General features: G+C 34.9%; 4 protein-coding genes across 5 annotated transcripts; 1 reads left to right on the top strand and 3 right to left on the bottom strand.

Moving 5' to 3' along the window:
• Nucleotides 1-3,232: 3,232 nt before the first annotated feature.
• Nucleotides 3,233-15,282, bottom strand: LOC125666412 (endoglucanase-like). The gene is made up of 3 exons (XM_056152476.1): nucleotides 15,246-15,282; nucleotides 6,767-7,021; nucleotides 3,233-4,509 (listed from the first exon to the last, which is right to left on the bottom strand). The coding sequence occupies exons 1-3, from the start codon at nucleotides 15,280-15,282 to the stop codon at nucleotides 4,175-4,177; spliced, it is 627 nt and encodes a 208-aa protein (XP_056008451.1). The 3' UTR covers nucleotides 3,233-4,174.
• On the top strand, nucleotides 14,915-21,317 carry LOC130051007 (AP2-associated protein kinase 1-like). 2 transcript variants are annotated; one of them, XM_056152133.1, is made up of 2 exons: nucleotides 14,915-16,280; nucleotides 20,893-21,317. In XM_056152133.1, exons 1-2 carry the CDS (start codon nucleotides 15,998-16,000, stop codon nucleotides 20,907-20,909), a joined length of 300 nt encoding a protein of 99 aa, XP_056008108.1. In that variant the 5' UTR covers nucleotides 14,915-15,997; the 3' UTR covers nucleotides 20,910-21,317. The 2 variants fall into 2 exon arrangements, with proteins under 2 accessions (XP_056008108.1, XP_056008107.1); XM_056152132.1 differs by having other exon boundaries at nucleotides 19,554-21,317.
• Nucleotides 21,318-36,708: 15,391 nt separating this feature from the next.
• Nucleotides 36,709-39,720, bottom strand: LOC130051116 (uncharacterized). Its single transcript, XM_056152475.1, has 3 exons — nucleotides 39,603-39,720; nucleotides 38,239-38,295; nucleotides 36,709-38,121 (listed from the first exon to the last, which is right to left on the bottom strand). The coding sequence occupies exons 1-3, from the start codon at nucleotides 39,718-39,720 to the stop codon at nucleotides 37,895-37,897; spliced, it is 402 nt and encodes a 133-aa protein (XP_056008450.1). The 3' UTR covers nucleotides 36,709-37,894.
• A 3,880-nt stretch (nucleotides 39,721-43,600) lies between these two features.
• Nucleotides 43,601-63,263, bottom strand: LOC130051003 (uncharacterized). The gene is made up of 10 exons (XM_056152100.1): nucleotides 62,228-63,263; nucleotides 61,442-61,571; nucleotides 61,163-61,301; nucleotides 59,953-60,148; nucleotides 57,533-58,703; nucleotides 57,113-57,209; nucleotides 56,717-56,795; nucleotides 55,468-55,600; nucleotides 44,394-46,418; nucleotides 43,601-43,757 (listed from the first exon to the last, which is right to left on the bottom strand). The coding sequence occupies exons 1-10, from the start codon at nucleotides 62,234-62,236 to the stop codon at nucleotides 43,624-43,626; spliced, it is 4,113 nt and encodes a 1,370-aa protein (XP_056008075.1). The 5' UTR covers nucleotides 62,237-63,263; the 3' UTR covers nucleotides 43,601-43,623.
• Between the last annotated feature and the right edge of the window lie 8,826 nt (nucleotides 63,264-72,089).

The raw sequence follows: 72,089 nt of genomic DNA, 5'->3' as shown, positions 1-72,089 counted from the left end.
TGTACGCCAAATTATTGTCATAAATCCCTATTTTCATCAAAGTTGGAATTTTGGCATTGTGTAAATCATGGACTGGCCATTTGGTGCAACTTTGGGAATTATTGTCTAAACTTTTATTATTTGTAAGATTGATGTTTTGTGATTGTATGTTTTTTGCCTCTTATTACCACTTTGTAAGATGACCTTTTACTATTGTAGTCTCTTACCCTTTGAAGTACATCTATGAATGAGGAGGCCAATAAACATCTTTGAAAATCTTTTAAGCTTGTTTGTGCACATATTGTGATGCAATTATATATATATATATATATATATATATATATATATATATATATATATATATATATATCAATGTTTTCTTGTTATCAAGACATGTGCCCGGATGTACTCTCATGTATACAAAAGGCTACATATAGATTTCAATGATATGTTTGAAAAATTAGTAATATATTGTGATGCAATTATATATACATGTATATATATATATATACAAATGTATATATATATATATATGGCCTATCTCAATGTTTTCTTGTTATCAAGACATGCGTCCGAATGTCTTGAATATTGTAAGGGCATTTTGAAATATGAATAAACTATTTTAGAAAAAAAAACAAAAAAAAAAAAACCAAAAACGTTTCTCTTCAGACACGGCCGCTAATCTCCTTTGCCTCATTATTATCATATGGGTTTTCATTTTCAATAATAAAAAAAGAATGAAAATAATTGAATAACAACTTATTGCATCTGTAGCAAAACACTTCAATTTCGATGCGTTTTATTCCGTTCTGCTAAATACTAATATCCACACGGATATTGGTATTTAGCGGAATGAAACGGAACCAGATATAGCTACTTAGTTAAGATGTTTTTAACACAAATAAATCTACAGTTATACCCCCTCGCAACACATTCTATAAAATGGTGTTCAAGTAACTACTTCCGATAACGCAGAAAAAGTTGAATTATTGAATGATTACATGTATCTTCCTTCAGTTTCAAATGTTGATGATAGTCGCAGAAGTCAACCTAAAGTTTTCTCTTTATACAGTGATTTTCCGCAATTATTTATACACATTACAGAAAAAGATATTTTATATAATTTCCTTTTCACCGGTTAACAAACAAAAGGCCCTGACTATCAAAAAATGTTAAAGAGTACTACATACTCAATCAATTGTAAGACTTGTTATCTAATAAATTCTCAGATGCTTGTATTTTTCCAAACTGTTGGAAAATTGATCACTTTTTGTACAAATCAGATGATTCATCAGTTATGTCAGGAGAAAATAATGTGGCCTTAATTTACAAAAAGCCCAGACTTCCCCCCCCCCAAGCCCCCGAAAAAGAAAAGAGGGAATTCGGTGTCTTAAACACTTGAACACGTGTGAAAATGCGTCTTCAAAACCGAAACAAATTGCAATAAAAAATTTCAGGCATGTTCAAAAACACATTCATGTGTGTGAAAGCAGTTATTTCCACCCCCCACCCCCACCCCTAGGAAAAAAGAGATAATTCGGTGTCTTAAGATTCTGTACGATTAAAAAGAATGAGCATAATTGAATAACAAGAGACTAATTGTAGGTGTAGAATAACACTTCCATTTCGATGTTTCGTTCCGTTCCGTTAAGTACTAATATCCACACGGCTATTGGTATTTAGCGGAACGGAACGGAATCCTATATATATCTATATGTATATTGATTTTTGAAATTAACAATTCCTCTGACTTTCAGAGTGATCAAATAATAAACCGATGAAAAAGAAAGCTTCAACAAAAACAGGAGAAAATAACGTGGCATTAATTTACACACCAAAAAACCCCAACCCAACCCCCGTAAAAAAAAACCACAAAAGAAAAAGAAAAGAGAGAATTCGGTGTCTTAAGATTCGATTAAAAAGAATGAGAACAATTGAATAATAACAGATTACTTGCACTTGTAGAATAACACTTGAATTTCGATGTTTCGTTCCGTTCCGTTAAATACTAATATCCACACGGATATTGGTATTTAGCGAAACGGAACGGATTCCTATAATTCTAGCAACTATTTCAACTTGTGTGTATCCTCGAAAATTTTCAGTCCCTTTCTTGTGAGCTTTTCATTTGCCATCATTATTGGAATGCAGAAAATTTTATATAGACCCCGATTATCTATTCATATATTTATCTATATGAAAATTGATTTTTGAAATTAACAATTCCTCTGACTTTCAGAGTGATCAAATAATAAACCGATGAAAAGGAAAGCTTCAACAAAACAGGAGAAAATAACGTGGCATTAATTTACAACAACAACAACAACAACAACAACAACAACAACAACAACAAAAGAAGAAGAAGAAGAAAAAACACCCCCGAAAAAAAAAAAAAAAAAACAGAAAAGAAGAGAGAATTCGGTGTCATAAGATGTGAAAATGCATCTTCAAAACCGAAGCAAATTGGAATAAAAAATTTCAGGCATGTTCAAAAACACATCCATGTGTGTGAAGGCAGTTATTTCGACCCCCACCCCCATAGGAAAAAAGAGATAATTGATTGATTGTTTGATGTTTTCCGCCACACTTAACAATTTTTCAGATATCTAGTGGCGCCCAGTTTTTATTGGTGGAAGAGAGAACCCAGATACAATGTACCTGGGAAGAGATCACCGACCTTCCTAAAGTAAACTGGAAAACTGTCTCACTTACCGGCGCGAAAAATACATAATTCGGTGTTTTAAGATTCTGTACGATTAAAAAGAATGAGCATAATTGAATAGCAAGAGACTAATTGTAGGAGTAGAATAACACTTCCATTTCGATGTTTCGTTCCGTTCCGTTAAGTACTAATATCCACACGGATATTGGTATTTAGAGGAACGGAATCCTATATATATATATATCTATATGTATATTGATTTTTGAAATTGACAATTCCTCTGACTTTCAGAGTGATCAAATAATAAACCGATGAAAAGGAAAGCTTCAACAAAAACAGGAGAAAATAACGTGACATTAATTTACAACAACAACAAAAAAAGAAGAAGAAAAAAAACACCCCCCGAAAAAAAAAAACAGAAAAGAAAAGATAATTCGGTGTCTTTAGATGTGATTGAAGACGTGTAAAAATGGGTCTTCAAAACCGAAACAAATTGCAATAAAAAATTTCAGGCATGTTCAAAAACACATCCATGTGTGTAAAAGCAGTTATTTCCACCCCCACCCCCATAGGAAAAAAGAGATGATTCGGTGTCTTAAGATTCGGAACGGAACCAGCGCAGAAAATATCCATTTTATATCAGTAATAAATGCAAATCGAAAATTAAACATAGTTTATACATTAACTACAGATATCGACGTAGAAGTAGAGTTCAGATGATTGAACACAATTGTATATTTAAAAAAAATAAAACTTTAAATCCCGGTATTCTCTTTTACGACTCTCTACTTTTCATAGGCCAGCATCAGTGGACACAGTTATGTATATTACTAGAAGTTTAAAGTCCAGTATTTTATTTACAACCAACTTCTTTTTACAGTGGATTCCCCTTAGGGTACCCCACAATCGGTTCCGTTCCGTTTCGTTCCGTTCCGCAAAGTACCAATAGCCATGAAAACTTGCCTGTGGCTACTGCTTTTATACCCCCTTTTATAAAGGAAGGGACATTGTTTCATACCAAGATCTTGGTCCCGTTTGTAGACCAAGTGATGTCTGCTTAATATTTGACAAAATAACATAATGCTTGATAGCTAGCAGATATCTAGCATTGGTACAGTGTTTGTCCCTATAAAGAAGAATTTTTTGACCATTTTGATTATTGTGTCAAAGGTCAAGGCCAAACTAGTACAATATCGTTTAATATTGTCAACTAAATAATTATGTCTTGAGAATATTTGACAATAAGTTAACTAGGGACAGTGGTTGCTCTGAAAGAATGTGTGATCCTTATTGATGTTCAAAGGTTCAAAGGTCAAGTTCAGATACTTTTGTACTAACAAACATGCTTCCGCCTATCAGTACTATGATTTTTTACTATGTCGCAACATTTTACTGTGTCGGAGTCGCGCAACAGAAAGGCTGATGGAGAACCCTGGTTTACTGAATTTTTTCCCCACAACAACGATCCGACACCCTCAGCAACATCAGGTTTCTTTTGATTTTATTAAGTAATGTCATTTAACATAATGATTTTTAGAACCGTTCAGTTTTGTTCAGAGCTCGCTTTCCATGATGAAAACATTCGCATTGTTGATACATTCCCCTAGTAGGTGTCTTGTATCCGTCACAAGAAACTATCTCCCACGTCACTTCCGGGTTGTTCCAGCCTATATTTTGAATTTGATTGCCGCCGTTTTCCAATTCAAAGTGAGCTACATATCCATAATCGTTGTGGCCGTTGCCATAGGGACCGGTCCCCTGGTTACACCAGTTCTGGTTGGGGTAAGCGTTGGGACACACGTTGGTTACCATGAAAATTCGGGACTGTCCCTGAAGGCTTGGTCCCCCGTGTTCTGGAACCCAACCACCTGTATCATAGAATCAATCTCATAGCTAACGTTTAATACTGAAAACTTTCAATAATTGAAAGCAATAATCTTGACCTTTAACTGAGTTGAATAAAATTGATACATGTATCAATAGTCTTATAATTTCCTTTTGGATGGGTGCTTAACGAAAACCCTGACTTTTTCACTTGTATGGAGACGTCTACATTACCGGTGAAGGGCTGTGAAATCTAGGCCTATGCTCCCCGCTTACGGTCTTCGGACATACACCTGCTGTGACACAGGACCTCGGGTTTTAACGATCTCATCTGAAGGACCGCCCCAATTAGTCCCTTTGTACGACAAGCAAGGGACACTGACCTATTCTAAACCGGATTCGATGGGGTGTGTGTGTAAAGAAGATCTATTCTAACCCGGGTCCGGGGGTGGGGGTGGGGGTGGATGGGTACTGAAGACCTATTCTAACCCGGATCCCCACGGGTCTATAATCTGCTTGAGGAAATATAGAAACTATAGATTAATCATATACAGGTTTGAAATATGGATCAAAACCGAGTGAAGAACTGATCACAATCCGTATTCGAATAAAATATAGAACTATATGGACAGTAGTTATAGAAAAGGACAGCTCGGTGGTTAGAACACCTGATCAGTAATGCAGGAGTCCTGGGTTCGATTCCCGGTCCAGCCATTAAATTTTTTTTACTTTCGTATATTAAATTCGGTGCTGTCAATCACCCCATGACCTGATGTGAAAGTCCTGTCGGGGACAAAAGAATCTGAGTTATGCGTCTTCGAGAGCGAGGGTGATTTAAAGGGAAAGGCAACCCCAAAAGATTTACATGATAAATGATAGGATCAATTATATGATAAAGATTTGTCATACTATTCTTTTGATACACGGCCTAGATAAGTTTCAGTACTAATTCTAAAACATTAAAAATTGAAATTCCCGACATCTATAGAGGCTGCCATGATGCGGAACTCTTTTGTATTCAAGACCACAAAAATCAATAATTTTGACGTCACACCGTCTATTCCGGTTTTGATGAGATCAAAGATGTGCATGTGGTAGATATTACGAATACATTGTAAATAGGTGGATGCCTTCCTGTCAAGCAGTTAATTACACTAATGCGAAGAGGAGATGTGAAAAAAGCCCCCCCCCCCCGAAATTCTTGACCCAACAAAGTTATTTGAAAAGAGAAATTTAATACAATGTAAACTGTGGATTCTTCATCATTTGCATAATGACAAGTTGAGGTTTGAGGCATTTACATGTATGAAGAAACGAGTACCATCTGCCTGGTCTGCGACTCGACTGAACGTCTTGTTTTCTTAAATTCTTCTTGCGAAATAACGGGTTCAAATCTATACGGCTCCAAACTTAACTGTTCGTGACTTGTCATGTTTACAGTGCTGCTGATGAAATAAACTGGAACCGACGGTGTGACGTAATAAATTAAACTTCAATGCCCGCTCTCTTGGCGGCTGGTAATTTGAAATATATGATAGATTAATATTGATTTGATTGTTAAGCAAGGATTTTTGTTGTTAAAGACTGTCATTTACGATATCAGTAAGTAATACTTTATTCATCAAGGCAACAATGTGGTTAGGGTTGCCTTTCCCTTTAAGATGGGAGGAATGTAGAAGATCCATACCGCTAGGGCTGTATAGATCGTGTATATCGTCCAGGAAACATCGGTGGTTAGAGAACCTGACCAGTAATACAGGGTCCCGGGTTCGATATGTAAGTATTGAGAAGATTATAACACTGTTGTGGTCATTTTGTTATATGAATTATATACCTGTTTTGGTCAGTTTGTTATGATAATTATATACCTGTTGTGGTCAGTTTGTTGTTATAAGTATATACCTGTTGTGGTCAAAGTGTTATGGTAATTATATGCCTGTTGTTGTCAGTTTGTTTTGATAATTATATACCTGTTGTGGTCAGTTTGTTGTTATAATTATATGCCTGTTGTCAGTTTGTTATGATAATTATATACCTGTTGTGGTCAGTTTGTTTTGATAATTATATACCTGTTGTGGTCAGTTTGTTTTGATAATTATATACCTGTTGTGGTCAGTTTGTTGTTATAATTATATGCCTGTTTTGGTCAGTTTGTTGTGATAATTATATGCCTGTTGTCAGTTTGTTTTGATAATTATATACCTGTTGTGGTCAGTTTGTTTTGATAATTATATACCTGTTGTGGTCAGTTTGTTTTGATAATTATATACCTGTTGTGGTCAGTTTGTTGTGATTACATACCTGTTGTGGTCAGTTTGACACATTTTCCGCATCTCTCTCCACACCGGCTTTTATTACCCTCGTCAAAGAAGTTCTGATTGACTGCCATCACAAAATGGTCGTGGTTCCATCCATATTGGCTGTCTCCCGAGGCAGTGTCACACCCACACCCCCCGTTTTGGTAGCTAGCATAGCGAGTTGTGGAGGCACATCGCTTACCTCTAAACACCCTGGGTGACCCTGTATATTTCTGCTTACAATTCGCATATCCCACAGCTACAAATTAAAGAACTACTTTTTTAAAAGGTATCAAATTCAAATCCTGAACATTAGTTATACATGTGCTTTGGTTTGTTGTTTGTCGTACGTCCCGTCGACAGGTCGCGATAGCTCAGTGGTAGAGCGTTCGCTTCATAACTGAGAGGCTCTGAGTTCGAGTCCAGCTCGTGTCATGGCTGCGTCAAACATCAGACCTTTTAAGGTAGTACTCTACATCGTCATAATGGCTGACTTCCTTTAAAAACATGGATGCCAAAATCGATATCAGCAATATTTGACTTTTCCTTTTCCATTTAAATACATAGCCGAGTAGCTCAGTAGGTTAGAATACCGACTGCTGAACTGTAGGTCGCAGGTTCGAGTCCAGCAGGGGTTTTAAATTTTTTTTCAGATTACCTTCTACTAAAACTGTATTTTTTGACAAAATAAAGTAAATTTGAAAATTTTCAAATTCAAAATATTTTTGTACATATCCTACACTTTTCATCTACATCAAATTTCTCTGGTGTAGCATACCTCCTTAAAAATAGGTAGTGATTTTTCCTTCGCGAATCGCTCGGCATTTAGAAGTGAGAATATTATGCTGTAAAAAGTATTTCATAATATGATAGATGTCGGTATATATGAATACGATAATGTAGAATGTATGTCCATGCCATAGACACATAACTCATTTGTGGGTACTATACGTGAATTTTGTGTTGAATCTACATTTGTGTGTGATCTATTGTATATTATTTAACGTCCCTCTCGAAAGTATTTCACTCATAATATGGAGACGTCACCATTGCCAGTGAAGGGCTGCAAATTTTAGGTCTATGCTCGTCGCTTACGGCCTTTGAGTAGGGAGGGATATTTTTAGTGTCACATCTGCTTTGACACGGGTCCTCCGATTTTGCGGTCTCATCCAAAGGACCGCCTAATTTAGTAGCCTCTTCCGACAAACAAGGGGTACTGAGGACCTATTCTAACCCGGATCCCCACGAGAACATTTGTGTTTGAGATTCATCTTCAATGTAATGGAGAATAATTATATCAATTATATCATTATTAACAAATTTGAACTTTATGATAAGCACATTTTAAAACATATATCATTTATTTTCATTATCATGTGTGATGCATTATTATTTTGCCTTTTAAAGGGACATGGACACAATTTGAGCTGGGAAGTTCCAAAATTTATTTTTTCCATTTTGGATGTTTAGAATTCTTAAAGAAGATAATTATGTTTAATGGTCAGCAAAAATTTGAATGTCAGCTGTCGAGGTATATGGGAGATACAGAGCTCACAATTCTTTATTATATAAACAAAGGCTCGTGGCATGTTTTTGTTTACATAGGGTAAATATATTAGTGAAAGTTCGTTTAAAGTAGATTTTTCAATTTACAGGTTAATTCTGAACACAATCAAATAGTTTCCAATGTTTAGCACATCTCATTTTGTTTTAAACATGCTATTTTCTATTAAGTAATCTATATGTAAACAAAAACATTCCATAAGCCTTGTTTACATAACAAAAAATTGTGAGTGCTGTATCTCACTTGTAACTCAAATCAAAGTACTTAAAGTACTCGTGGGAGTTGAACATTGTGGAAATTCAGTTAGAAAAGATAGTAATGGAAGGGTAGGGGGATAAATGACTGAATATTATCATGATTTTAGATACAAATCAACTGTTGTTGTTTTTCAAAGCGTTACAACAGCAAACATGGATAATGGAAGGCCCATGAGCCACAACGCTCCTCGAGTAACTGAAGTTGTGTTGTTGTTTTCTAGAATTTCACCCCTTTATATTCTCATGAAAAATGTGACCACATATTATGGCCCAAACATTCAAATCAATATGGTTATCAATGCCTTGCAGTTATGAAGAGTTGTTCCCCTGGATATATACATTCAAGTTTAATCCTAGTTATAGCTAATTCTAAGGATTCATTACTTGAAAAGGTAGTCCAATATGCTAAACTGTCACCTGAGTATACTACAGTCCTGTAGAGGATCAATGGAATGGTAAATAATTGTATAATAACTCAAAATAAATTAAATGGGCATAGAGGGAACCGGCAGAAAAGTTTTCAAGAATTATCAAGCAGGGAGCAAAATTTTGCGTACATAAATTTCAGCCGACTTAAATCCTTTGTGACCTTGACCTTTAACCCTTGACCAAAATCAATAGCCTTCTTTGTCTCATCAAGGGCGATAATCCATCTAAGTTTAATTGAGATCCTATAATTTGTTAAAAAATTATAGTGCAGAAAACAAAATTTTCTCCAAATTTCAGTCTATTTATAGCCACTGTGACTTTGACCTTGTCACCCCAGAATCGATAGGCTTCTTGTCTTACTTAATCGATCTAAGTTTGATTGAGATCCTATAATTCGTTCAAGAGCTATGGTGCGGAAAACAAAATTTTCTCCAAATTTCAGTCTATTTATAGCCAGTGACCTTGACCTTTGACCTAGTGACCCCAGAATCGATAGGCTTCCTCATCTTACTGAGGGTGACAATCCATCTAAGTTTGAATGAGATCCTATAATTTGCTCAAGAGCTATGGTGCGGAAATGAAATGTTGATGCGTGCCCGCCTGCCCGCCCAAAGGCACTTTATCAGATCATAAGCCGAGTTCGACTTCATCGCAACTCCTCTAAAAATGAAACACTAGTCAAATAATGTTATTTATTGCCAAGGTATTTGGGATATTATACTGTGGCTCAAACAGGGGGTGAATGAACCTGACAGTATGGAAAGCACATAGTGGAATCAGACTTGTGATGCTGGAAATCTATAGTGATTAATAAACTATACATGTACAAGATCCATAATTTTTCTTTTCAGTTTGTGAGGGAGAATCCTCATGTCTCTTTCATCTGTAGACAAATAAACAATGTGTTTTGACCAGAGCAATTTTCAATCCTTTTTGCAGCATAAATTCAACATTGTGGCAACTGGGTTAAACTTTGATAGTAAAGTAATACATGGCAGCACCTTATCCCATGCTCTTAAAATTTCTGTTTGACACACACTCATGACATCCACTCAAACATTACAGAGTGCAGCAAAATCCCATTGTAATAGGGGATTCAAAATGGATAACTGGTACAAAATATGGTACATACTATTCAAAAAGGATAATGAATTTGACATATTGATGTCTTGGAAAAGGAAATTCTGACATCGGGGCTCTAAGCGTTTTCAAACATTGTCATTTGATAAAAGTGTTCTACATTTTTAAAAATAGAGATTAATATGTCTTTACATACATAGGTGAGAAAGTTTCCATTATTCCTAGCCGAGACATACCATGTATGCGCAAAAAAATCATAAACAAATATCACACTACTCACGTAGAAAATGTGGACCTTACCGTCATCAAGCGCAGCGAAACACGCCATTTCGATATTATAGTCGACGAAAGCTCGGTAACAGTAATGAATAAGGTACACTCATTTTGCATCTATTTTGTGGCTTTCTTTATTAAAAGGAACAGTTCTCTAATGTGTAACGTGCAATTACTACGTAATTCAATAACTTGAAGCATGAAGCAGTTTCACTTTGCCACCGGATATAAGAAATTTTATTTCGTATTCCGATCCCAATCGACAGCTGTTGACTGGGAATGACGTGTTTTAATTCAATCTACATGTAACATCAAGCATTTTTTTTATATCACATTAAAAAAACCCAAATATATACACATACACAATGTTGTAGAGTTATTTCTTGTAAATTTTCTGAGGTTTCGCACCATATTCGATATTTCGCGCCACGGTGTCAATAGGGCTTGTGTGCAGTTGTCGTTCGTTTCCTTATCAATGTTTATAGGTGACGCTGCGCTACAAACGAAAATTTTCAACCTTATCTTTTATTTTTCTATGTATATCAGTATCAATTTGATCGAAATCTTGTATTCAAATTGATTTGAATACAATATCATTGCATTTATTTACATGTCAATTATCAAAATTAGATTAATTCAGTAAAGTTACATGGATTATTTAATGGCGGATGTTTATAAAAGTTTATGTTGATTTACCTAGGAGTAAATCAGCTGACACAGAACCCCCGCTGACGACCACTATACAAATCAATACAAATTACTGCGCAGAAAAGTGCGTGATGACCAAGGGAGATTGAACATAGTTCAACTCCCAAAAATGATATGCAAATTTTAGTTGACCATTTGAAACGCTTTAGTTAAGCATTGTAAACAATGAAAATGGAAAAATTAAATTTTCAGCTCAACAGTGTCCATGTCCTTCGTGCATTAACAATTAAAATGTTCTTCTTGATAATTCCAATTCTTTTCAAATTTGGTATTAAACATCATTGGGACAAGGGGGACAGCAATTGTAAATTTCAGGACTCCTGCACCCCTGGGGCCATAGGGGCGGGACAAAAACTGCCCAAAATTGATCAACTTTTAAAAAGTCGTTTTCTCTAGAACCGCACATGTTTAAGAAAAACATATTGAATATCTATGTAGAGCAGGGAGGCTTCTACCAAAATTGTAATTTTCGTGATCCCCGGGGAAGAGGTTCTGACCCCAGGGCGGGGCTAAACTTAGTATATAGTGTTTATATGTAAAACACTTGGACAACTTCTTCTTTAGTGCTATTGATACTAAATTGAAACTAAATACATATGTAGAAAGAGCAGGTACACTTTTACCAAAATTGTAAATTTGACGATCCCAGGGGTAGGGGTTCTGATCCCAGGGCTGGGCCTAACGTAGTATATAATGTTTATGTGTAAAACATTTAATTAGGAGTAGATAGTCATTTACCAAAATTGTAAATTGCATGATCCTAGGGGTAAGAGTTTGGTTTCAGGGTGGTGTCAAAATTATAATAACGATTTGAAGGACTTATTCAAGTTCGCTGATATTGCATAAAATCTAAATGAATAATTAGAAATAGCAGAAAGGGATGTACAACAATTGGTGATTTTCACATTCCAGGGATTTAACTATAGGATGGGTTTAGATTAGCATATTATATTATGTAAAGCCTTTCATCAGTGTATGCTTTTCTGAGGGTATTGAAGTTTTAAGAACACATCTTGTCTTAAACTGTTGCTTAACATTACAACTTAACATAGATATTCAGAAAAGGAACGTTTTCTAGATTCCATAGCCTTTGGGAGTAGTGATACTTTTCACTAGTACGCGGGTGAAATAAGGTCTGTGGACTGTGGACCCCTTGTATTTTTTTAATTTTTTTTTTTACATCGTCGTAACCTGCTGTCGATCGAGGTCGTGTGGTCATACTTTTGAACGTCAAAATCAATAAATTTTGAATGAATTTCTAAAGTGTTCCCCCAATATTTACTTTTCTTGTCGAAGTTTAAATATGATATATAATAATACATTTTCCCATTGAGAAAAATTTTCCCAGAATTTTTCTATTTCTACTGGAATAAATGTTCGAGAATGACTTACCGATTATAAGAAAAAAAGCACCTGCCTCATGTCTGAAAAGTATTCACCAATTACAGACGCGTACAATAAATATTCAAACTAATAAGAATTAGATCTTCTCTAACCGTTACACCGGAGAAGGATCTGACAGCATTGCGTTCGATGTCATGTTATAAAGCCCAGTCTCATGAATAATTCAATAAACATTCGACCAATAAAAATAGATTGACAACGAATCAAGGACCAATCAGGAATCGTTTTACTGAAGTGTATTCAGACTGCAAGTTCACAAAAAATGGCGTCGGTTCATGAAAAGTCTAAACGAATTCCAAATATCAAAGTAGCAGGAAGAGCAAAGGATGATCTAATACATCATTCATCCAATAGTGTTGACACCAAGCTTTTGTTTGATGAACCAATTGAATTTTCGCTTTTTTCATTTGATAATAAGTTTTGTTTAAAACTCCCCAAATCATTATCTTCCCACCATTTCATTTCACAATCACATTGTTTTGGAAGTTTTCTCTCTAAATTTGTCTACATATTTCTATAATTTTGGAAAAATAATTATATTTTCATCCCGACCCGATGATGGTACAAACTTTCTACACCATCGTCTGTAGACGCGCTCACAAAGAAACCATTTTTCTCAATTCAGTACATCAGCATCATTCTTGATAAAGACCCAGGTTGCGTCGAAAATTTGAGGCATTGGTTGTACACGTATTTGCTTACACCCTGTGCACATTGTTTATATAGATAATCGCATGACAGTTCCAACATAGAATCTATATACGCCGGAGAAGAATTCTATTTCGATATTACATGTCATTAATTTCCGTGAATGGGTATAAATGATAGCACAGTCTCATAAATTTGTATAAGTTTTCAAATGAAAATGTTATTCACCACTCAAATTTGTTTATATATTGAGTCATTCCTTTATATTTTAGAATTATCTTAGTGCATATTGTTTCTAGTATTGATGCATTTTTAATTAAATTTAGGTTAAATATACATTTATACCCAAAGTATTTGATTATTATATATAGATACACGAAGACATTTAGTAAGGCTTAGTAACGTCTTCGTCTATCTTTTTTATTTTTTACCTATATATATATATATATATATATATATATATATATATATACTGTCATGTATACTTTTGAACAGCGTACATATAAGTAAGAGCTAATGTAGAGAATTGATTTATTATCCAAACATATTGATGCGGTACATGTATATGGAACAGCAAATCTCTTTCAAGGGATGACATTTCCGTCCATCCGTCTGTCTGTCACAAAATCTTGTGAACACTTCTCGTATATGGCTTATCTGAGAGATTTGAAACTTTTTACAATGCTTCATTGTCATTTGTAGATGTGCATATTTTCGGGACAGGAGGATCAGGGATAGACATTAACTTTTCATCCCACTTGCCCTTCGGGCAAGTTTTACTTGTCCGAATGACAAACTTAGTTGTCCGAAATATTTTAGACTCTAATAAACCTGTCAACCAGTAATTTTAATTATCTTAATTATCTCTTCCTGTCAATTAGTAATACAGTACGATCTACTAGAATGGACCTTCGCTATAATCTGACGATTCGGTAAAGAAAGCAACACTATATTTAGTTGGCTTTACTTTCTAATATTTGATATTCATCAAGCTTAACACAATTATTATAGTAATCCCATTTTCTGCCAAAAATACCACTTGCCCCATCGGGCAAGTGTGTATTGAGTTTCACTTGTCCGAACTGGGTTCTCACTTGCCTCGGGCAATCGGACAACTGTTAATGTCGATCCCTGAGGATCCAATTATTTTCGTAAAAGTTACAGTGGATCTAATTAAGAGGGGTGAGGATGTAAAATAGCTTGTGAACACTTCTCTTATATGGCTTATCAGATAGATTTGAAAATTTGTACAATGCTTCATTGCCATTTGTAGATGTGCATATTTGTGGGACGGGAGGATCCAATTATTTTCGTAAAAGTTACAGTGGATCTAATTAAGAGGGGTGAGGATGTAAAATAGCTTGTGAACACTTCTCCTATATGGCTTATCAGATATATTTGAAAATTTGTACAAAGCTTCATTGCCATTTGTAGATGTGCATATTTGTGGGACGGGAGGATCCAATTATTTTCCTAAAAGTTGTAGTGGAACTAAGATAGATGTTGGATAATAAAATAGCTTGTGAACGCTTCTCCTCCCATATGGCTTAACCGATAAACTTTAAATTTTGTACGATACTTCAATGCCATTTGCAGATGTGCATATTGTAGGGACAGGAGGATCCAATTGGATCTGAGGGGTGGAGGGTTTAAAATAGTTTGTGAACACTTCTCCTATGTGGTTATGGGACTTCATAATGTCTATGTTCCTGTACATTAAGGAAAGGAGGTTTTATTTGGAGCACTTCCAATTTGGGGAGTGAGGAGACATTAGTTTTTCATAAAAACAATTTGGCATCTATGTGTTACGCATGTTCACATAAGATGCTGTTATCGAAGGCTGCAAACCATTTGAGTTGTCTTTCATTGCTCTACAATTACTTCCCTTGGGCATATATAAATTAAGTGCCCCGGATTAAATCAACCTTTTCCATTTATAACTGCTACACACAGGTTGGCGTTCCCCTATTTCATAAGAATTTGTATTTAATATCTGAATTTTCAAATACACTAAACCTCAAATTTGGTTTAGCACAATTGTTTATTGCGTTTAATTGATATATTTGTCATTTTTAGTACATAAGATGTAACGATGGCATAGGATTGTTTGTCTAATTTACTTGTGTCTCTGATCACCGGCCATGCTGGTTTCCTCATTACATTTTTTAATTTTTTTTTTAATTGATCAAACATTGATTGTTAAATTTTCTAGACATTTTGATACAGTGAAAAGTACGTACAATGGAAAACGATTCGAATTAATTATTTTTATGATTCATTACCAATTTTAATGGGGGGGGGGGGGGGGGGATTATCGTACAAATCAAAAGGAATTTATTAATTCCTTTTGTTCGCATGCAAACTATTACAGATATATTAATTATAAAATTATCCCTACAAGAAGCGAATTAGTAGCGACTGGCGTTAGTCAGACTGAAATTTCTGTACAATGTAATGGTTATATATCGTGGTCATTATATATTTACGCGCGAGCTACACTCGCAGGACTTGGCGACTGACGTCATAAATTCAAATCGGGATCGAGATGCGAAATTTTTAGCTACTGGGGTTTTCATGGATAACACGTTGAGTATTTTTTACCTTTGCATGCCTAGTCAATACCCTGGTGCAGTTACCTGGACTAGAAATTATCTTATATCTGTTAAGTTGATTTACAAAATAATACATAGCCTCTAGCAGTTACGGGATTTCGGTCAATTCTTTCCTATAAGCAATATGCATTACCCCGGACCGAAAAGCTAGAGATCTGTATTATTCGATCTTCATTTACCGATATATGTAGGTACATGTATATGATTTAAATGAGTTGAATTTTCATTGAGGGAATCATTGCACAAGGCGGTCAACTGTCATGCCACGCAAACGACAGACATCCGACCAACCACCCAAAAGGGCCAAAAGGGGGAGACGGCAAGACGGCCAAGCTATGCCACCGCCTGATCCACAACCTGACAAGGATAAAAGTCGTCAATCGATGGAGACCCCACAGTACCCTTCTCATTCCCAGTTAAGTTTACCGGCCCCGCTGCAGGGTACAGAGGACCAACACAATCTGCAGATTCCACAGCAGCATATACAGACAATCTCACTTCCCCCACAGCAGAGCCCACCAGGGGTACAGCAGCCAGCAGAAGGTAATGATGTTGTACCTATGCAATCAGTGCATAATTTAGGCATGCATGTTAGCGAGTCAGTTAGGCACAATATAGTGCAAGGGAAATTTATTGAACTTCAATCCCTCATCCCATCTGCTGGGGGTCATGGGGCTAATACAAGTCAAAGAAACTTGGTACTCACTAGTGCAGGGGAGATAATCACCAAAGAGGCGACAAAAAAGATTGACTCCATTGATAAATGGACCGATGCAATGCTAATATTTGCATCAATATATCTGGCCTCACACCCTGCTAAATCATCTGAGTTACTAAAGTACATCCATACAGTAAGGCTAGGGGCAGCAAGAGGGGCAGTAAGTTGGTTTGATTATGACACCCAATACCGACTTCGCAAGGCTATCAATCCAGTCAGCTCCTGGGGGGAAGTTGATACAGAATTATGGCTACTTTATATGTCACCTAAGCCCTACATTCCATCACAAACAACACAAAAGTGCTTCGACTACAACTTTAAGGGCATTTGCACAAAAATGCAATGCCATTATTCTCATTCGTGCACTCGTAGTGGCCTGCACCCGCAAGTTAATTGCAATCCAAATAAGCCCCAGTTCTACACACCTTATGGACAAAAATCGGGTCAATCATCTTTTCATCGCCCAAGCCCCTCGTACACCTCGTCCAATCACCATGCAGGGTTTCAAAACCAACATCAATATTGGAGACAACAGTCACCACAACCACACAAATTCAGTAATGCTGGCAACCAAAAACATATGGGAACTAGGAAAAACCCCAATCAATAAATCGGTGCTAAAAAAGTACCTGGTAAACTATCCCAATAGATCTGTAGCAAACAAATTATTGTCAGGATTTTCTTTTGGATTCCATTTACATTATTCAGGCCCAAGAACCCATTTAGAAAATAGTAATTTAGTTTCAGCATGTCAACATCCCCACGAAATTATGGAAAAAATAAACAATGAGGTTAAATTAGGAAGGATTGGAGGACCATTTAAGAAACTGCCTATATCTAATCTGCGCATATCTCCTATTGGAATTGTTCCGAAAGGTGATAATTCAGGGTGGCGCCTTATTACTCATTTGTCATTTCCTCCAGATAATAGCGTGAACCTGTATATTGACCCTTTAGAATCCACAGTGCATTATGCATCTTTTGATGCTGTTGTCCAAATGTTAGCTAAAGTAGGTAGGGGGGCTTATATTGGGAAGATGGATATTAAATCAGCATTTAGACTGCTACCTATTAATCCAGGTGACTTTGACCTACTGGGAATCAAGGTAGATGGAAATTATTACATAGACAAGTGCCTTCCAATGGGTTGTTCTTTATCATGCAAAGTTTTCGAGGAGTTTGCTACTTTTTTACAATGGGTTGTGGAACAAAAGAGTGGCTTGACTACCATTGATCATTACCTAGATGATTTTATTTTCGCTGGCAAGGATTTTTTAAATTGTTCAAAGTTAATGGTTACATTTAAACAAACAAGTCAGGAATTAGGGGTTCCATTGGCAGAGGACAAATCTTTAGGTCCCACACATAGTCTAGTGTTTTTAGGGCTAGAAATTGATACCGTTGACATGATGGTACGGGTTCCAACTGCAAAGTGCATAGAACTTAATCTATTGCTAAAGCAACTTGTAGGCAGAAAGCGGGTAACACTACGTCAATTACAGTCAATGTTAGGGAAGCTCAATTTCTTTACTAAAGCTATTGCACCAGGCAGGGCTTTTGTTAGGCGAATGCATGATGCAACCATTGGTGTGCGGCAGCCACACCACTCAGTGAAATTGAATCAAGAAATGAAGGAAGATATGCACTTATGGTTAACATTTTTACAAGACTTTAATGGGAAAGTGTACTTTTGTGAGTCGGAGTGGTCTTCCAACTTAGTGCTAGATTTGTTTACAGACAGCTCAGGTGCTAAGGATCTGGGCTGTGGGGCATACTTTCAAGGGGAATGGTGCTACTTTCCTTGGCCTTCGGGTTGGGATAGAACAGACATCCTTTCAGACATGACAACACTTGAGTTGATCCCAGTGGTATTAGCCATAAGTCTATGGGGGAGAAATCTTGAAAATAGGAAGGTACTGTTTCACATTGATAACCAGGCACTGGTCACTATCCTCAACAAGCAAACATCCAAATCAAAAAGAGTGATGAGTTTGCTCCGTCCTTTCATAATAAAATGTATGTTGAACAACTTGTTGTTCAGGGCAGTATACATAAATACAAAATGTAATGAAATTGCTGATTCAATATCTCGTAAACAGTGGCAACGCTTCCACCAGGTCGCACCTCATGCACAGACCTCACCGCTGAGCGTTCCAGCCAGCTTCCAGTCTCTCATCTCCAAGCTGAAGTAAACAAACTTCTTCATGCAGCCCTCTCTGAAAATACGCACAAGGCATACCAAACTGGTCTCCAGGCTTATAATAGTTTTTGTAGTGAACAGGGTCATAATTCCCCATGGCCACCCTCTCTCGATTCAGTAGTTCAGTTTGTAGCATACTTGTCACTCAAGGGTCTTACCTATGCAACAGTGCGTTCCTACCTAGCAGGTTTATCCCACTTTGTAAAATTGCAAGGCTACCAAGATCCGACCAACCAATTCTTGGTAACTAAGTTATTGCAAGGTCTGAAACGTATTGCCCATACGCAGGATTGCAGATTGCCAATTACAAAGCAACTTTTGCAAGATATAATAGCAATACTGCCCAGTGTATGCACAAACAACTATGAAACACTATTGTTTTCTGCTGCCTTCACTACTGCCTTTCATGGGTTCTTGAGAGTTAGTGAAGTAGTGGTATCACACAAAAACAATCAAAGGGTCTTACTGAGGGAAAATCTACATATTGATCACATCAATTCATGCCTGCAGCTGGAAATAAAATTTTCCAAAACTGACCAAGCTGGCAGGGGAACAACTTTACAAATCCAAAGCACGGGTGATATTGCTTGCCCTTACAAAATACTCACAAAGTTCTTGATGATGAGGCCAAAGCATAAAGGTCCACTTTTTTGTCATTTTTGTGGTTCCCCTGTTACTAGGTATCAATTTACATCCGTCTTGGAAAAGGCAATATCAGCTCTCAAATTGGATACAAAAGCCTATAAATCTCATTCCTTTAGAATAGGGGCCAGCACGGAATTGGCAGTAAGAGGGTTTCCACCCAGTGTTATACAATCCTCAGGAAGATGGGCATCAAATTGTTATAAAACTTATATACGCATACCAAAATTTTAAAATCAGTATCGTGTAATTTCAGATGAACAGTTCATTTGGATGTTTGGGTCATCTATCATAAAACGTGCACATGTAGAGTCATTATATAGGCCTGGTGGGACCAATCTCAATTTAGAAAGGATAAAAGTTTCATTGTGGTGGCAGGGTTATGGAGGACTCGAATTGATCAAAGCCATTAACAAGATAAAGACCCTACGGCAAGTAGGCCCTTCCCCTACCGCCTTGTTAATCCACTGTGGCGGTAACGACTTGGGTAAAACTTCTGTGAGAAAAATAAGATTGGCAATAAATCAATTGGTTCATTATTTAAGACAAGAATTTTGTAGTGCACACATCATATGGTCTCTTATTTTGCCCAGAATTGCCTGGCGATACACACAAAACACAAAAGCTATGGAGAAAGCTAGAAAACGAATTAATTCCTTTATTCAGAGTAGAGTGTGCGAGGTTGGGGGTTCCATCATTCACTACCCTGACATATCCGACCATCCTCAATTTTTTCAATCCGATGGGGTACATTTATCACAATTGGGCAATCAAATATTCTTGAATACCTTGCAAGGCGGGCTGGAATCTATCATGAAATTCAAGGCCCAAGTTTACCCTCCACTATAAGTTTTCCCACACGTAACCTGACAGGGCACGGCTGCCGCTCTTACCCCCACCCAATCGGTGGCGGAGACCCAACTGAAAGGGCTTTGATGCAAAGCTCTTGCAGTTGAGTCTTTTGGCCCAACGAGCGGCTTATTATGGACATGTGAAATATATGACATTTGATTTGAAAATTCGGCCTTGATTTCTGCTCCTCCCAGGCTTAAGGCCATGTTTGTTTGATGTGTTTGAATCTCGACCTTGACCTTTGCATCTCCCAGGGTCAAGGTCATCCCTAATTGATGTTGACATTGATATGATGCTTTTGAGGCTTGCCATTTGTGTGAGGCAGCCCACAATTTGAACTTGATTTGTTTGCTTTTGATACTTTAATCAGCCGTGCCCTTTATCGCCAAATAAAATTATAAACACGTATTGCTTGTGTCTGTTTGCACTTTCTGAGATAATTTGGCATCTATGTGTTACGCATGTTCACATAAGATGCTGTTATCGAAGGCTGCAAACCATTTGAGTTGTCTTTCATTGCTCTACAATTACTTCCCTTGGGCATATATAAATTAAGTGCCCCGGATTAAATCAACCTTTTCCATTTATAACTGCTACACACAGGTTGGCGTTCCCCTATTTCATAAGAATTTGTATTTAATATCTGAATTTTCAAAACCCAAACCCACCCACCCGGAACTGTTTTGTGTCTTTGCTTTTTCTTCTGAAACCAGGATACTGCTTGTGCTTGCTTTATCTTTCAGGTTACACTCCCAAATAAATGTCTGTGCGGCTGATACAGAAACAATGACTTTGGTGTGACTTGTGAGCTCATTGCCCAACGAGCGGCTTATTATGGACATGTGAAATATGACATTTGATTTGAAAATTCGGCCTTGATTTCTGCTCCTCCCAGGCTTAAGGCCATGTTTGTTTGATGTGTTTGAATCTCGACCTTGACCTTTGCATATCCCAGGGTCAAGGTCATATGTTGAATTTGTTTTTGAATTTGACCTTGACCTCTGCATCTCCCAGGGTCAAGGTCATCCCTAATTGATGTTGACATTGATATGATGCTTTTGAGGCTTGCCATTTGTGTGAGGCAGCCCACAATTTGAACTTGATTTGTTTGCTTTTGATACTTTAATCAGCCGTGCCCTTTATCGCCAAATAAAATTATAAACACGTATTGCTTGTGTCTGTTTGCACTTTCTGAGATAATCTCTAGTTAAATTTCTAATAATTCACCATTTCAATTTACTTTGAGACAAACATTTGAGGTTAGATGATGATAATACAGTTACTAATTATTTTGTGGAAGTTTTACGTCTGGGACTTAAAGGGTGTAATATTGTATGTACTTTACTTGATTAAACACAAATTAATATCAACATTTAAATTGATTGATTGTGTATTGCTTAACGTCCCTCTCGAGAACATTTCACTTATAATATGGAGACGTCACCATTTCTGGTGAAGTGCTACAAAATTTAGGCCTATGCTCAGCGCTTACCGCCTTTGCGCAGGAGGGATTTTATCGTGCCACACCAGCTGTGACACGGGGCCTTGGTTTTTTCACCCGGTCTCATCCAAAGGACCACCCCATTCAGTCGCCTCTTGCGATAAGCCTGAGGAGCTACTCTAACCTGGATCCTCATGGTTTGGCCATTTAATGCAATCAAATATAGCTATATTATATATCGCTATAACAAATGTCAAATAATTTGATTTCAAATTATAAAAAGAAAAAAATCATAAACTTACTTTTAGAATGTTTATGATGTACATAAAGGCATGTAGCATCGTTTTTCAAGGGGGTGGGAGTGTCTTATATTGTCGACAAGCCAAAATAAAAACCTCTATCAGATGCTGTTCGAACGTCAAAATAAGAGAGAAATTTGGGGTCACTAAATATATCTTGATTCATGTAAAAGTAAGTTAATTCGCATGTAAAAAAAAAAAAAAAAAAAGTTACTTTACATGTAAAACAAAAATCGATTCAAGAACAGAAATATCCAGGTTGCTTTAAAATATGTTATCTATCATAGAGACAGCACAGTACAAAACATACTGTAAAAATGACATAATATACATGTATTACAATTGATGTGGAATTTTTTTAAAAGGTCACATGTTTATCTTCAATGTCTTTTAAACATCTATAATGTACAAGGTCTGGAGAATGTTAAGTAAAAGCTGTGAGAGAAGTTGGTTACAAAAAGTAGGTACATATACATTCCTTAGAAAATGTTCAGCTACATGCATCATGTACATCTAAATTTTTCAAAGAATGTCTGATCACTTCCAATAAGAAACATGGACATCTTCAATGCTTCCATAACAATTGTACAAGGTCTGAAGGATGTCAAATAAATGCTGTAAGAGGAGTTGATTACAAAAATACATGTAAATTTTTCGAAAAATTGCTGACCACTTTCAAAAAGGCACATGGACATATTTACTATATCCATAACAACTGTACAAAGTTTGATGAACACCAAGTTAGAGGTGTAAGAGGAGTTGATTACACAAAATAGGTACCGTGTATTCAAGAAATTCTTAAAAATGACTGAGTTCAAATACGTGTAATTTCAAAAAATGTCTGATCACTTTCAAAATGACACATGCACATCTTCAATATATCCACAACAAACGTACACAGTTTGAGAAATGTAAAGCTAGAGGTGTGAGAGGAGTTAATTACACAAAATATTCAAGACATGCTTAAAAATGGCGAAGTTCAACTACATGTAATTCTTTTCCAAAAATGTCTGATCACTTTCAAAAAGATGCAGGCACATCTTCAATATATCCATAACAAATGTACAAAGTTTGAGGAACGTAAAGTTAGAGGTGTAAGCGGAGTTGATTACACAAAATGATTACAGGAACGCCCAACCGCTATTCACCATTCTGTAAGCCGTTTGCACGTTGTGCAACCCGGCCAATAACGTAAAATGAATATTCTCAATAAGGACCGTCGGGGATCTTACTTGTAGGAGCAGTAGGTAAAGATTTTCTCGTTGTGTATAATGTCGGTTTAAAGCATGTGAAGAATTCGGTAAAACATGAAACGTAACGACCCAGTTTTCAGGTCACATGGCAACAAGGGTTGAAAACCGAAACACATTTTTTCATTTCTGCACGTCATTTTCCGATACCATGAAGGATACAGATTGTTACTACCTGCAGTACCCTGTGTCAAGTATACAGCCCAAACCCCAGTTCATTCACCAGCATCCTTGAAAAAGATATGATTTTTCCCAAGATACAATGTCCGTGAGGGGTATATCTGTCATAAATCATGTTTTCTTAAACTTATTATATTGGTAATGTTCTACAAATTTTAAAAAGTAATTATTTAAACAAAAGTTGTATACATGTATATGTAAGCTTATCATTTAACTCACAAGATGAATAAAAACGTGAAGCGTGAACAGCATATAATCATACACAACCGCTACATGCATTTCGATTTAATACTGCATGACTGGTGGTTGCGCCGTTTTATTGTAAAACAGAGCTAAATATGATAGAAATGTGGGGCTGTCAACAACCTATGTCTTCCTTGCATCAAAATCTCCTTTCTCAGATATGATGTTTATCTTTTAAAAATGTGAATCTATTTTTGTCGCGTAGTGGCCGCTGTCTCAGACGAGGAAAACGGACTATTAACATCTAATGTAAATTTCTGAAGGTATAATCATAAAACAAAGTAAAACATTCAAATTACTACACCATATGTGACTTTGTTGTATTTCAGTTTGACTGTTTTTCTTCACATAATCCGTTCAATGCTACGTGACTGTAATCGTCTACTGGAAATCTTTGAAGGTACTATCACATACCAAACGCTTCAAAAGACACTCAAATTACCACACCGCATGTGACTTTGCTGCAGTTCAGTCTGATTTTTGTTTATTAGCATGGCTTTTTCTTAACTTGAAAAACGGTTTCCAAGTATCACACACGATATATTACAAAAACCATATTGCATGATAACGGAATGTTTTTGTTAAATTTAAAATACAAACTTCTGGATATGAAGTTCTATATATAAATGCGTCTGAACACACGGCTTACCGTGGATGTGTAGAGAACAGCACGCGTATAGGAGCGCCGTCCGAGGGTCTGTCACTCGTCTCAGGTTCATTACATCTTATTGTTTTTAATTATCTTTTATTAAAATGCTCATTTTATAATGCATGCATACATTATAAAAATCACAATGCATATCATACATCCGAAAATTCAGAAAAATTCATTTCATAATGTATACATAAATCGCAATAATCGCAATTCATTTCATACATCAGAAAAATCAAAAAATTTCATTTCATAATGCATTTCGAAAATTTATTTCATGATGGATATAAAAAATTTGTTTCCATATATCATGTTGATTATACATATCAATATCATATCTATACATATATCATATAACAAGGGACCAAAATTTACATACACGTATATATTACAAAGAGTCTTCTATCATAATAAATGTCATTTTTGGGAGTTGAACTATGTTCAATCTCCCTGGGTCATCACGCACTTTTCTGCGCAGTAATTTGTATTGATTTGTATAGTGGTCGTCAGCGGGGGTTCTGTGTCAGCTGATTTACTCCTAGGTAAATCAACATAAACGTTTATAAACATCCGCCATTAAGCAATCCATGTAACTTTTCTGAATTAATCTAATTTTGATAATTGACATGTAAATAAATGCAATGATATTGTATTCAAATCAATTTGAATACAAGATTTCGATCAAATTGATACTGATAGACATAGAAAAATAAAAGATAAGGTTGAAAATTGTCGTTTGTAGCACAGCGTCACCTATAAACATTGATAGGGAAACGAACGACAACTGCATACAAGCCCTATTGACACCGTGGCGCGAAATATCGAATATGGTGCGAAACCTCAGAAAATTTACAAGAAATAACTCTACAACATTGTGTATGTGTATATATTTGGGTTTTTTTTTAATGTGATATAAAAAATGCTTGATGTTACATGTAGATTGAATTAAAACACGTCATTCCCAGTCAACAACTTTCGATTGGGATCGGAATACGAAATACAATTTCTTATATCCGGTTGCAAAGTGAAACTGCTTCATGCTTCAAGTTATTGAATTACATAGTAATTGCACGTTACACATTAGAGAACTGTTCCTTTTAATAAAGAAAGTCACAAAATAGATACAAAATGAGTGTACCTTATTCATTACTGTTACCGAGCTTTCGTTGACTATAATCTCGAAATGGCGTGTTTCGCTGCGCTTGATGATCTGACGGTAAGGTCCACATTTTCTACGTGAGTAGTGTGATATTTGTTTATGAATTTTTTGCGCATACATGGTATGTCTCGGCTAGGAATAATGGACACTTTCTCACCTATGTATGTAAAGACATATTAATCTCTATTTTTAAAAATGTAGAACACTTTTATCAAATGACAATGTTTGAAAACGCTTAGAGCCCCGATGTCAGAATTTCCTTTTCCAAGACATCAATATGTCAAATTCATTATCCTTTTTGAATAGTATGTACCATATTTTGTACCAGTTATCCATTTTGAATCCCCTATTACAATGGGATTTTGCTGCACTCTGTAATGTTTGAGTGGATGTCATGAGTGTGTGTCAAACAGAAATTTTAAGAGCATGGGATAAGGTGCTGCCATGTATTACTTCACTATCAAAGTTTAACCCAGTTGCCACAATGTTGAATTTATGCTGCAAAAAGGATTGGAAATTGCTCTGGTCAAAACACATTGTTTATTTGTCTACAGATGAAAGAGACATGAGGATTCTCCCTCACAAACTGAAAAAAAAAAAGTTATGGATCTTGTACATGTATAGTTTATTAATCACTATAGATTTCCAGCATCACAAGTCTGATTCCACTATATGCTTTCCATACTGTCAGGTTCATTCACCCCCTGTTTGAGCCACAGTATAATATCCCAAATACCTTGGCAATAAATAACATTATTTGACTAGTGTTTCATTTTTAGCGGAGTTGCGATGAAATCGAACTCGGCTTATGATCTGATGAAGTGCCTTTGGGCGGGCAGGCGGACAAGCATCAACATTTCATTTCCGCACCATAGCTCTTGAGCAAATTATAGGATCTCATTAAAACTTAGATGGATTGTCACCCTCAGTAAGATGAGGAAGCCTATCGATTCTGGGGTCACTAGGTCAAAGGTCAAGGTCACTGGCTATAAATAGACTGAAATTTGGAGAAAATTTTGTTTTCCGCACCATAGCTCTTGAACGAATTATAGGATCTCAATCAAACTTAAATCGATTAAGTAAGACAAGAAGCCTATCGATTCCGGGGTCACAAGGTCAAAGTCACAGTGGCTATAAATAGACTGAAATTTGGAGAAAATTTTGTTTTCTGCACTATAATTTTTTAACAAATTATAGGATCTCAATTAAACTTAGATGGATTATCGCCCTTGATGAGACAAAGAAGCCTATTGATTTTGGTCAAGGGTTAAAGGTCAAGGTCACAAAGGATTTAAGTCGGCTGAAATTTATGTACGCAAAATTTTGGTCCTTGCTTGATAATTCTTGAAAACTTTTCTGCCGGTTCCCTCTATGCCCATTCCTTGCGCAACTCGGCTTGTGCATTTCCGATGCCCGACAATTTTTAATTTTTTTGCATTTCATTTATTTTGAGTTATTATGCAATTATTTACCATTCCATTGATCCTCTACAGGACTGTAGTATACTCAGGTGACAGTTTAGCATATTGGACTACCTTTTCAAGTAATGAATCCTTAGAATTAGCTATAACTAGGATTAAACTTGAATGTATATATACAGGGGAAAAACTTCTTCATAACTGCAAGGCATTGATAACCATATTGATTTGAATGTTTAGGCCATAATATGTGGTCACATTTTTCATGAGAATATAAAGGGGTGAAATTCTAGAAAACAACAACACAACTTCAGTTACTCGAGGAGCGTTGTGGCCCATGGGCCTTCCATTATCCATGTTTGCTGTTGTAACGCTTTGAAACAACAACAGTTGATTTGTATCTAAAATCATGATAATATTCAGTCATTTATCCCCCTACCCTTCCAGTACTATCTTTTCTAACTGAATTTCCACAATGTTCAACTCCCACGAGTACTTTAAGTACTTTGATTAATTTGACCAATGTTTTTAAGGACAGCATTTTGTGTAAAAAGCTCACATTTTCACTTTTGTCGGAGATTTCTCTCTGATATTGATTCAGTTTTCATCCTGCATTTCATCTTATATTTGCACATAATAAACGTAATAAAGGCTATTAGATTATTAAAAAACAAGATTTTCTCATTGGTTTCATGATAGAATCCAAGTACAATGATTTTCCAAGGAATATCAAAATTAAGAAAAGAGCTGACTTTATGCCAAATAGGTTTGATAATATTACAATCATACAAAAGATGTTTTGTGTCTTCTTCAGTTTTACAAACTTCACACAAAGGTGATACATCTTTGTTCCACTTGCTCACAAAAGCATTGTTATTCAAAATACCATGTGATAATTTATAGTTGAATTCAGATATTCTTTTTTCAGTCATTCTAGTTATTTTATTTGTATATATGTATTTCCAAATACAGTCTTCTGTAACATTGAAGTCTCTTTTCCATCTATTTTAATTCAAAGGCTTTTGAAATTTTATATCAAGAAGCATTGAGTAATAAAAATTGCTTTTTACATCATTTATAGATTTTACAACATTGATTTTGAATGGAAAATTTACATCTTGTTTTAATGTCACATAATTTGCATAGGAACAATCATTTTTTTTTGGTATGCCTTAACAGCCTTTTAAAGCATATACTATTTACATAAGAGATTGTTATTTTTTAAAATCCTGTTTGAAAAATACAAAATGTCGTACATATCTCCCGACTCATCAAAAATATCTTTGACGTATAAGATACCGCTCTGTATCCAGTTTTTAAAGCACAAAAGGTTTGAATTATATTGAAAAAGTGCATTGCTCCTTAAAAAGTCTCTAAGAAATTCATCTCTCTTTAAACTATCAATGGTTTTTTTTTTTTTTTTTTTTTTTTTTACATCTATTGAACGCGGAAAGGACATTTCCGTCAAACTGAGGAAGATCTAACATTTCATAAAATTTGATTGATTAAATTTATACTCATTAGTCTTAATTATATCAAATGCAGAAATATTGTGTTGTTGTAAAATATCACTTAGTGTTCTATAATTCCAATAACCCTATATTCAACCTTACCAATCAAAGTATTTCTCTTAATCCTATCCTTTTTTTCCAAATAAAGTTATATACAAGTTTTGAAACATTTTTGAAAAAAGTCATCATCTGGGTTTTGTAAGATGGAAGCATTATACAGTGTATAGTATTTTAGAGATAGCTAAAGTATTTACTATTGTGCTTTTCCCGAACATTGTCAGATTTCGTCTTTTCTACACACAAAGTATTTTTTTCCAGTTTTTTAAAGTTTGCTTATCCAGATTTTTTCGTAACATTCAATTTTATCGTGCCCTATGTAGATACCAAGACATTTTATAAAGGTTGTCGTGATTTTGACGCCGTTTATGTATTGTTCATTGGCATACGTATTTACAAATGAACCCGTTAATAAACATTCAGTTTTTTCTAAATTAAGTTTAGGTCCGACAACTTTCGAAAATGCTGAAATTGTTTTCAATATTTTTGACAAAGAGTTTATATCTTGTAACAAATTCGTGTAGTCGTCTGCGTGTTGAACAATTTTTATGCTATCATTGTTATTCTTATTTTTCTGAAATGAAAGCCCTTTGATATCATTGTCGTTTCTTATCTGAATAGCTAAATTTTCTAATAAAACATGAATAAATAATGCAGATACAGGACATCCTTGGCGAATTCCTCTTTGCATTGCACATGGTTTTGATATCCACCCATTATTTTTCATTTTAAACATAGGTTTATTGTAAAGTGTTTATATCATTCCTACGGATTTTGGTCCAAAGTTAAATTTTTCTAAAGTTTAAAACATAAAATTATATTCAACTGAATCGAAAGTTTTTTCAAAATCAAGGAAGAGTAATATTCCATCTAGATGTTTTTGTGAATAGTACTCGAAGATATCCAGAATCAATCGAGCGTTTTCGCCTATATATCGACCTTCAATGTATGCACTTTATTCGCATGCGATAATTTTACCTGCAATCTATTGTAAGCAACTGGCCAAACATGTGCAAATATTTTATAATCCACATTGGTTAGACTTAAAGGCCTGTAGTTCTTTTTTAAATTGTCCTTTTCTCCTTTTTTATGAATGAAAGAGATTAATGCATTTCGTTGTGAAAATGGTAGTATTCGAATTTGAATGCTTTTAAGAAGAGATGCATAATATAAGTCTCTTAAATCGAGCCAGAACACTTTATATAATCCAGCCGTTAACCCATCTTGTCCAGGAGATTTATTATTTTTCATATGTTCAACAGCCATTTGACATTCTTGCATTGTAGGTATTTCTTCACATTCTTTCTTTTCAATTTCAGTGATTTTCTTACATTTAATATTACTAAGGTATGACTGAATATCTTGTTCAGACTTAGCTTTGCTTGAATAGAGTGTTTTGTAGAAGTTTATGAGACAATCCCTGATTTCGTTATTATCTGTATATTCCAACTGATTTTCATCTTTTACTTTATTTATTGTATTGTTAGATTGTTGCTTTCTTTCAAGGTTTAAAAAATATGATGAACTTTTTTCTCCTTTTTCTATCCATATCGATCTTGATCGTATGTATAAGCTCCACTGCATTTCTCGGCATACTAATCGTCAATTTCTTTCTCTAGCAATCGTTTATAATTCATATTTATCTCAGAAAAGTTTATTGATTCTAATTGTTTTATTTATAATTCAATGAAATTTATTCGATTTTTCTCGTGTTTAGATATCTGTTTTGAGTAATTTACACAGAATCTTTTAATACTAATTTTTGCGTGCTCCCATTTACGTGTCGGGTCTTCTATTTCAAGTGTATGTATTTCTTCATGTATATACATTTTTAGTTTCGTACAGAATGTGTTTTCTTGTAAAAGCGATGTATTTAGCTTCCAGTAACCAGCACCTCTTGAGTTTTCACTTGTACGGAGTTCAAAAAATGTACCTAAATAATCTGAAAATCTCGCACTGTCAATCTTTGGTGCTTTCCTTAAACATATCATCAAGGAGAAAATCTAGTTTCGAAGCAAATACGTATACATAATCTATTCTGCTTTGGGGAATATTATTTCCGTTACACCATGTTAAACCTTGTTTGTAGGTTTCTCCAATATATATCCAACAGTCTTTCAAATCTACAATTTTCAATTTTTTTTAAGTCCCTGCATTTTTTTTCTCTGTTATTATCATCTAACTGACAGTTAAAATCCCCACATCAAATTATATTATTTAAATTCATAGCATTTTGACTTACTCAAGTATTCACTCTCTTGAAAAAAATCAATTCTGTTTCTTTCGTTATTTGGTGCATTCCCTAAAGTCAAAATCTTATCATCGTATCTAATATTGATCAACAGTCTTCGACCATCAAGAGATTTACGCTGATTTAATATTTCTATTTTACTAATTTTTCTGAACAAAATTGATACACGTCTGCCATATACTGAATCTGAAAAGCAGTGTATCACTTTTCCAAACCATCTTGAATTATAGACAGGTTCGTGATCCTTAATAAAATAAGTTTCTTGTAAGAATATCACATCATATTTAACATCTCTCAACCAATCAAATAACACTGTTATCTTTTTATAAGTATCTAAGTCTCTTACATTTATAAAGTAAAGTTTTAAAGTAATAACAGTATTGTGAATGTAATATTGAGTTTGAGAGGGCGTTTACTTACTTATCCACATCACTTTTGCTATTCTTCTTGCCAGCCTTTTTCAAGTCCTTAAGAAATACTTCAATGTTTGCTTGATTTTCACTCCCCGTCCCTTTCCGTGTAAGAAATGCGTTTCTGGCTTTTCTGGCGAATTTGGACGCTAATTTTTGTAGATGTTTCCAAGTTTGTTTTCTCCGGGCCATTTCTAGTTGTTGGTATGGAGAATAGCCTTACTATCCAATCCTGTGCCCCACTGCATGTCACAAGTTCCCTCGGCAAATATGGTTCTGCCGCTGGAGTTCTCAAGCTTGATCTTAGCTGTAGAACTTAGCTGCAAAACTGTAGCTCTCTGAAAAAATATTTTGTTATGTCAAAATATTTTTTCAGAGAGCTACAGTTCTGCAGCTAGCTTGATCTTAGCTTCGGGAATCTGTTCCGCTTCGGTGGACACAATATCCTCCATTACTAGTTCCTTCTCTTTGCTCCATCCTTGTGGATCTGGATTTGTATTGCCAATCCGTTTGGCTTCCAAAGATGTGTCAGCCTATCTCACCTTTTTGGCCGCATCCAGATCGCCAGCACGAATTGCTTTGATCAACTGGTACGCGTGCTCCTCAGGTTTATGTTTTTCACCAAATACGTTAAGATCACAGGGATAAAAGATGGAAAGTTGATTAGATTTTCCCTGAAAGACCACAATTTCGCTGGATTCTGACGCATCTACATAGTGTTTACATTCTGTGGATTCAGGAGCGTGTCCGGGTTCTTTGCACACTCTACACACTTTTTCATTCTTACACTGCTGTTTCCGATGACCAGATTCCCAGCAATTGTAGCACTGTAGTTTGGAATCAGATTGAAATTGGTTCTGGTGGTATAGTCTGCATTTTAATTTCGCACAAACTGCGTTTCTCGGGAGAGATTTTGTTTGGGGAAGCGGGTCAATATAGAGAAATATATTGCCGTTAAGAACATTAGTCAAAAGGAGTGTGACAGGGTGTCTAATGCTCTCGTATTTTGTGTCACTTCTAATGTTTACATCAAAGTTGCGAAGCATTTCAGAAACTGCGCTGTCGTCTACCGATAGAGGTAGCCCACATATTGCTATCTTAAGCACTTTGTCATTAGGACCAGTGGCTCCAGTTGAATATGGGTTTGAGTCGTATACTTGGACAGATATGTTTCTGACCTCAAATCCTTCGACTGCCAGTATTGGTCTGCTTTCCTTGGTTTTAAGGCAAACTCTCAATAGGTCTCGCTCTAATTGAATACAGTGTATGCCATTTTCAACCTTCTGATATAGGGCTTCATATATTTCAAAGTCACTAATCTTGTTGACTTTGCCAAACTGTATTTCTGAGTTTTTAATATATACAGGTTTAATCGTTGCAAATATTTCAGGCTGTTTCCCAGTTTTCTCAGGATTCAGCGTCAGTATTATTATTGGCGATATGGTGCAAAAATTAACAGTCAAGTGAATTCTTTGAGTGCACACAGATCACCGATAGTTGAGTACCTGGGTTTTAAGTCCACAGTAAACAAACCAAACAATAGAATTAACGAACATGTATCAAATATTTTCACACACACACACACACACACACACACACACACACACACACACACACACACACACACACACATACTTGTGTATATCACAAAGAGAGGTATAGATTTCTAGACAGACATACCGAGTTCCACAGTTTTGACTAATATTTACTGAAAGTAAAATAGCACTTCATGTTCACCTTGAACCCCACTGTGCATCAAACATTCGTTTTCAACAGATATACTTATACTTGTCTTCAAATACATATGCATATTTCAAATACTGTCCGAGGTATTCCTTATATGGTCATGCCCAAATATGGAAAATACCTCAGTTTGTATGCAATAATTTAAACGAAGGATACAGCTATTTCAATGCCTCGTTCACACGAATGCGCATTAAATTAATTCAAATTAAATAGCATTCACACGGCGGTAATATTTATTGCGAAGTAAACTAATGCGCATTAAATTCGATTGCATCTCTACATCAAAGGGTGCGCACAATAAATAAAAGAATATATACTATGTTATTAAAAATTATTTTATAGATATTTTAATCAATATTGTGTAGATACAGAATTCATTGTTCAAAACACTTTATATCTTTTAACAATGTACATGTAACTGATCTAAAAAAAGGAGTTTGTGTTTGTGTTTCGTTTTTATAGGTTCCCAAGAAATCACTTGTTATTTCTTCTGACGACCAGCATTCACTTTAGACAATATATTTCTTCTTCATAAGCCCAGTTAAAACATCGGAACGTTTCTTTCCCCATTCCGCTGACTACTGTTGTGACGTAATTTTTAATTACTAATTTAAAATACGTATTATACACTGTAAGTCTACTATGACGTCATTTGATATAAAGAAATTCAACAATGATCAAGCGGCATATTTGTTAAAATGTAAAAGAGAAAATCATATCACTATTTCGAAACATTTTTGTCGTATTTAAAAGCAATTTTTTCCACATTGTATTACTCAGTATGCCTATGCAGAGCACATATTTACGTCTGACATTATCTAATGACATGCTGTTTTTACATGTTTTTTAGTGATTACTATCATTTTGATTAGTTTTTCGCACAAAACTAACATTGATATATATAACTGACCACGGGTATGATGCATGTGACCCAAATTTGCCATTACGCATGCGTCTACATTTAATTCGAATTAGCTTCGCTTAGCGTTCACACGGAGCTAAAGCGAAGTAAATTTAATTCGCATTAAATCGCGAAGTCAATTTTAAATCGAAGTGAACTAATGCGCATTAAAATCTCCGTGTGAACGCTGTTCAGATTTAATTCGCATTAACTTACGTTTAATGCGAATTAAATTCTTCGTGTGAACGAGGCATAAGTTAACATTAACATGAAGATACAGCTATTTGAATATATATATATATATATATACATTGTATATATATATAAAGCACAAACAAACAATTATAACACCCAATCTTACGTTTACCCCTAGGATCTAAACGATACATATGATAATCAATTAATAAATATATAAAGCACTAAATAATCACAACTAGGTACTGAAAATTTTCGCCCCAGCCCGGGGTCGAACCAGCGACGTACGGCACCCACCGCCTAGCAAGATTGTCAAACCAGTGCGCAAGTCGTTGTGGCCGAGTGGACTTACGCAATGGTTTGACAATCTTGCTAGGCGGTGGGTGCCGTACGTCGCTGGTTCGACCCCGGGCTGGGGCGAAAATTTTCAGTACCTAGTTGTGATTATTTAGTGCTTTATATATATGTGTATATATATATATATCACTGATTGGCAAGCCAAAAAAAAAAACCCACCAAAAAACATGTTAATGCGCATATATATATATATATATATATATATATATATATATATATATATTGTAAATAAAGAATTCGGTATTTGATACAGTAAATACATCCAATAATAAAAGTCAAGAAACACAAAACTCGAATAACATATCACTGTTAGCTCTTTCGGCTTTAATGCTTTAATTTTTATAACTGTCTGAAGAGGCATTGAAGCCGAAAGCGCTAACAGTGAAATGTTATTCGAGTTTTGTGTTTCTTGACTTTTATTATTGGATATATATATATATATATATATATATATATATATATATATATATATACAAAGCACTAAAATGACCAACGACACGAACAACCAGACTGATTGTCAAATTTTCGGGACGAACCGTCCCTTCTTCAGGACAAACGAAAAGAATTACATAATGTGACCAATATCAACAGAGAATAATAATACAAACTACATATAAATACATCTAGCACTACAACTACACTAATCTACCAACGTATTTACAAAGCAGAGTACATGTTTTTTGTTTTTGTTTTGGCTTGCCAATCAGTGATAAAAGCGGAGCGAATTAGGACATGTCCTGTTCGTCCGAGCTGATCCGGGGTTAGGGTTAGGGATCAGCTCTTCGAGTTTTAGGCGCACCAAATGTGAAATTATCATTGATTGTTCAAATGCCTTTTCTGTTGTTATACCAGATTCTTGGGAAACAGGAAACCGAAATATCATACTATATTTTACTTTGATTTGCTAAACATTAATGCAATGAATTATGCCTGGGTATGTGTAAGATAAAATTCGTTCTATGAACATAATGGGTATCTACACAACTTTTGTAATATGCATGGGCTTCTGATGTTTCTTCATTTAAAAAAAAATCGTATGCACAAGAAAGTGATACAGGTAGAAGGATGGACATAACGAATTTTGAATACCCTCAAAACTTTGTTTTCGGGGATTATAACTACTAGCATTTTTCTTCCATCTCTTTTTAAAACCTAAAATGCATTATAAATCTGTGCTTTCTCTCAACTGATACCTTAATATCTACTAATATTTTTTGTTTAACTAGATGAATCCCATTATGCACTAAAAGTTCTTACCCATGTATATACATGAAACTCACTATGCACTACAAGAGTTTACCCTGTGTATACACATGAACCTCACAATGCACTACAAGATTTTACCCTGTGTATACCCAAGAACCTCACAATGTACTGAGTGTCTCCCGTGTATACACATGAACCTCACAATGCACTACGAGTGTCTCCCCTGTGTATACACATGAACCTCACAATGTACTACGAGTGTCTCCCCTGTATATACACAATAACCTCACAATGCACTACAAGATTTTACCGTGTATACCCAAGAACCTCACAATGTACTATGAGTGCCTCCCCTGTGTATACACATGAACCTCACAATGCACTATGAGTGTCTCCCCTGTGTATATATATGAACCTCACTATGCACTAGGAGTGTCTCCCCTGTGTATACACATGAACCTCACTATGCACTAGGAGTGTCTCCCCTGTGTATACACATGAACCTCACTATGCACTAGGAGTGTCTCCCCTGTGTATACACATGAACCTCACTATGTACTACGAGTGTCTCCCCTGTGTATATATATGAACCTCACTATGCACTAGGAGTGTCTCCCCTGTGTATATATATGAACCTCACTATGCACTAGGAGTGTCTCCCCTGTGTATACACATGAACCTCACTATGCACTATGAGTGTCTCCCCTGTGTATATATATGAACCTCACTATGCACTAGGAGTGTCTCCCCTGTGTATACACATGAACCTCACTATGCACTAGGAGTGTCTCCCCTGCGTATATACATGAACCTCACAATGCACTGTAAGTGTTTACTCTGTGTATACAAAAATCTCAATATGCATATTCAATGTTTCTAAATGTCCCTTCATTATGCAAGCATTACAACACACTTTCATTGTATGCTTCACGTATTAGACATTTCTCCATTTCCTATGTGTACCAATATAAACTTATGGAAAATTAATGCTTTCTTTTTTATTATTCATTCGCAGTGTAATAGTTTAGCATCGTTTCTTTTACCATAGCTTGTAGATGTATTTAAGTGACAATATCTGCTACTCTGACTAGTATGTACTATCAAATTAACTCATTTCTCAAATGTTATATATGTATACTTTCTATGCATATAAATGTACACATAGGACGCATTGTCTACAGCGCTACAGCATACATCAAAAGGACCCAGTGTTCAAAGATTCAATTCATTTTTACATTCCATGTAACATAACCTTCTTAAAAAATATGCATTAAAACAACTGATATAAGAATAAACTTTATTTTATTGTTTCTCAGTCCATGGCTATTTCAAAGTATTTTATCAGAGGTAAGCCGAAAAGCTTCACATTTCTAAAACATCAATGAACTAGAAACATGTCTATAGGACATGAATGTCCCACCCAATGTACATTTGTATTGTAAAATGAACAAAAAAATAATATCCTGCTTCTTTGGTCTGAGCTTATAGTAATATATGATGAAAGAAGGAATAACTTAATTGTTTAAAGTTCATCCTTTAAGTAAATGCAAAATGACGAATTGCAAGGTTAAGGTCAGACTTATATTAAATTGAATAATTCTCATGAGTATGTACCAGTGTATTAGTTTTAATAGAAATATCCGGAATACTTTTTTTGAAAATGAGCTAATTACAAATTAAGGAATAGTGAGGTAAAGGTCATATGGAAGGTCAAGGTAAAGAAAATTTTGATGCAGTTGGATAGCTCTTACTAATATATAATTTGAAGAAAAAAATCTTGATAACTAAGTTAAACACAAAATGAGTAAAGTGAACTCAAGACCAACAATTTTTGACACAGTTGAATAGCTCTTACCAATATGTATTAGTGTATGAGTTTTCCTAGAAATATCTTAAAGTTTCTTTGATACTGAACTAAATGTAAATTCAAGAAAAGTAAGGTTAAGACCAAAGGAAAGTTAACATGCAATTGAATAACACTAACCAATATCTATCAGCATATGGAATTCAATAAAAGTATATTCTACAATTTCTTTGAAACTTAACTAAAGATAAAGTGTGACAAATGGACAGATGGATAAAAGATGGACAAACACATATTCATGGCAGATCTCTTCCAAGAGACCAGCTTGCAAGAAAGTTTTTCACGGGTTGCATCAAGTTGGCATTACCAATTAGTTCCGCGGGAATGAATATAATGAAGTTACAAAGGAAGTTTCCCCAATTTTGATCAAACTTGTACCAAAACACAATAGGCAAAATTTAAAAAATCAGTTTAAAAAACATTACAGAATAAGGACAGGAAGGGGGAAAATAGTTATGGTACAAGTGAAATGAAAATAAAGTAATATATCCAAGTTACATCATCTCTCTAAGTTACATCTTTTAAATCATCTGAGTTACATCTCTTGCATCACCTATCCAGTTACATCTCTTTGAAAATATTTTTTGCATTCTTTGCAAAGAAATCTACACCTGTTTTGTCATTTTCTTCACTTGTCTTCTTTCAGATGTAATGATATTTTTTACAGCAAACTTTATTTGTTTCCAAGTGAACTTGGCTAAACATGTCTCTTGCCTAATAGCATTTAAGCAATCCAATTGGCCAGGTGTTTTTCCTAAAGAAATAGGCTTCTTAAACTTTCTCAATAGGGCAGCTTTCTCATCTTGTGTCCACTGATGCCGTGTATTTGGCACTGTACAAAAGAAAGAAATACTCTGTTACAATTGACTAATATTGAAAATATTTGCACACATTAAGGTAAGCTTTTACTCTCTGTGCATGTGATAATTGTTTAAAAATATTTACAAACCTCTTTTAGGTTTCCCTTTCATGTATTGGTCATCACTTCCTGGTTTCTTTGAGGAGCCTTAAAAAAAGAGCAAAAGTTTGTTTCATCTTTTCGTCAATAAATATATGTACACGTGTTTGCTCCTCCACCCTAGCTTTCTTGAGCAGAGGGTCAGTTAAGTTCATTTCTCAACAGGGATCAAAATTAACTGGGTTCACTACCAGCACATTTTAGTTAGTGGATTATTTTCCAAGTAGAAAAATTAAGATTTTACTATCATTTTTCAATTGATTGCTGTTTTACAGGAATTGAAGAAAACAAGCATGCCTCTATATCAAAATATATGAAAATAAAGTGCAATAATAATAAAAGGAAAGCCCTGGGTGATATGTTGCCCAATGCCATAGGCAGAGGGCGACATAACATTCAAGGGATTTCCAGTCATCAAGGGGTATGATATATAACATTTTTAAAGAACAAAACCAAAGAGGTTAATTCATTAAGACACTTATCATACATTATTTGACACACGAATGTAATGCAAAATTTGACCAAAGTGGAAAAGTTAGTTTTACAAATCATGACAATAATGATAATGTATGTTAACGCGGCTGTTGTTGATATTCAGAATTCAAACCGGCCGAAACTTTTATGGAAATTTTTGTACACACGGCCAGAAATACGTATTTTGCTTCTTTAAAATCTAAATCATTTATACATCAACTTCTCTCCGTTTAAAGAAATGTTTCTGAAGATCATACCTTATGGAAATAATGCTTCTTTTTGCATAGATTTCCTCATCTGAATTATGCTATCCTCAATAAAATAGCTTGAGAATATCTTGCAGTTTTTCCCTTTGAGTATAAACGTAGAGTTTCTTCACAGAATGTTTTGTAAAATGGCCAAACTTGAGTTAATTAATTCCATAGTGTTTGCTAAAAACTTTCTCCTTTGTTAGATTATCCAAATCCTCTGAATAAAAATGCACAAATCGAAGAGTTTGAATTTAGCCGTTTACATTCATGTAGCAACCACAGTTTTGAATTTCAGAATTCATGCACATGAGGGATGATATGGTTGTTTTGGAGGGCATTATAACTGTTTCCCGAGTGATATAACTGTTTCATAGAGTCATTATAATCGTTTCCAGTGTGAAAAGGCAGTTTTCTGGGTATATGGTGAAAAATATCAAATTTGTGACATATCGCGAAAACTAATACAAAAATGTTATTTATTGTTACTGCTAGACCTATCATTTTGTCTGTGAATTTTCCCTCAGATGGCTTCGACAATCTTAATGAAACTTCACAGAAATAAAAAACACCAATCTGCTTTGATTGTTAAGAAAATGAAATGTGGTTCATAAAAATCTTCTGTTTTCATACCTGTTTTTGTATTTTTCCCATGTTCCCTTTCTTTCTTAGCCATGCCATGTGCATTCTCATTGTCCTCTTCACTCTCAGATTCACTCTCTGCAGCTTCTAAAAATATAAATAAGCCCATGGATTTTAATGTAAAAACATAAAAAATTCCAGTCTAAACTTCAAAGATACAGATAATGCTTGAAAATGGTCTCTAAAAGCAGATTCAACAAAATACTACCAATAAATAAACCTACACAATTTCACTGCAGTGTATAGTGAAGTGACTTTTTGCATGCTTTCCAGAAGTAAAGATGTTTGGGGTATTTTTTCCCCTTCAAGTTAAAGTCATGTATGCAGAAATACAAGATTTATAAAGAGTGCATCATTTTTTGCCCCAACCAAAGGCCCAGAAAGAGGGAAAATGGCATGAAATGAACCATTTTGCTACCTGTTTCCTATCGATTCTGGTCCAGTACTATCAGATGATAATTATGTTCATACAAAATGTCAGACAGAAAAGGATTCCAAGAGATCAATGTAGTGACTCAAGTGACCTTAATGTTAGCAAGAGGCCATTGGACTTTAACTGTCACCCAACTTTGCTTGGAACTCTAGGCTCTGGATTCATGTCACCAAAACTAGTTTGCTGAGGACCTTATGGTCATTATAATATTCATGCAGCTCATTCATACAAAAGTTCACGGGTAAAGAACTTAAGAGTACACAGTGTAATAAACTTTAAATAGGTCCATGGGCCACATCGCTCACCTTAGTCACCTTGGCCCATATCTGAAGACTTTCCATATATATTTGCATGTAAAACCTTAGTCCCTATTGTAGCCCCAACCTACCCCTGGAGGCCATGAATTCTACAAACTTGAATCTGCACTATGTCAGAAAGCTTTCATGTAAACGTCAACTTCTTTTGGCCCAATGGTTCTTGAGAAGAAGATTTTTAAAGATTTTCCCTATATATTTGCATGCAAAACTTTCATCCCCTATTGTAACCCCAACCTACCCCTGTGAGCCATACTTTGAACAAACTTGAATCTGCACTATGTCAGGAAGTTTTCATGTAAATCTCAACTCTTCTAGTTCATTGGTTCTTGAGAAGAATATTTTTAAAGATTTTCCCTATATTTGTATGTAAAACTTTGATCCCACCTTGTGGTCCCATCCTACCCCCGGGGACCATGATTTGAACAAACTTGAATCTGCACTATGTCAGAAACCTTTCATGTAAATATCAGCTTTTCTGGCTCAGTGGTTCTTTAGAAGGGGATTTTTAAAGGTTTTCCCTATATATTTGTATGCAAAACTTTGATTTCCCCTTGTGGCCCCATCCTACCCCCGGGAGGCCATGATTTTAACAAATTTGAATGTACACTATGTCAGAAAGCTTTCATGTAAATCTCGGCTTTTCTGGCTCAGTGGTTCTTGAGAAGAAGATTCTTAAAGATTTTTCCTATATATTTCTATGTAAAACTTTGATCCTTTATTGTGGCCCCATCCAACTCCCAGGGGCATGATTTTAACAAACTTGAATCTGCACTATGTCAGGATACTTTCATGTAAATTTCAGTTTTTCTGGCCCATTGGTTCTTGAGAAGATTTTTAAATGACCCACCCTATTTTTGCGATTATCTCCCCGTTGAAAGGGACATGGCCCTTCATTTGAAGAAACTTGAAAGCCCTTCACCCAAGGATGCTTTTGGCCAAGTTCGGTTGAAATTGGCCCAGTGGTTCTGGAGAAGAAGTCGGAAATGTAAAAAGTTTACAGACAGACGACGGACAACAGGCGATCAGAAAAGCTCACTTGAGTTTTCAGCTCAGGTGAGTTAAAACAATGACCAATTCAGTCCAACACAGGGCCTGAATACAAGAGGACAAACTCAAACAAACTTGAATCTACACTATGCTGGGATGCTTTCTTTAAAGTTTCATGTTTTTGGTCCAGTGGTTCTTTAGAAGATTTTTTGAAGATGCCACCAAATTTTCACGAATTCTTACATGTAATTATTTTCCAATAAAATTAAAGAAATTTGAATCCCTTTTGCCCCATGTGTGAAGTTTGATTGAAATGGCTCTGACAGTGGTTCTGGAGAAAATGCAATTTTGAAAAATTTACGACAATAACAGACAAATCAGCTCACTTGAACCTTTGGCTCATGCTGAAAAACATCTTCATAATACATGCACTGTACTTTAAAAGGAGGCCATATATATCATCTGTGCGTTACTTTCCAAATTTGAAAAACTGCTTGCATAAAATGCATACTACAGTGTGCGACATCCATACCTGTGACAGAACTGTCATGCCACAACTGGAGATTTGAAAATTTTCAGCTGGAGTTTTGGTCTGATAACTGGAGATTTTTTATCGACATTTTTTTTACCGTTTTTGTGTGTTCATTGGGTAATGAAATCATGCTACTAGTAGTTTGTTTTTTTGTGTTACAAGTGTCTGAGTTCATAATCATCAGATCCTTTTTGTGTTGAGAACATTGATAAATCCTTTTTTGTGTTAAGAACATTGATAATTCTTAAGTCAATACCTTAAAAACCACAATTAAATGAAAAAAACTTGTTATATTTATTACAGAGATAACAAGTTATAACAATTATCACACTAAAATATTTGTATAATCAATACATTACCAATGGCTACGAAGTCTTCCAGAATGCTTAATTCAGAATTACAAGCAAAGTAGAATAAGATGAACTGATTTATAATAAAAACAGGAGGGTTGTTCTGAATGAACAAGTGAAACACAGGGGAAATTTTGCTATTCTATACCTAGTTTGAATTAAAAGGGTAATATGAAACTAGAAAACTGGAATGAAATTTAGTTAGCGTGCCAAACAATAACAAATGTTCACTTTCGGTAAGCGCAACACACTTGTGGTAAACCAGATGGAATGATTTTATAAAACAAGTTGCAAAGTAACAACAGAAAATGCAAGTCAGCTGATCGAAAATTCAAAGTATAAATATTTGAAAAGTTTGGTACCAATGGCGTCGATTCGAATACTATCGCGTGGACATGTATTTCTCCATTTTGAATCTCGTCTACCCTAGTTCACGTCGTTCTGAGATGTTACATAAAATCCGTAAAAGCATGTAAATCTTATTTTCTTAATCATATATAATCACTCCACGATTAACGCCATGTTTTTTGTTGTGGTTCAAACGCTATGTTTGTAAATTTGCTAAATAACGACGCTGAATATGACGTCACAATGTACTGTTTACATCGATTGCGTTATATTTCCCGCGTTCAATATATAGGCGGATCAAATGTCCAAAATTAGGATGCTTTGATACAGCTCTGTCCTAGTGCTAACTTTGGGTTATTTTTGTCCTGTTTTGGATATAGGTACTAATGCCAAAACTTTTTTGCTTCGCCCTCAAACACGGTCACGCCGTAAAACATATTAAACTTTAATGAATATTCCGGGATAAAAAAAAAATTGAAAAAGAATGGACGGGTAAATATACCGTCAATATACCTGTATCTCAAATGCTGAGGTGAAATAAACAACAAATACTTATGAAATAAATGGAATTAAACACGAAATTGTGAGGTTTGTTTTGACCGGAAACACTTTCAGTTACACAAATATCGCGAAGCTCGAGCTCGATCGGAAATACGTAATTCAAAAGACGACTTTCGATTGTCTCGGGGTTTTTCCTTATCAATATCGAAAAATAGCGCTCAGAAAATTTTTGTTGTTGAAAATTTGAAATGACGGAAGATTTTACATTTTAACGGAAGGAACGGAAGGGGGGCTCAAATTCGGGAGATTTTGTCTTCCGACGGAAGAATCACAGGTCTGGACATCACAAATGTCCTGTTCTGAACACAGTACACTGTGTAAAGTAGTCATTTTCCCCCTTCATATTTGACACTTTTATTTGGTCAATTATGAAATTTTTTGAAGACAGAATATGTGTGTATAGCAGTTCTTTTTCATTACAATATATTTTTGGCTGAAAGCCAAAGTTTACAAATGGTTTTAAAGTACTGCATGTAACTTTTGTTTAATTTTTCTTCTTTTTTTCACCTTTTGGAGGATTCAGCTTCCTCGTTTTTCCTCTGTGACAATTGTCTTCATCACTTTCCTCTCCACTACTGCTCATATCCTCTTCACCTTCTTCATTGCCAAGTTTAATGTCTTCAATAAAAAAAAATGATATGAAAATAATTGACAATGAAGATTACCATGGATCAAGAGATGTATACAGAATAATCCCCACCTCAGGCAGAGTTATTTATAATATAAATCAAGACCTGTCACATTGTTTAAACTACATCTATATATATAACTATGCACTCAGTGTGTCTCCTACAGTCTTGATAACAAAGATTTTAAAGATAGCATACTCTTCAACTATGCATATATTACACCTTATCATAAGGAATTTCACATTTATGTTGAGGCACACTTGCTTGTTGTAAATATGCACTTTGTGTCAAATAGTGAAGACGATTTTGAAATAAGAAATTTTGTCTCTGCAACCCACAAGTTCCTCAGGAGAGGGCTTCAAAAGCAGCAGTTCAGCCCTCTACCCATATGAGGTTTAAATCATTTTTGATTGAAAATGACCTGTTAGTTTCATGGAAGAGGTTGAAAATTCACAACTGGGTAATCTTAAAACTTCCAAATATATGACTATATAACTTTTCATATTTTGATGTGACCAATATTGACCACAATGGTCTATAATTTGAAAACCTAGCTCTGACATTATCAATTAGGCCTATATACACAAATAATTAAAGCAATTTTGTTTTAGAATAACAAAAATACCTTCACAGGCAATTTGGTCCAAAGATTTTCCACTGTATTTTGAAATTTCTCCGTTGTCAAAAGCAGTCAGAATTGTTCCCATTCTTGCAATCTGTAATGTATCGCTTGGGAGCCTGTAAAATGATGTGTGCACCCTAATGTCATGTCCAAGGAAACCTGCCATGATTTCAATGTCACTTTTCTCTAAATTTAAAATTTGTGATACTGTAGCAACGTGTTTCCTCAGCTTTGTACTAGTCAAATTCCGAGTGTTTTTAACCCCACTTTCTTCAGCAAACTTTCGAAGACAATCTGAGCTTCGGATTGGGTTAAGGGAACTGAAGCCTGACCTGGCAAAGACATAAGGATTGCTTTTACTTACTCCAGCCTGTTCCCTGGTTTCATTTAGCAAAACTATGCTCCTCTCTAGTGCTGGTGTTATTAAGATTGGGACCATACGTCCTCTTTTTCCACGAATTTCAACTCTTGAAAAGGTTTTACAGAGGATTCTTTCAAGTGGTTTTAAGGAATCTTCAATTTCTTTTAGTGAGTCACTCTTTGACCTTTTTTCACAGAAAGACGCAAGTGTCATTCTCTCTGACTCTCCACCTCTGCGTCTGTTAAACATCACAAGTCTGGCCAATGTCACTTGATTCAGCTCATCCCATACAGATTTCTTCACTGATTTTTGTAGCTGAATAACAAGCTCTTCAGTTTTTTCCTTCAGAAGAGTTTGCATTTTTTGGATGTCTTCTGCGAGAGGTAACCCATGACCTTTGTTCAATTTGTTTGATGCCAACGTCTGAAATGCACTGCTTGAGACTGAATCAGTCCATTCGTTTTCACACAGAGTGAAAAATCCCTCTGCGTCTTTGGTTGAATCTCCATTTCCTTGAATCAGGGCTAAGGAATTTTTGATTTTTGCACATTTTTTAAGAGAATGTCCCAACTTCAGTGCTAAGGATGGATTATTGTATGAATTTGAGTTTTCTTGAAAGCCACATAATGTTTTTGTACATTTTACCACAGCAGGGTACTTCTTTGGATGGATTGCATCATCTAGAGAATTAATATCTTTGTCAGTTTCTCTAAGTAAAATCAGTAATCTTCCAAGTTCTCTCATCTTTTGACTTACATATGTATAGAGGTGAGTCAAGTGTCCATGTTTCTGATAAAGTTTTTCCCCAACTCTCACAATAATAGGATCATTCCTGGCTGCTATACTAATTTCATCAGCAGACATTCGGCTTAATACCTTTTCTCTTAGGCCTTCGCTAACATCTGTGCTAGTTGGAAGAAGCAGCATGGATTGTGATGATACTTTTCTGTATTTTTCTTTTCTTTCAGGAGCAAACGGACAATTTTTGGTGTGTCGCCATAAAGAAGATTTAAGGAAAAATCCCAAACAATATTGACAAGGCAGAAATTGGTCTGCAGAAGTTTCATTCCAATTTCTAGTAAAAGTTACTAAAGTTCCATGGCGTGTTCTTAACACTTCATAATTGTGTTGAAAATCACCACTGTTTCTCAGCTTCATTAGGGCAAGTTTTCTATTGGTGGACTTTAAAGGATGAGATTTGATATGTTGCACATCTGTTTCATTTGAATGTACTCCCAAATAATGTTTAGTTATATTGGTGAATCCTTTTTCGCAGTACACACAATAGTGTACCTTGTCCCAAACACGAATCCCATCCTGATTCCCAGATTGCTGAACTTCCACATCTTTAACGGTACTTGAAATGATGTCATTCTTGAATACAAAATCTGTAGCTCTTTGCTTTTGGTGCTTTGATGCTGAATTTAAAGCCATAAGCTCTGATGTTGAACTAACTGTTTCCTCCTGGTCCAAAAATTGGAGTGGTCCTTGATAAGGAATAACATCCGAACCTGAATCTGAAACAAGTTCAACTTCTTCCTCAATTATTTCATCACAACTGTCTTCTGAAGTCACATTGTCTGCATCCTCTGACATTTCATAGTCTGGGTCAAAAGGATCAGAATGTTCAGACGAGTCCTCAAAAAGATCCGAGTGACTATTGCAACCTAAATAAACCATAAAATGGATTTAAAATAATGTTTCAAATTTAGCAAGAAATATCTCTGAAATTTATATGACTTCATTTTTCAACTGTTCCTCTATACTCTCTGTATTTCTTTTGCAAGTTCAATAACAATGTTGAAGAGATCATTTGAATTATTAAGTCAAAATATTATTACAATGAAAGTGTATTTGAACATGTTGCATACAAAAAACATTTAATTCCTCGGGTATTTATAGCTCACTATGCACTATAAGTGTTTACCATACATGTGTTAACTTTAAATAGTTCACTATGCAACATCTGTATTTATACATGTGTTAACATTAAATACCTCACTATGCAACATTAGTGTTTACCATACATGTGTTAACATTAAATACCTCACTATGCAACATCTGTGTTTACCATACATGTGTTAACATTAAATACCTCACTATGCAACATCTGTGTTTACCATACATGTGTTAACATTAAATACCTCACTATGCAACATCTGTGTTTACCATACATGTGTTAACATTAAATACCTCACTATGCAACATTCGCATTTAATGCATACATCATACCTCACCATGCAACATCCATGTTTACCATGTGTAAATAACTCTATTACTATTTATCATGTGTTAATACAGAAGTATGTGTCCCTCAACATGCACTTTTAGTATTTACTATATAATGCATTCCAGAATAAAAAAGGAAATTCCAGGAGTACTTTTTCTGGGTTTTAGAGCAAATCTGTCATAGGGTAAACGAATTAAGATAGAGGAATGTTCTCCTATCTCAAATGTTGATGTAGTAACATTACTCTATCCTCTGTGGATCTTATTGCTCAAAATCTCTGATAGAGGAATGTTCTCCTATCTCCAATGATGATGTAGTAACATTACTCTATCTTCAATGATCCCATGATAGAGGAATATTCTCCTATCTCCAATGCTGATGGAGTAACATTACTCTATCTTCTATGGATCTTGTTGCTCAAAATCTCTGATAGAGGAATATTCTCCTATCTCCAATGATGATGTAGTAACATTACTCTATCTTCTGTGGAACCTATGATAGAGGAATGTTCTCCTATCTCAATGCTGATGTAGTAACATTACTCTATCCTCTGTGGATCTTATTGCTCAAAATCTCTGATAGAGGAATGTTCTCCTATCTCCAATGATGATGTAGTAACATTACTCTATCTTCAATGATCTTGTTGCTCAAAATCTCTGATAGAGGAATATTCTCCTATCGCAAATGCTGATGGAGTAACATTACTCTATCTTCTATGGATCTTATTGCTCAAAATCTCTGATAGAGGAATATTCTCCTATCTCCAATGATGGTGTAATAACATTACTCTATCCTCTGTGGATCTTATTGCTCAAAATATCTGATAGAGGAATGTTATCCTATCTCCAATGATGATGTAGTAACATTACTCTATCTTCTGTGGAACCTATGATAGAGGAATGTTCTCCTATCTCAATGCTGATGTAGTAACATTACTCTATCCTCTGTGGATCTTATTGCTCAAAATCTCTGATAGAGGAATGTTCTCCTATCTCCAATGATGATGTAGTAACATTACTCTATCTTCAATGATCTTATTGCTCAAAATCTCTGATAGAGGAATATTCTCCTATCGCAAATGCTGATGGAGTAACATTACTCTATCTTCTATGAATCGTATTGCTCAAAATCTCTGATAGAGGAGTATTCTCCTATCTCCAATGATGATGTAGTAACATTACTCTATTTTCAATGATCTTATTGCTCAAAATCTCTGATAGAGGAATATTCTCCAAACGCAAATGCTGACGGAGTAACATTATTCTATCTTCTATGGATCTTATTGCTCAAAATCTCTGATAGAGGAATATTCTCCTATCTCCAATGATGATGTAGTAACATTACTCTATCCTCTGTGGATCTTATTGCTCAAAATCTCTGATAGAGGAATATGAGATTTTTATGATTTTTAGGTCACCTGAATCATTCAGGTGACCTATTGCTATCTGTTTTTGTCCGTCGTCGTGCGTTAACATTTGAACATTTTCAGCTTCTTCTCTGAAACCCCTGAACCAATTTCAACCAATTTTGGCATATAGCATATGTGGGTGGAGGGGAACAAAATTTGTGAAATTTGTGGTCCCTGCCCCCCTGGGGCCTGAGGGGTGGGGCAAAAACCATCAAAATGAGTGTAATTTTAAAAAATCTTCTTCTTTACTCCTGGACATCAAGAAGCCAAACTGTGGGCATAATTATAATGAGCGTTGAGCCCTCTACCAAAATTGTGAAATTCATGGCCCCTGGGCAGGGGTTCTAGTGTTAGGGTGGGGCTCTATTGGTCATACAGTGAAAATGTAGAAATTCTTTGAAAATCTTCTTCTCTGTCTCTGGGTATTAAGTAGACAAAATAATAGCATGGTAATGATGAGCAAGGATGTCTCTTTAAAAATTGTAAAATTCATGGCCCCTGGATCAGGGGTTCTGGTGTGTTAGGGTGGGGCTCTATTGGTCATATAGTGAAAATGTAGAAATTCTTTGAAAATCTTCTTCTCTGTCTTTGGGTATTAAGTAGACAAACTAATAGCATGGTAATGATGAGCAAGGATGCCTCTTTAAAAATTGTGAAATTCATGGCCCCTGGATCAGGGGTTCTGGTGCTAGGGTGGGGCTCTATAAGTCATATAGTGAAAATGCATTATTTCTTTGAAAATCTTCTTCTCTGTCCTTGGGTATTAAGTAGACAAACCAATAGCATGGTTATGATGAGCAAGGATGCCTCTTTCAAAATTGTGAAATTCAAGGCCCCTGGGTCAGGGGTTCTGGTATTAGGGTGGGGCCCTATTGATCATATAGTGAAAATGCATTTTATTTCTTTGACAATCTTCTCCTCTGCTGCTGGGTATTAAGTAGACAAACTAATAGTATGATAATGATGATCAAGGATGCTTCTTTCAAAACTGAAATTTATGGCCCCTGGGTCAGGGGTTCTGGTGCAAAGGCGGGGCTGATTGATTATATAGTGAAAATGCAATATTTCTTTGAAAATCTTCTGTTTTTGTCCGTCGTCGTGCGTTAACATTTGAACATTTTCAGCTTCTTCTCTGAAACCCCTGAACCAATTTCAACCAATTTTGGCATACAGCATCTGTGGGTGGAGGGGAACAACAATTGTGAAAATCGTGGTCCCTGCCCCCCTGGGGCCTGAGTGGTGGGACAAAAACCATCAAAATGAGTGTAATTTTAAAAAATCTTCTAAAATGACACATGTACTTCATGACCACATAGCTATTCAATGTTTCTTCCATCCAAAAGTAAAATTCTTATATTTAAACACAAACCTAATTCAAACATTGGAAAGTTGTTACATGATACTCAGGTGACCTATAAGGCCCCTAGGCCTCTTGTTGTGGAAACAACATCATAATACCAGGTGAATGTGACATCATTGATACAAGACTTCCCAGATATATGCCTCTATTAAGAACAACTAAATGGCCAAGAGTAACAATAGAGTAATGTCAAGTTTATTGACTGAATTTTAAAGATATGTAAATTTGGGGCCGATCTGCACCCTTAGAGCCCCTAGCTCAAGCACCGTCCTTAGATGTGTAAAGTGTTTTAGTTATATCTATTGTATATTTCATCGTGCTAATTTATAGATTTTGTTTGCCCAACTATCTATTTTGTATTTCTTGTAGGAGTTATGAGATTGATCACTGTTCGTTATGTTCACCTTACATTTGTAACACTGTGTTAAATGTGTGCAGTGCAACATTTTGAAGTGTGACAGTAGTAGTTCATCTGATATAATGTAATGCTGTAATGATTATGGGTATATATACATATTGTTTAAGAGTGTACATTCCTCTCCCGGGGCCCTTAATCACACACACTTAAAGGCCGGCAATTGGATATAAAAGCAGCCAATCGGTGAAAATGGTGGAATATATGAATTTTCTGGTCACATTCAGATTGCAGCACTTATTTTGCAAAAATAAAGATTAAGCTGTTGTACTTAAATTTTAAAATGGGTATGTTTGTTCCCCTCATAACTGTGCATATATTGGCCATATCTATTTTAGATATAAATTCTCATGAAGTTTTAATTTTGGCCTAAAAAATCTGAAGCAGGGCTAAATTTGTACTTCAAACTTTGTGGGTGTGATTATCTTTTGTTATTGTTTACACCGGATGTTGACTCACATATTGCATGAGCATGCTTGTCTAGTTCTAGATAAGGGGGATTGCACCAAAGGAAACATGTAATCAAATCACCGTATAACTTGGAAAAAAAGTACTTACTCATATATCATTGGTAAATCCAGATTTTATTTTTTAATTAAATATAATCACATTCCTTTAAAAAATTTGTTAACTTTATAAAAATAACTCATTAGGACTGTTCAGTCTGATCGCTGTTTCAGAGTTTTGCAGGATAGCTGGTACCTTTTCTAGAATAATGTCAAGCATGATGTTTTTCTGATCAAGCAACGATATCCTAGGCCAGTGTAAATCCCATTGTCTCTCACTAATGATGACAAATGTCCAATTGATCAACCATCACTTTAAAATTACTCTCAATCTGGACTCTTACGTGTGAACATTACAACGTCAAAAGAGACAATCACAGACAGTAGGTCTCCAAATATCATAATGGACAAAGTGTTTCTTAATAATCCTTCAATGCACATGTCCTCCATTGCACAGCTACAATTTCCCTCCAAATTCTTCTCATAATTGAAAGGTACCAAGAGGAAAATCATAAGTATTAGTATATCATATATACCAATATTTGTGTATATTATCAAAAAACTATATGTTTTAAAAGACATGGATAAAACAATGATGAATTCATTTTGTAGTTCGTAGGGTGAAGTTTTGTTAAAGTAAAAACATATCCTTTCAGTGCCTCACAGATTGAGCAAAGTGGTAGAAAAATACAGGAAAACTTTAGTTTATTTTGATAAATCATGCAAGTTCCCTGTTCAAAATATCGTCTGCTACAGAGCACGTGTAGAGTCAAGCATCAGACTGTTGCTTATTCTGATAACACTGCTAAGCCCTGTCCTCTTGCCATATATATTGCTGTAGGGGTGTAAATTTTTCTAGGTTACTCCCGGCCTTTAAGATGGCCTTATCTCCCCCTCTATCCAAGCTAGACTTCAGAGTTAGAGTAAGTAATCATTTTCTCAGACATTCAATCACATCATTTTTACATATACAATTGTACCCTTGGGAACTCAAAATCTAATAATATGCTAGTGAAGATTAGAATGATCAAGCCACCTTTGTGAATCTATAAATATAGCATCATCCTGCAGTTGTTGTGCCTATCAGCTCTACACAAATTGATAACATAAATTAATCACAGTGGGCTAGCTGGTGGCTGTGTCAATGTGCCTGAGATTTCAGGTCAAATGTTGAAATCTGAACATCTTAGCTGTTGCTGTGTAAACAGGCTAATAATATGTGATTTCTGTTTTCCTAAAAAGTTGTAACTATGTAAGTACATGCATGTATCATGATTGATTTGTACTGTAATCACAGATCATTCATATTAATTGTAAAAATACATAATTATATTAAATCTTTATTTGATTAAAAAAAAAGCATCAGATATACAAATGTAGTAAAAACACATTGACAAAAGTAATAGTTCTTGTTTTGATCTATTAGAATTAAACCAGTGTCGGAATCTGTAAAAGCTGTACATAACTGTGTCACACCTACAATATGTATGTGTGTGGAATGATCAGTTCTGAGGTATATGCACGTAATGACCTCTATATGTTGTAAGATTCTTCAAGATGGATACGTACATACATGTATATATACATGTATATATAATATGCAACCTATAAGAATATTCATGATGGATTTGATACATTGATGTGCATTCAATTATCAGCCTGTTGTCAAACTGATAACTTTGATAATGTGATTCTTCTCTCTCTCTCTCTCTCTCTCTCTCTCTCTCTCTCTCTCTCTCTCCACCATTGATAAAAAGTAAAATTCTTGAGGGGACAGAAGATATCACGTTCCTTTATAACTTATAAACACATCACATTTATATTATTGTAATTTTCCTGTCATATTTGAAAATCTTAAATAAATTGGTAATGTAAATTGTAACTATATTTTCATGAAATCCGAATTGGATGATGCATGTGACAAAATTATTAGTCTAAGGAATTGAAATTATATTATGAAAGAAATCCAGAGCATTCATCCACATGCAGGCACCTGAAGCATGGATACTACTTACATCCTCCCCCACTTTATAAATAATTTTTTGTGGCGATAATTTCTCTGAAATGTGTGGATTCCCTGTCTACCTCATCCTTCTTTCAATATTCTATGTAATTAATTGTTTCATACTTTTGTAAGCTTTAGAGATTGGCCTTCTACCATTATGTATTTTATTATACATATATCCTGTTCATTGAATTGACAGAACGTTTATGTTAGCAGTATTGCTAAATTGGTTCTTTTACAGCAAGAAGGCATTGTCTTATCACTTAATTTTAGATCCCATTTTCATCAGCTAGTGTAAACAATGGCTTTCGCATTTTGCCGCTCTATTGACCACAGATCGCGTTATACTCACCGCTCCAATTAGCAGATATCGCCTCTCCAAATTTTGCATTTTTGTTTTCAATTTTGTTTTCAAAATTATCGGGACGGCGATTGCCGCCCCTTTACCAATGCCCTAATGCATGTGTGTGTGTGTGTGTGTGTTCATAGAAATTCTTTATATCATGATCATTGAGAGAAGATACAGTTCCCTTATCAAATTGATTTTCTTACCAAACAGTTATGAATACAATAGTGTTTAGGATGCCCCTTAACAAGCAACTGTTAAGACAGTGCAGTACATACACAGATAGCATGTGCTTTACAAAGACAATATTAGAGTTTCTAATTATTAAGACTTTTCTGTACAACAAGATCCATAGAAGATAGAGTAATGTTACTTCATCAACATTGGAATTAGGAGAATATTCCTCTATCAGAGATTTGAGCAATGAGATCCATAGAAGATAGAGTAATGTTACTACATCAGCATTTGAGATAGGAGAATATTCCTCAATCATAGGATCCACAGAAGATAGAGTAATGTTACTACATCAACATTTGAGATAGAAGAACATTCCTCTATATGTTACTACATCAACATTTGAGATGGGAGAACATTCCGGTTCTTTAGCGTGCCACACCTACTGTGACACGGGATATCCGTTTTTAAGGTAATCTCCGAGGAACCGTGACATTCACAGCTGATGCCGAGCGTTTGGCGATGGAACTGTCACTACCTATTTTAACGACTTAAGGCTGTGGTCTGCCGTAGCCTGGATTCAAACCCCAGCCTTCCGTATGCAGGGTGAACGCTCTAACCTCTCGGCCACCGCGGTGAGATTTTGAACAATAAGATCCATAGAAGATAGAGTAATGTTACTCCATCAGCATTTGAAATAGGAGAACATTCCTCTATCATAGGTTCCACAGAAGATAGAGTAATGTTACTACATCATCATTGAAGATAGGAGAATATTCCTCTATCAGAGATTTTGAGCAATAAAATCCATAGAAGATAGAGTAATGTTACTACATCAGCATTGGAGATAGGAGAACATTCCTCTATCAGAGATTTTGAGCAATAAGATCATTGAAGATAGAGTAATGTTACTACATCATCATTGGAGATAGGAGAACATTCCTCTATCAGAGATTTTGAGCAATAAGATCCACAGAGGATAGAGTAATGTTACTACATCAGCATTGAGATAGAACATTCCTCTATCATAGGTTCCACAGAAGATAGAGTAATGTTACTACATCATCATTGGAGATAGAACATTCCTCTATTAGAGATTTTGAGCAATAAGATCCACAGAGGATAGAGTAATGTTACTACAACATCATTGGAGATAGGAGAATATTCCTCTATCAGAGATTTTGAGCAATAAGATCCATAGAAGATAGAATAATGTTACTCCGTCAGCATTTGCGTTTGGAGAATATTCCTCTATCAGAGATTTTGAGCAATAAGATCATTGAAAATAGAGTAATGTTACTACATCATCATTGGAGATAGGAGAACATTCCTCTATCAGAGATTTTGAGCAATAAGATCCATAGAAGATAGAGTAATGTTACTCCATCAGCATTTGAGATAGGAGAATATTCCTCTATCATAGGATCATTGAAGATAGAGTAATGTTACTACATCATCATTGGAGATAGGAGAACATTCCTCTATTAGAGATTTTGAGCAATAAGATCCACAGAGGATAGAGTAATGTTACTACATCAACATTTGAGATAGGAGAACATTCCTCTATCTTAATTCGTTTACCCTATGACAGATTTGCTCTAAAACCCAGAAAAAGTACTCCTGGAATTTCCTTTTTTATTCTGGAATGCATTATATATATTTGTAAATACCTAATTTTATTTGTAAACATGCTATCTTACAAAGCACCATTAGTGTTTATGTGTAAATAAGTACATTGAATGTACGCATGCAACCGGAGCCATAAATAACAAGGGATTTGCAACTTTTTGAAATTTTGTGACTTATTGCATGTCCTATTGTTTACTTTTTTTCAAATCTTGCATCGTTTAAATCACATAAATCTTTAAAATTAGGCTATTGAAGTAGAACCTCTTTATTAATATAAACAAACTATTTAAAATGTTGTATTTCTGTAAGTTTTTTTATTTAATATTGTAACAACAAAAAAGGAGTAATCAGAAATACCAACAGGTGAGTCGTGGTCAGCCATATATCCGAGATTTCACTAACTCCCAATCATTGACCTCTTTGATTTGCCTAGTTGCTTCTTATAATCAATATAAAGGTTCAAAACTTGAACTGTAAATGGTAGGTGTTTCTGGTGACTTAAATATAAGTTTCATAGAGTCTATGGAACACACATTACTAATCCATCAAACTAAGATAACTATATTGTACAACGTCCAATCTAAAAATATTTTGAAGTTTCATAATCATGTTTTTGACAAGTATCAAATAACAATGTACTTACTTTTCTTATGATTGAACAAAAATTTTCTGCCACCAATGACCAACATATCTCCATCATTCAATTCTTTGCCAATTTCAATTGGTTTTCCATTGAGAATGACAGGAAACTTTTTACTAAAATTTGTTACGGAAGCCTGAAAAATTGGAAATGTGGATAATCAAAGAAAGGATCATATAAAGCATTTGTTGTACAAACAGGATGAGGAATTTATAAAAGGAGAAAAATAAATATTTTTTTAAAAATACATTTTAGTAAAATTGTAGGGGAAAATCAAAGTAAGACTTAAAGAACTTTAGAGATACTGTTTAAAGAGTACTGCTAAAAATGTTGGTCAGGTTTATTACAAATGTACATGTAAGTCAAATTAGACTACTAAAGAAAAATATATGTAAGCTAGATCATCTCAAAGGGCCCCACTTTTTTTGTAAGGGTCATTGGGATGAAAAGGACTTGTATATAGGAATGTATTAAGAACATGACCTCAACTCCTGACTTATATTTTACCCATGGGCACTTTTTGGATGACATATGAGCCAGTACGAAAATACGCCAGAGGCAGTTCAGTACTTACAGGAAGAAGAAGAAGAAGATAGGACCACCGGGAGAAAAATATGCTCATGACAAGGATTTTAAACAGAGATCTGCTTTAACCCTTGACTCTGTGAAATTAGTTCAAGGTCAATGCAAACGCATAACCATCAAGCACTCTGGATTAAATATGAGTCAGATTGGGCCAATGGGAGAAAGCATAAACCTCATAAAGATTTACAGAATTTTTTTAACCTTGACCTTTGATCTTAAATGAATTGGTTTAATATTAATACACCCTTAAACCCAGAGATAATCTGTGGGTGAAGTTTTGGCAAAGACTGGACCAAGGGGAGAGAAAATATGTTCTATACAAGGATTTTACAGTGACATTTTTCATACATTGACCTTTGATCCATAGAATTGGTTAAAGGGCACTAAAAATCTTCCCAAAAGCACTCTTATGTGTGAAGGATAAGAAAGATTGGGTCAAGGAGAGAAAAAATATGCTCTGGACAAGGATTCAACACAAAAGTTGTTTATGACTTTGACCCATGATCCATAAAATTGGTTCAAAGTCACAGCACACTCTACTCATGGACACTCTATGAGTGAAGTTTGCTCCACACAAATTAAATTAGAAAAATAGACGGAAAGACCAATCACTACAAGGCACACACCGAGTGGAGATCTAATGATTTACATATAGATAGTACGTTACCTTGAATCTGTCAACTGCAACAACTGCATGAATATTGTCAACATTTGTTAGGGACACTTTTATATTACACTCTCTTCCACTACAAATCAATAAAAAGAGTATTAAATCTAAAATATTAAAAATATAAGTTTAGTCACATTGTTTTTAAGTCAATAATCATGAATTCTTAATGTGTATTACAAATATTCACATTACTGCAAGCATACTCCTATTTATTAAATGAAACTGCATGATAGATTGATGTACTATCCCACACATTTTCTTTCCAGAAAATGTTGGATTAGAAAAGTTTTACTGTGAAAAAATTCTAGCAATTGTAAAAAAATTTGTGTGGTAAAATCTCCAAATATAACACACACAAAAATTAAAAATTCATTTTATATTACTTAATTATACCTTCCAATGACACATTCCTCTTCATTCATATGGTAAATGGCTCCTAAACTATCATCCTTCTTGATCACCGTTATTTTTGCAAGACACATCCCAACATCTATCAACCAAAGTTGAGAATAAATTTCAGAAAAGAACTATATTTACAAAGCAATTCTCAATTCATGTAATAATGTAGAATTCACTGGTCAACACTGGAAAATTGGACTCGCCATTTGGGTGACCATGACAGAAATTTAAATTGTCAAAATTAATTTCAGTTTGCCCCCAAAAAGAAAAAAACTTTTACTATTCATATGTTTATATTTTTATGCAAAATATGAACCTTTTTAATAAGTTATTTCATTGTCAATGTTTCTATCATAATTTTGCATTTCCAAGAGCAAATACACATACACACTTTACACATATATATTTATATACCTTCTAAGCGTGAATCTTTGGTGGTGGCTCCTCGTGTAGAGTCTGACTTTTTAGTGGTGGTTCCTCGCATAGAGTCTGAGTCTAAATCTTTGGTTGTGGCTCCTCGCATAGAATCTGAGTCTAAATCTTTGGTGGTGGCTCCTTGCATAGAGTCTGAGTCTAAATCTTTGGTGGTGGATCCTTGCATAGAGTCTGAGTCTAAATCTTTGGTGGTGGCTCCTCGTGTAGAGTCTGAATCTTTGGTGGTGGCTCCTCGTGGATAGTCTGAATCTTTGGTGGTGGCTCCTCGCGGAGAGTCTGAATCTTTGGTGGTGGCTCCTCGTGGATAGTCTGAATCTTTGGTGGTGGCTCCTCGTGGAGAGTCTGAATCTTTGGTGGTGGCCCCTCGCATAGAGTCTGAATGTGAACCTTTGGTAGTGGCTCCTTGCGGAGAGTCTGAATCTTTGGTGGTGCATCCTCCTGTAGAGTCTGAATCTTTGGTAGTGGCTCCTTGTGCAGAGTCTTGGTTTGAATCTTTGATGGTGGCTCCTTGTGCAGAGTCTGAGTGTGGATCTTTGGTGGTGGATCCTTGTGTAGAGTCTGATTGTGAATCTTTGGTGGTGGCTCCTTGTGTAGAGTCTGAGTGTGAATCTTTGGTGGTGGCTCCTTGTGTAGAGTCTGAATCTTTGGTGGTGGCTCCTTGTGTAGAGTCTGAGTGTGAATCTTTGGTGGTGGCTCCTTGTGTAAAGTCTGAGTGTGAATCTTTGGTGGTGGTTCCTTGTGTAGAGTCTGAGTGTGGATCTTTGGTGGTGGCTCCTTGTGTAGAGTCTGAGTGTGGATCTTTGGTGGTGGCTCCTCGTGTAGAGTCTTGGCGTGAATCTTTGATGGTGGCTCCTTGTGTAGAGTCTGAGTGTGAATCTTTGGTGGTGGCTCCTTGTGTAGAGTCTGAGTGTGAATCTTTGGTGGTGGATCCTCGCGTAGAGTGTGAATGTGAATCTTTGGTGGTGGATCCTCCCATAGAGTCTGAATCTTTGGTGGTGACTCCTCGCGGAGAGCCGGAATGTGAACCTTTGGTGGTGGATCCTCTTGGAGAGTCTAAATCTTTGGTGGTGGCTCCTCGTGTAGAGTGTGAATCTTTGTTGGTGGATCCTTGCTTAGAGTCTTTGTCTCCACCTATTTTGCATCTTTGGCGCTAAACAATATTTCAAAAAATCATTAACAGCATTCACAAATGTTATGAATTACTGTCTATAGAAGTGTTTTTATTCTTTTAGTACCTTCAGTGGAATTAAGTCCTACTTAATTAAATACATTTCTAAATGTCAACACATACATTGTAAATATAAAGCAGTTAAAGAAGAAAAGACACTAATTCAAATTTGCATTGGATGACAGAAAACTTTATCACTTAATTCATATTATACATGCTAAATATATTTTTCACTCTATCCCGAGTTAAAGCTACAAACATGCATCATTCTTTGTAAGGCCCAAAAATATATATTGGTTTCCACTTTCCCGACCGACCCTAAAAATTTCTGCCGACCCCAACATATTTTCCCCCCATTCTCACAGATTTAGCAAATGTCATCACTACAACTAGAGTATATTTATTAACTTATTAAGTTATCTATTACGCACATACTTCCAAAACACCAGAACAGTTTTCGTATACAGTACAGTGGAAGAACTGTTTTGATTTATCATATAACTTTTATTTGATTACTAAATTATACATTTCATGCATAGTAGAATACTGAATCATTAAAAAATAATTCAACCTATAAAATCGAGAGAAAAAAACCCCCCAACAACACACTACCTACATGTACCTACCAACCCTTGATAATATTGAGATGAAAGTGGAAACTAACATATATTTCTTTTTGCCTAATAAATGCACAAATCTGAATACTACATGTATAATATTCATTTAATGTTAATCTGACCTCAATAACAGGGCTAAAAAAAAACTTTGGGACAAAGTCGTCAAATGACTCCTTATTTTAAATTTAACAGGCCATTCTCAGATCAAGGTCACCAATAGTAAAACTTTTGATTTCCTTACAATATTTGCAAAGTTCCTTGATAACAAATGCAGTCAAAAACACAGACATGACATGTTATTTTGATTAGTCCACATCTTGACTATTTTGACTGAAGTTAAGTGTTTGATCCCATTAAAAAAACAACAACACTAGCCTGGTTACACATTTACGGTTGCAGAATACCGATCAGCTCCTAATTTAACTTGCAAAATCTTGATTTAAGTCATAAACTGCCAGTTGATAGCTCAAAAATTTTAGCCCTATGTGAACATTTACAAATTAGCAAAGTACCAGATGGATAGATAGGCAAACATTATGATAATAAAACGATTCCTTTATAAACCCAAAATTCTTTCAAGAGTTAAATAATGGAAAACAAAAAGTTTCAAATACCGTTTTAGAGGTTCTCCAACTATAAATTCCTGGACCATAGTTATATCGTAGTTCTTCCCCAGTGTTTATGTCTCTGACAGCAACAAAATATACATGGGGTTTACCATCTTCTTCAATTATCGTTGCTTTACAATTTGGTTTTTTGTGCTCATCATTTAGTAATCTTCCAAATGATCTGTTTTCTGTAGCATCAATGCTGTTTTAATGAAAAATAAGTCAATAAAATGACTGTAATAATAAAAATTATGCATCAACATACATGTATCATAAAACACACAACCTCATCACCAACATTAATTTTCACAATGAAATAAACAAATCTGGCTAAAAGCATACTTTTTGAAGAAACGGCCACAAGTTATATCCAAATTTTAAAAGATTAAAATATTGAAATTAAAGCATTAAATGATACATAAAATGGCTGTTCAGTGGATTAAAAGCATGAAAGATATGATCAAGATAGTTATAGAATCTAAAAAGCAGTTCACTTTGATCTACTTTAGGTCATGATACTATCCACACCCTCAACCCAGATGAGGTTCAATGCCTTAGCATGCTTACACAGGCATATGAATTTTCCTCAACATTCATTGGTCCAAGGACTAATCAAGCTTTTTAAATCCACTAGTCCATAACATTAAATCACTAATCCAGTGGCAAATAAAAACAAAACTGAAACAATGTTTGTTGTTTACACATCAACTCATGGCTTCTTTTGTATCATGTTGTCAAATTGATGCTATCAAACTAAAAATAGTATCATAACACATAAAACATATCAAAATGTTATGGTGATGCGACAACAATTTCAAAAGCTACCTTATGCTGTATTGATTTGGAAAAAACAACATTTTGGGAATTATTCAATATGAATAAATATGTATATATATGTATAACTACGATCGAAAAACCTAATGTAAAAAAGTGAAACGTATAATACTTTAGACGGTCCATGCGGTTTTAATCACATTCATTTACATATTTGGATTTGTGTGCTATTTTTTCTTATAACAAATAATTAAATGACTCCGCATCAAAATAGTAAAGTTCAAAACCGGACACTGAGACATCAGACATTTCGATCCGGTGTAAAAAATGATGCATCGGACCTCAAGCACTGTACATCGGTCAGGTCCGACGTCTTTCGCATAGACTGCCCCTTGTAAAGACATAAAAAAGCTATAGAATGGCATCTAGCCTCTATACTTACCAAAATTGCTTTCTTTTAAAGTGTAATTGAAAAACATATGTGTCATCTTCAGAATCAAAATCTCCTTCGATGAGTTCTCCCCTATATTCTAGTAGTATCTCCCCTTCAATAATTTTTTTTTTGGCAAATACACCTTGCCCTAACAAAACAAAAATACATGTATTTAAATAGCGAGTATTCTTTTTGAACATATGATATGTATGCCCTCTCTAGATCCTAGCACTATAATTCATAAATGAAAAATCTTGGATAATCAAAGAAGTTGCTTAATACAAATACCTATTTCTTCATTAATGAATTTTGCTTCAAAATTCTCCTTTTCATCAGACTCTCTTTGTTCAGAGTTAAGCAGCAATGATTCTTCAACTTTTCTTTTCCGGATTTTCCTTTTTGCATTCATTTCAGAAATCTGATAATGATAAGAAACAATCAATTTCTAGTTAGTGATTACTCTATGTTATTTCTCCAGTTTAAAGGGTAATTCATCACGTTTAAATCCTTTTGTTGGGACATGTAGATCCTCATATAAGATTAAGCCAAAGATCGAAAAATCCTTCCACCGCTATGTAAAACTTTAATACGGTACCAATTTTGATGCACCAGATGCGCATTTCGACAAACAATGTCTCTTCAGTGATTCTCAAGCTGAAATTTTGGAAATTCGAAATAATAAATTTTGAAGAGCTAAGAGGAAAACTAGAGTGCCACAAAAAATGGAGCCAAATTCGTCTAAGGATCAGAGTTATGCATAAGGGAGATATCATCCTTAATTTTGAAGTGAATTTCTGAATTTTATCCCAGCAATTAAACATACATCCGCAGGGATCGAAATTAACTTTTTTCACTACTAGCAAATTTTAGCTTGTGGATTATTTTCCAACTAGCAAAATTGAGCTTTTACTAGCATTTTGCAATCGATTGCTATTTTAAAGGAATTTAAGAAAACAAGCATGTATCTATATCAAAATATAGGGCACTTTTTAAAAATCTTCTTTAAAGTGCAATAATAAAAATAATATTGAGAATTCTTTCATTTAAATTTTAATGAGTTATCAGACAACATACATGTATCATTGGTGCATGATGAGGGTCATAGGGTACACATGTGCGGCGAACTCGTTGTCCAGAGATCTACCACCTATTTACAACATCATGTGGTTTGAAATCTTGAAGACTGCGTCAATTCTAACTATATCTTCAAAACTTTTGGAAATTTCACCTAAAAAATTCTAATTTTAAAAAAATCGCGAACTGTAAGTGTTTCGCTATAGACTACAGGACACTGCGTGAAGCATGACACTAACACTTTCATGTGTTGTTTAATGTAAACACAGACGAGATCAACATGCTTGCTATTTAAATCAGACGTCTCTGAGACGCCCAAAGTGTGCATGAAGTAGGCCATCTTCGACATCACTGACTGAGATGACCTTGGCCTTAGTTATTTATTCGATCAACGTTTACTTTTTCAATACTTGTATATTCATTCTGTAAAGCATTTCTATGCACATGACAAAATTATTGTAAAGTTCAAAGTACAGCCAATAAACCAAGGATATCTTGAAAAAAAGATCGGGGTTTTTTTTACTCGCAAAAAGCTGCGATCACTTGTGATTTTTCACTCGCTATGTCAATTTTTAACTCGCATTTAGCGAGTATTTCCCCTTAATTTCGTTGCCTGATCCGTATTTTCAGGCTAGTAACAAAGTACTGAGCTACTGGGCTGTATATAAATATATAAATACACTGTCTTTATATGTAGCGGCCAGCCGGTTTCGATCGCCAGTGGCCAGATAGTTCAGTTGGTAGAGCACTTGACTAGAGAATTCAGGTGAACCAGGCTCGAATCCAGGTCTGGTCCGTTGCATTTTCTCCCTTCCTGTTTTTGGTGCTGTTGACCACCCCTGGACTTGCAGGTGAAAGTCCTGCCAGAGGGAAAAGAATCTGGGCTGTGCCGTGTCTTTGAGGACAAAGACAATTTAAGGAGGGAGGAATATAGCGGTCATCTATATAGAGGGGCAGGATTTTTTAATCGTTGGCTTTATTGAGCAACTTATTCAGGTCCAGCCCAAAGACTATTTCTACCTACGTAGCTACTTATGGCTACCAAGGTATTTAAACCTACTCTAGGTAGCTATTTTTACCTACTTTTTCCTTTACTTGCATTTCGTGGCCAAACGCAGGAACGGCGCAATATTGTGTGTACCAAATTTCTTGATTCACTTACAATGACGATGAATACTATAAAAATATTGGGCAAAATATGATTACTTTCTAACCTTTCAAATTTGCATCAATAATTCCACCCAGTTCAATTTTCTAGGAGCTAATTAAGATCAAAGCTACGTGATAAGAAGTCTAGAATGTCTTACAAATCTTTATTATTTTAATTTTAAAGTTTACCTTCATGCATTTTTACATTAAAGGTTTTTGGGGCGATTTTTCATGCATTTCCCCAACCTTCTCCACCCTCGTAAAGTATTCAAATTTACACTTGAATTTTGCCATGCACATGCACTTGATACATAAAACGACTGACCTGTTTAAAATCATTATTTATTTATATTTTTAAAAACAGGTAAAAGTAGGTTGAAGTAGCTACTTTAAGTAGGTTTAAATACCTAGGTAGCTAGCCTACCTAGGTAGCCACGTAGGTAGAAATAGTCAAGAAACTTGCTTTCGATTACGATGAAATTCTCGCCACGCTGTCACATGCTACACGGTCAGTAAAAGTGGAAATAGGATACAGTTAATTATCGTAAATCGAAAAGGTTTAAATACAAGATACACCACCCCTGGACTTGCAGGTGAAAGTCCTGCCAGGGGAAAAGAATCTGGGCTGTGCCGTGTCTTCGAGGACGAAAGCAATTTAATGAGGGATGATACATATTGCATTTCAAGTATATATAGATCTATATAGATCTAAAGCACCAAATTACATATGTATTATGTGATGACATACAATGTATCCAAAAACCAGTGACGTCACGAGATTTAAACTAACACTAAGCAGTATAATTTACAGACCTTTACATCTTATGATCTATTACTAGACAGGTAATTGATATGCATTTTTCTGTCAAACTGAACAACATTTTATCATTTACAAGACTGTACTCATATTCTGAACTGGACAAACCTTCACTTTGGTCTAACCCGCGGCACGGCGTCCCGCCATCAATAAAAGCTACGCCAAAATTGTTATCCCGAACCCGATCGTCCATAGTACCTCGGAATTAATTCACCTACCAATTTTTCTATCATACATTCATGTTTAAGTGATAACGTGTAGATAATCAGTGAAAAACATGAATATCATGAATTATAAATCTAGAATAATTTAATTTATACCAATTAAAAAAAAAAACTAACTAGGACCAAATTTAATGCGGGACGTTTCGCTCCGAGGGATGATTCATTAGCTTAGACCTTACGCTCTTTATCACGTTCACATGGCAAATCTCCCACATAAACATATAGATCAGACTTATGTATTGCATTGAAATAAAAATACTCTGTATTTACATATTTTGTGTAAAAGTACACCCGAAATACCCAAGAAATTGAACATTTAAAAATACAAGGAATTAAGGGGGCACCGGAAGACACCTGTAAAATATAAAAGCAATTCATCATCAGTTTAAGTATTCTTTACATTTTGAGTTATTATAATTTCCTTTTCTGTAAATGTATAGTCATTCTACCAAATCTCATACAAAGTCAGAATGATAGAGCTGAATCGTACATTGACCGTGGTTTGCAACGATGATTTGATATATATGCACATTTATATATCGCTTCAAATAACTTTTCATGAAATGACTCCCTCCCCTCACAAAATCACACACAACTAGATCTACATGTATTTACGGTTTTACGATTTGCTATCTCCTCATCTTACGTTTTTCTTTTGAGCCCCCCCCCCCCCCTTTCACACACAATTTTAGTACAAGACTACCCTACTGATTTTTTTCTTCTCTCTATGGAATGTCTTGATCATGCTATAGATCTACATATTATGTATAAATATTTATATTAGACTATTTTCTCTTGGTACGAAACAGATAGGGTATGTTCAGGTAATTCTGAACAGCGGATAATTCCGGACAGATTACGACAACCTAATGGTATTTGGGGAGAGAGAGAGAGAGAGAGAGAGAGAGAGAGAGAGAGAGAGAGAGAGATCTTCAATCAATTAACTTTTTCATGTGAAAATGATTTAGAGAAAAATTGGCAGAAACAATTTATTATCATATGGCTTACTGTGTTTTATGATTTCACTAACCATTTCAAATTACAATTTCTATATTCTGTCTCAATACTTGCTGTGAGTATTGACTATATAGGACTCTGAAAAGTCTGATTTGGCAGATTAATGTTAGTCTTGAACCCAGGATCATCAAAATTATGACCTTGTGCTATATCCAATCAAAGCTCTACCCTTGAAAAAATTAATTCTACGGTTATGGTGAAACTTGGGTACATATAAGTAGAAAAATTTATCAAGTGTTTTAATTATTTCAATATTTGGCATCAGTCTTTACCCAAACGTGGGTCTGTGCCGGCTGTGTCTATACAGTACAACTACTTTCAACCAAAACAATTATTTAATCTATATATAGTTACTAACAACTTAGTGCCAGAGGTCAAAGATGCTGTTTAATTCCCAACAGTTTAATGTAATTTTTAACACACATACATCAATATTCCCCATACACTGCATATAAACTAAGCATTTTCCATGTTTATTATTTGAAATTTAAATTCATTTGGAATCGGAATTTACAAATGCATAACCTTATATTGTATATCAAAATTTTGCTTAGAAATTGTATTTGATAATTCACTAAAATAATATAGGGATATCTCAAATGCACTATTGGCTATTTCCATGGACACAGATTTTTCAAAATGCAAATTTTAATGTGAATTCTATTAAAATATCAGTATAACAGTTTGAACTAAAGACATATTGATTTCAAGGTATGTATTTCAAATATTTTCTTCCACAAGTCAATCTTACCAAACATTGATAATTTGAAGAAAATACCCTTGATCTTCCAAGACCAGTTTCGACATAACAAACGAAGTGTAACTTTCAAAAATGTATAAGAAACCATTGTCATAAAAATTAACTTCAAAATCCTCAGTAAAAATAAACTCTTTAAGAACTGAATAACTTGATGAATGCAGAACAAATATACCAAACTTGCACATTATCAAGAGCCTGGAATGGAATCGGACTAGAAATTAGATTTTATGGCAGTACCATATATACCATATTCTTAAAATTCTATAAGAATATAAGAAAACTTTTTTTTTTTATTTCGTTCTTCACCGTCCGAATTTTCTCGTTAGAGAAATTTTTTGAACGTATACAAATCGAAGGATACCGTAACCAACTCCAGTTTCTGATTAAAACTGATCTCAAATATTGTTTTGATCTTCTTCTAACAATATTCTTCAAATTCAAAAACCTATTTGTTTAAACAGAACGCCATTTTTGTACGATAAAACGCGTGGATTTCCTAATAAAATCTTAATAACTTTGTAGAATTATAAATCTTTGTCAAAGGTACATAAGGTATATAAGGTATAACAAAGGTACATAAGGTATATATATATATATATATATATATATATATATAAAATGTGTTCTTATATTATAAAAATGTCTACAGAAAAGTCTTACCTTAAAAGTTTTTGTTGTGATCCAAGTCGTAAAATCCCGAGGAGTCTAGAAGTGTTTAAACGAGTTCCGAGTTTTAGCTAGTCAACCAATCAAAAATCAGCCAATCACGATAAAGGATATGCAAAGCGTGTGTAAAAAGTTGAAAGTGGTAAAATATGAGTCGAATGAGGCAGGTCACACACCTTTCAGCCAACTGACGACATACCGAGGTAACTGAGATATTGAAACCACGCAATCACCATAGAATATATACACCAAAACAGAGGTATACATTCCGAGGTCACGGAAAATGTACCTCGGTATTTCACACATACCTCAGTCTGTTGGTGTGTTAACATATATAATACCTCAGAAATGTAGGTAGACCAACACACACACACACACACACACACACACACACATATATACAAATTTCTAACTATCCATAACAAAGCACACGGAACACAATTTTATAAATCCAAAATACCCACAAATATGTACAATTTTGCCGTAGAAAAGACAAATATCGGTCAATTTTCGGAGTCCTCTACCTGCTTGTCACGTGACTTTTCGTCCAGGTTCATTACATCTTTGAATTTCTCCCAAACATTCATACACACACTCATCATTTTAGACATCATTTCTAGTTCAAGTCACCAAGAAAAATTCACCTTTTTGGGACATGTATGGAAGAGGTACGGAACAGTAATAATAATAATAGCGAGCGAAGCTCGCGTCGCGAAGCGACGCGACGAGCTCGCTCCAATGATTACACATATGAGTCACGTGATTTGCTCTTCTTCAGCTGAAAAAAGATGAGTATTACCCATAATGCTTCTGCAAAAATGTCGCCGTCACTGCGGTATACTTCATTGACAAACCCGTAATTAAAATAATTAGATTGTTTAGAAAGTACCATAAACGTTTTTAAATTCCAGACAAGCTTTCTCATAGCTTCAAAATGTTTGTTTTTGCTTGGTTTGAGAGAAGAAGAAAAAACATTGCAGCTAATGTCAAACTTATACGGTACCAATTTTGATGCACCAGATGCGCATTTCGACAAATAATGTCTGTTCAGTGACGTCACAATTTGTAACTGTTTACACCAAGCGCGTTATATTTCCCTCGTTAAATGAAGACGCGGATAAAAGTCGTGTTGCAAGATGTTTTAGGGCTTCGCTGGTCTCAACGGTCACACCGTACAACATATTAATAATAATAAATTCTTTTATTTAGACAGGATAGGACAATTAGTACAAATGACTAGTTTACATTGTGATCCTGTATAAAAATATTCACAGACAGATAAATGAGAGAATAGAAAAATAGATAACATAATATAAAATATATACATAAAATACACACACGATATCACTGGGGGAAAATAAACATATACATCATATATATATATCACTTAGAAATAATGCTGCAAATATGCTGATTTAAAAGATGTAATAGAACCACAGCTTGTGACAGACTCGGGCAACTGATTCCATAAAATTGTGGAGGATACCTTAAAAGACCGTTTATAATATTCAGTTCGAACTTTTGGTAAATATAAAATGCCACTATCGCTACTTCTTGTTGTTCTGGAACTAACTTGGCTGACAAAACTAAAAACGTTCATATATTCTGGTGTCATGTTATTAAGAACCTTAAAAGCAAGCACTAGTTTTCTATATACAAAATAATCATGAACAGGCATCCATTTAAGAACACTAAAATATCAGCTGTAGAAGTTCCTATTGTTCAATATAATTCTGGCTGCCCTTTTCTGTAACTTAAAAAGTATGTCAATAAACAGTACGATCCATATTTTATTGATGAAGACGAAATATCGGCGTTGATAGTGAAAATGCCGTCCCACAAACCTTACACAGTCATAGGGTCTTCTGAGAAAATTTATGACAATTGGAAACCTCCAAACTTGTTTCTCAAACTCTTGGAACTTCTTTGCATTTTTCCTGTCTCTACTGCCACTGTAGAGAGAGGCTTTTCCTTAATAAATATTATTTGCACTCCATTAAGAAATAGACTTACACATGTGTTTTTGGACAATATTGTCAGAATTTGCTTATGAAGTCTAACCAAGTAAGCACTGTTGTGTTTCTGTGAAAATTAAAGTTAATCTGAAATATATACATGAAAACAATTTTAATAATTCTAATATGAAAACAAGTACATATTTATGTATATATATGTATATCATTTTGTTATTTTTCCCAATTTCAGCAAATTGTCGATTGAATTTTCCCAATTTTGAAAAAATGGCGTTTCCCAAAATAGGCTGATAAATCCCTGATATGTATAGTATCTATCTCAAAACCCCAAAACGTCATAACGGTAGTAGGACCTTCAGATTTTCCTCGGCAATAGGAACTTCTATTTCATCGCAAATACCTTGAAAAACAGACATAAGTTCCTGACAATATCTATCTATCTATCTATCTATCTATCTATCTATATATATATATATATATATATATATTTATATTGCATACGTGGATTTTCAGGCAAACGGCATTTTAGATTAAGCAGGTGTTGAAAGGCATGTACTGAAACAAAATACTACTTGTAATTATATTTTTCATGATAGTTTTTCTTTTTACATGTTATGTTTTTTATTGGTTTCTCTCCACTTTAAAAAGCACATGTATATTATGCTAATTACAATGAAAGTTAATCTACGCAACATCATTGTTATACATATTTGACCGAACTTGACAGTTCATTTCAAACTCCAAAGCTCTCTGTGCAAATTAAGGAATTTCCTAGATTCCTTATGGATACTGTTGCTCGGTTCAAAATCATTTTCCAGTTCTATAGGGTTATTGAACTAATATTGGTGAATATTGGCACGAGTTGGCTGTGAAAATGCACGAGCTTGCGAGTGCATTTTGACAGCCAACGAGTGCCAATATTCACCTATATAAGTTCAATAACCCTTTTATTATATAGCTAAAGTATTTAGTTGTTAAATTATATCCCTTTTCACTCAAACTACACCAAAATAGACGAGAATTCATCAATATTGGCAGTGTGCAATAACAGCATGCACTTCTTAACTGTTCAATATTTAACCCGTCATTAATACATGAAGCAAACTGATTTTGTAAATGGGGACATCATAATTTATGTACAGTAAAACATTTTGCTTAAGTAAATATCAAATACCGGCTCTGTCAGATTCGGAGGACCGTCGTCTGCCATTTTGGCTTGTTTACGTCGTTAGGTAGCAGGGGACAGTTTCGCACTATAGGCCCGGTCAACTTTTTCAAAAAATGGAATTACCCCGTATTTGAAGTGATATTACATGTGTAAAAATGTATACAATAATTTTAGGATGCATGTCAAATGTAGCTGAGTGCTTAGTAAAAATGTTGATATACAACATGTAGGTGTCACCATGATTCCTAGCATATAGATGGGTACAAATACGAAACTAAGACACGTGGTCAGTTGCTGAAGAAATTGCGGTGAAAACATGCAGGGTCTAGCAAAAGGTCTGTAGCTGTGAGGGAAGGTGGATGGCCCCATATGAGAGGTAGATTTTTGAGAAGGGCAGATAGGGTTCTTGATTGTGCACAGTGTCTAAATCCCCATGTTTGGTACTGTGATGGTGTGGGGGTGGTGCGGATTAGCCCAAATGAGGGAAAATCAAAGCAAAAAAGGGGAACCTGCTTAGAGCATGTTTTGTGCACCAGCACCAGTATTTATAGATTACATGTAATTTAGGGTCATAATTTATTAACTACACTAATATGAAATACAAGTATTGACATACAATGGAAATATGATTTTTCATTAGTCTGTCATAATCTGACTTTGGTGTATACCCCCTATCCACTTGTTTCAAAACCAAAGAAACTGTCCCCTGCCACCTTACGGTAACGTCAATATTGAACGCTCATACTCGGAATGTTTCGGGCGCATACAATTTACGCAATGCAAAGTTAGTGTTCAATAAAGTCTCAGGATATTGAACGCTAACATTCTCTAGATTTTACGCAGATTTTATATTAGACTATTTATTAGCTATATAATAAATTGTTTTACCGTATCACTGCTACATATTGTGTTGGATTTCAAGATATATATCAGTTGTTACTATGGAATTTACAGTACTGTAAATCTAAGTAAAAGTTACGGGAACAAAATGAAGAGGTAGAAATTCGCCTCGACTATGCAATGTAGTATTTCACCAAAGCCCGTCTTTCAGTACTTTAATTGCTTTGATTTACTAAAATACAGCATTGTAAGATATTAAGTTCACAGTCAAGGAATAGTACATATGTAAAACTTGTATGTCTTATGTGTAAATTTGATTTAGCCCCTGACTCAATCCTATTATGTGTATTCTGGTCTGTGTTTGTCTTGTTCATTTAACTGGCATTCCTTGGGTGGCGCAGCAATTTACATGCAACTTGTTCACATGTTTCATTGCTTTGTGGCCTTTTTTGTGCGGCCCCTTTTTGATATTATTAGTGGGTTTTTTATATGTACATGTATATATATGTTGGGGTCAATTTGTGTAATTTACATCTTCATTTGCTCATTTGCAAACCTATTCATTAGTAAACAGTTGTTTGTATCAAGTTGTCCCAGCCAAAGAATTTTGTATATTTTGGTTAATTATGTCATTTTATTTGAACTTGTTTTATTACATCATTTGTTTGATCATGATAATAAATGGCATGTTCACTTAAAATGTTGTGTTTTTCATTAGACATTTCAAAGATTATCCAATCACAAGAACTGTGGTACGGAATGCCAGAGTCTTTTGCTCATATACGGGTTTTTTTTATTTCAAAATTGCTGAATATAAATAGAATTATCAAAATTAAAAAAAAAAAACCTGGTTAAAACGATACAACAGTATGCATTACAATTTTACTGGGTTTTTTTTTAAATATACAAAATGTTTGTGAAAAATAAAGGAAATCTATCGCATATTGGACTTGATAAATGATTTAATGACAGAATTATTACCCTTGGATTCAATATTTTGAAATATATAATTGATTATTCATATATAATTTAGTACATTGGTAATATTTAATGGTTAACGTAGTTCCACACTCCTGTGACGTCATAAGATTTTGCAAAGTCAATAATTTAATGACTGGAACATAAATTTTGTTGGAGTCTTTTTCAATAGTTATTGTAAAAAAAATTGTTAGCCATAAAATATTTAAAAAGTCTTAGTTATATTTGAATAGTTAATTATGTGTTTCAAAATATTGAATCCAAGGACAA

Source organism: Ostrea edulis, chromosome 10, assembly GCF_947568905.1.
Source record: "Ostrea edulis chromosome 10, xbOstEdul1.1, whole genome shotgun sequence".
In the NCBI taxonomy this organism is placed as follows: Eukaryota; Metazoa; Mollusca; class Bivalvia; order Ostreida; family Ostreidae; genus Ostrea; species Ostrea edulis.
The sequence above is the reverse complement of the archived record's forward strand: the minus strand, read 5'-3'. Positions and strand labels throughout refer to the sequence as shown.

Excerpts from the sequence above, each read along its gene's own strand:
- LOC130051003 (XM_056152100.1), bottom strand. Across the intron at positions 55,601-56,716 it reads TTGCAGTTGACAGATTCAAG|GCTTCCGTAACAAATTTTAG; the intron begins GTAACGTACTAT and ends CCAATTTTTCAG. Across the intron at positions 43,758-44,393 it reads GGACCAAATTGCCTGTGAAG|ACATTAAACTTGGCAATGAA; the intron begins GTATTTTTGTTA and ends TTTTTATTGAAG.
- LOC130051116 (XM_056152475.1), bottom strand. The coding sequence starts at position 39,720 with ATGGGCTTATTTATATTTTTAGAAGCTGCAGAGAGTGAATCTGAGAGT. Across the intron at positions 38,296-39,602 it reads TGGGAAAAATACAAAAACAG|GCTCCTCAAAGAAACCAGGA; the intron begins GTATGAAAACAG and ends TCTTTTTTTAAG. Across the intron at positions 38,122-38,238 it reads GAAAGGGAAACCTAAAAGAG|TGCCAAATACACGGCATCAG; the intron begins GTTTGTAAATAT and ends TCTTTTGTACAG.
- LOC130051007 (XM_056152132.1), top strand. The coding sequence starts at position 15,998 with ATGCCACGCAAACGACAGACATCCGACCAACCACCCAAAAGGGCCAAA. Across the intron at positions 16,281-19,553 it reads GGTACAGCAGCCAGCAGAAG|ATGAACAGTTCATTTGGATG; the intron begins GTAATGATGTTG and ends GTGTAATTTCAG.
- LOC125666412 (XM_056152476.1), bottom strand. The coding sequence starts at position 15,282 with ATGAGGAAACCAGCATGGCCGGTGATCAGAGACACAA. Across the intron at positions 7,022-15,245 it reads GCCGGTGATCAGAGACACAA|CTGTGGGATATGCGAATTGT; the intron begins GTAAATTAGACA and ends TTTAATTTGTAG. Across the intron at positions 4,510-6,766 it reads TGTCAAACTGACCACAACAG|GTGGTTGGGTTCCAGAACAC; the intron begins GTATGTAATCAC and ends TCTATGATACAG.